The sequence below is a fragment of the Amblyomma mixtum genome, chromosome 1 (genome assembly GCF_055824585.1).
Source record: "Amblyomma mixtum isolate Tamu chromosome 1, ASM5582458v1, whole genome shotgun sequence".
In the NCBI taxonomy this organism is placed as follows: Eukaryota; Metazoa; Arthropoda; class Arachnida; order Ixodida; family Ixodidae; genus Amblyomma; species Amblyomma mixtum.
The window spans coordinates 68479745-68551630 of record NC_143012.1 but is presented as its reverse complement, the minus strand read 5'-3'; the positions used below and the strand labels follow the sequence as shown (position 1 = coordinate 68551630).

At 46.0% G+C, this 71886-nt stretch overlaps 3 protein-coding genes and 2 pseudogenes across 5 annotated transcripts; 3 read left to right on the top strand and 2 right to left on the bottom strand.

The window, feature by feature from the left end:
* The first annotated feature begins 595 nt into the window (after positions 1-595).
* On the top strand, positions 596-1471 carry LOC149366626 (alpha-crystallin A chain-like). Its single transcript, XM_089563984.1, has one exon. The coding sequence runs from the start codon at positions 741-743 to the stop codon at positions 1275-1277; it is 537 nt and encodes a 178-aa protein (XP_089420110.1). The 5' UTR covers positions 596-740; the 3' UTR covers positions 1278-1471.
* Positions 1472-8285: 6814 nt separating this feature from the next.
* Positions 8286-9130, top strand: LOC149366625 (alpha-crystallin A chain-like). The gene has a single exon (XM_089563894.1). It carries the CDS (start codon positions 8401-8403, stop codon positions 8932-8934), a length of 534 nt encoding a protein of 177 aa, XP_089420020.1. The 5' UTR covers positions 8286-8400; the 3' UTR covers positions 8935-9130.
* A 7581-nt stretch (positions 9131-16711) lies between these two features.
* LOC149366622 (uncharacterized) lies at positions 16712-59996 on the bottom strand. Its single transcript, XM_089551667.1, has 10 exons — positions 59683-59996; positions 57197-57300; positions 56718-56770; positions 54199-54331; positions 53480-53580; positions 50564-50618; positions 47543-47781; positions 41137-41472; positions 21106-21507; positions 16712-17831 (listed from the first exon to the last, which is right to left on the bottom strand). Exons 2-10 carry the CDS (start codon positions 57291-57293, stop codon positions 17766-17768), a joined length of 1482 nt encoding a protein of 493 aa, XP_089407793.1. The 5' UTR covers positions 57294-57300; positions 59683-59996; the 3' UTR covers positions 16712-17765.
* Positions 22743-27888, top strand: LOC149366624 (uncharacterized; annotated as a pseudogene). The gene is made up of 6 exons (XR_016283991.1): positions 22743-22970; positions 24026-24224; positions 24356-24767; positions 24893-25026; positions 25110-25174; positions 25773-27888. The product of XR_016283991.1 is annotated as an uncharacterized LOC149366624 (transcript).
* LOC149366623 (uncharacterized) lies at positions 28269-31546 on the bottom strand (annotated as a pseudogene). The gene is made up of 4 exons (XR_016283990.1): positions 30266-31546; positions 29994-30170; positions 29690-29803; positions 28269-29569 (listed from the first exon to the last, which is right to left on the bottom strand). The product of XR_016283990.1 is annotated as an uncharacterized LOC149366623 (transcript).
* Positions 59997-71886: the final 11890 nt, after the last annotated feature.

Here is a 71886-nt window from a genome sequence, read left to right as displayed (position 1 = left end):
GGGATTAAATATACACTTTTTATAACCCTGTGTCAGCACATCTTGCTTTTTCTACAGCGTATTCAGCAGTGAACTGCAGAACATTGGACACTAGAGTACCATTTAATTGGACAGTAGGTCGTGGCATTGCATCAGCGTCTCCCAAGCAAAACGGACGCGCACGTCACATAGCGCGAGGCAAAATTCATTTTGCTCTAATTTCACTACAGAGTTCGTAGCACAAAGAAAGGTGGAATTCCCTGAACGAGAGTTATGCGGTTGACGAATTTCACCTGTCATGTCGTATGAAAACATGCGTTTCTCAAACGGCGCAGGTAAAAGAATTGCAGTTTTACCATGAATTCGGCCATCAGGGGCACAGTCAGGAGCAGAGTGAAAGTCGGCAGCTTATTTTACGCGAAATACAGCGTAGCGGCACTGCACACACGCACAGAATTAAAACATCAAACGTGAACGCGCAACAACGCCAACCTAACACCACGAATGTTCGAGAACATTCTCCAAACTTCGCGCCAGCTGACTTCAACGGCACGCCCACTGCCGCGAGAGTATACGTACCACGTGATGCAAGCTGACCAATCGCATCACGCGACGTGCCTTGTTTGTAGGACTTTCTCGAACGCCGTTCCATAAACAAACCAAGGGTTTAAAAGGAGCGGCGGGACGCCAGGCCAGTCAGATTGATTCTGATTTCAGAAGCTCTGTGTATCAGAAGTGTGCGAAAGTTCAGCTCAAGCGTCATGGCTCTGTTCCCACTTCTCAACCGCGGTTCCTGGGCTCCCACGGACCTGGTGAGACGCTTCTTCGACGACGACTTCGGCGGGTCTTTCCTCGACACCGAGCTGTTCGACCAGCCGTACTACCACCAGAGGTTCTACATCCAGCCCCGTCACCAGCAGCCGTCTGGTGCCGTCTGTCCAGCCCAGCAGGGCAATGCTGTCGCCTGCAATCCGGACAAGTTCGCCATCCAGGTTGACACCCGGCACTTCACCCCGGAGGAGATCACCGTCAAGACGCAGGACAACTGCGTCCTCATCCACGGCAAGCACGAAGAGAAGTCTGACGACCGCGGCTGCTACGTGAAACGCGAGTTCACCCGTCGGTACGTGCTGCCCGAGGACGTGGATCCCGAGTCTGTCAAGTGCCACCTGAAGCCCAACGGACTGCTTGCCCTGGAGGCACCGCGCAAGAACGCCCCCAAGAAAGAGGAGGCCAAGCCCATCCCCATTGCTATCAAGCACGAAGGTGCCAGCGGCGACGTCGGCAAGAAGAAGTGAAGACGCCGTAGCCATTCCCGTGTGTGGCGTTTGAACTGTGTTCCTTCGGAGCTGCAGGACAGCTCCGTTAGTGTGTTTCAAGAACTGCAAAGCAGCACGTTCAGCTAGTCTTCTAGACAGGCACATTTCATACTTGAAAGCATTCATGTGCATATAACATCACATTTTTAAAATAAAGAGGTTTGTACTTTCCAGACAGTCTTTTGCTTTTTGGCGGTCATACCGTGTGCGTACACTGCGTACGGTGCGGCCTGACCGCCGAACGCATGGCTTATGAAGCAGGGCCCATGGCCTTTCTTGGATGCTTACCAATACTGGCGCTTGAAAATGTTGACAAGTAGAAAGTAGGCACTGACTGATGCCGACAGTGGTAGTGCAATGGAGCTGTACTACTGGCAGGGACAGTAAATGGACTGAAGAAGTAATTTGGAAGTTAATACATTGAGACCGCATAGTAGTATAATGGAGTACTACGCTGTTGGTAGCAGCTAAGCATAGCAGACAGCACTTACCATTTTTGGACTGCAGTGTCAAGCTGTCCGGCTTTAGTTTGTGGCTCTCGTGGCCTGTTCAGTATTCCCGCTGATAGTATGCTCAAAGATGTCATTCTGAATTCAAATAATTGCGTCAAGTACTCGCCAGTGCCACAACTGAGCCACAAACAGTAAGTGACAGTGTGGTGAACAGAAGCATCCTCAAGGTGAAGCTGATCTGTTTTGATGTCTGTTCAAGAGGCGTTACTCGAGCTAAATTACAGCTGTCACTGGCTGGATAGAAAAGGGAAGCTGCAAAATTATCTTGCTGTGTGTAACTATTTAACTCTGTACTTTTTTTCAAAGACTTCTCATGTGGCCTAAAGAAAAAGGGTTTTGATAAACTAGAGTAGGTCATGGAGGCTAATCTTTTCCAGAAACCTGAGCAGGCTCCCACTCTTAGCATTATCCATTAGCCACAAGGAAGGGTGTTCCTCCCTTGTAGCCCAAGTCCAACTTTCAATAATAGTCTCCTTCTTGAGTCCTGCGTTTCTGGGCATGCGAAACGTTTATGCTGGGCACTTCTTCCTGAGAACCCTGTCTGCACGTCATCAACTCGGAAAGGGCCGCTCGAACCCTTATCCTTCTAAGGTATATTTCCTCCAATACCGTTAAGTTATGAGGGAGGGAGTAAGTGCATGGGGGAATTAGAGCGAGTGTACATCTCCTTGTAGAGGACGACAGGATGGGAAGAGCAGAGCGAAGATCAAAAGGAAGGCTAGTCGTGTTTGGGGCTTGGTGTGTAACGATGTCAGCTTTCCTCTGGTCAACATTCTGAGTGCCTTCTTGGGTCGAGTGTACCTGGATTGTTTTCAGTATTTTCGTATTAACAGCATGCATCTACTGGGCGATGGTTAGTGTCTTTGTGACTCTTTTTGAGTCATTTAGTAGCTGGTAAGGAGACCGTGTAGACTTGGGCTTCTTCCTTTAGTTTAGGTGAGTTTGCACCTTGCCATAAGCATGGGGTCAAGAAAATTGCAGCGAGTTGTTTTTTGAATTTTCTGAGCACCACATGTGGTGTTCTTGGTGAGGGGCATAGCAATGACTTTTCATGCAGAAAGAGCCCTTACCTTGCAATCGTGTGGTTTTGACAGATCTGCTTGCTTTAAATTTTAGTTCACGTGTTGTTGCTTGCTTCTTGCGAAGGTGATACCATGGCTAAATTCGGAACTTGTGCAACCTTCAGTGGGGAGCGATAGCCTTCAATGACTTTCTGTAAACAGTGGCCTTCAGTAGAGAAGGCAGGCACCAATAACTGACATCACACTAAGGGAAAACAATGATAACTGCATTATAGTAAAACTTTCATGCAGATACACAGGGCTTTCTCCAATGATTCTTTGCCTGCCGAACTCTTTGTGTGGAGCATTTGATCACACTGCATGTACCGTGTGCTGGAATGTGTCTGAAGCCTGCCATTGTCAGGCTGTGAATACGAGGCCGGTCAGCATAGATCCAACTGTTAGACTGGGTTAAAAAGACAAGCACTGTTTTGCCTTTTTTTGCTGTGCCACATATTGAAGGCCAGAGCTACCTTGTGTCTAGTACTGAATGACAGCATAACAAAGCATGATGTCTTTCAGGCACTACAGATAAGATTTATGCCATTTTTTTTTGTACACGTGGAGGACCTGCATACCTGGATCCAGCCATGACAATGTGTCCATTAATTTGCTGTTGCACTTTCCAAGTACAGTCATAGAGTTTAGACCTCTGTGATCATTCTCTAGCGTAAGGGCACAATGCTCAGGCTTATTGAGTGATGCAGAAGTGTGGGCTAGTTGGTCGTCATAACATTTAGAGCTGAATAGTCATCGGTCATGAGACACAACAGCACTGTCTGTTTTGCACTCTGTTATCTCATAAGTGACAAAATAATGACCCATTGCAGGTTCTCAAGTGCATTGTCATGAAACTTCGGGCTGCAAAACTCTCAAATACTTAGAACCTAGCCACACCTGTGCAAATTTTCATGCCAGCGATGGCAAGGGGCATAAGACACTGTGGAAAAAGAATTGCCAGTGATGCAATGCAGCAAGGATTACCAAGGTGTTAGTGTGTTGGCGCTTGACTATCTGCCTTCGTCAGTGATCTGATAAAAATGGACGGAGGTCCATGTCCAACAGATCCACATAACTGGTTGTGGATGCACAAAACGAAATGAGAAAGGGAACATACATGGAGCACTGAATGCTTTTATGAAAAGTCATCCAGCTGTTAGTTTGCACAAGTTTGTGATAGCATGTACGTGCCTTGACTCTTGGTGATGTAGACCATAGCTCACATTTGTGCACCCAGAAAAAGACTAACTTCCAGAAGCACTGCTAGGGCCAATTAGAAACCATTTTGATTCCATTTGGCTCCTTTTGTGTTTTTGACAGTCCCAGCTGGTCTAGTTTAACTGGGAATCCCCAAAGACATCTCCAAAGGCAGCTCTGCTTTTTTGACGAAGAAAACAGCTTCTGTATTTGTCGCAGTTTGCTGCGATCATTACACTGCAGACATGACTAGATTGTAGGAAATGTGAATGAAAAAAAAAAGAATTGTGTTGGAGGAGGTATAAGCCGTGCTTAATGGCAAACTGTTCCAATCTCATACAGTTTGAACGAAAAAGAAGAATAACGAAGGTCCAGTTACATCAATGCTGCATCTGTATTAAATTTCATCTGTCTATTAAATTCTTTGAGCACATTATGATGTGAGCCACATTTGTAATAACACGGAGAAGGATGTAAGGGTGAAGAATATCAACAAGTGAGGGGTTAATGATGGCATGAAGTGAAGAAGGCTCCATAGAAATGACAACATCCAATTAAAATGGAACAATATTGTGAAGGAGCTGGAAAGCTACAGTAACTTCTTGTTCACTTGATTTCCTGTAAATTTCTTAGCCGACATATTGGTGATTAAATGAATAAAACCTGATGACATCTGCTGCAATTATCGGATCTGTTTATATTCTGAGTGCCCCCCTTTGTAGATAAATGCTCAAGGGACATTTTCAGGCACAGCATCGGGACGTTAAACCCCTCGAATGTCGCTGCTTGCCAGTAGATCATGAACTAGGCTCTTGTACTATCAGCTGCATATACTGAATGGCCACTAAATTTGCAACGCACCTTACTTGTTTGAAACTTGCAGCTTTTACGCTAGATACATCATATATGCTGCCTTTTTAATCAACAAGGCTAAGCAAGTAGCCCCCCCCTCCCCAATTTTCTGACAGTAGTCATGGATGAGTACAGTCATGGACAAGCTAACCTGAAACGAATGAACTATCGACATGCAAGAACTATAAGCGGCTCTGCAGCCATGAGAACACGAACCGACAACAAGATATAAAACAACCAAGACTATAGACATAGCAAAGCCAAACCTTTACACCATTAAAAAAAATTAATTACGCACAGAGCACGTGAACATGCACATACCAGGGACTTACAAGTGGCTCTATAAATCTGACCTTAGCGTGCATTCACACTCCCATGGATCGCGTTGAGCTCTCATGCCTGTACAATAAGCTATCTGTATCGGGACCGCCAGGCAGCGGTGACTGTCATAAATGCACAACACAGTGCACTGTTTGAGAACTCTGCAGACAAGTATGTGGACGACTGTACACAAAACATGATCCGTAATTATAGAGCACAACTTTCATTTGGGCCAGTTTAAATGGCCTGTGAAATATGTAAAACGGGGTCGACACATGGAACAAATCCAGTTTGAGTCTCAGCGCCTAGGTTGGTTGGCCTCAAGTAAAATGGCACATACCCTCTACATGGGAGTGGCCAAGACACAGGCGGTGAACTGATGGAAAGAGGAGCGTTTATAGAGGAAAGGGAGTAGTAATAGGGTGTAGGCTGACAGATTGGATGAAGCAACGACAGGGGTCCTGTTAGCTGGGAGGTCGAAGACGGGACGACGGCTTTATATGCGAATTCGAATGCAACGCATGGAATGGTTCAATTTTGCACTGACTGAAAGAGAGAAAAATAAAATAATAAAATAAATGTTCGAAAATCAGAAAAATAAAAATAAATAGATAGACAAAAAAATAAAATTACAATTAGCATGGGAGTCGCTGTGTTTCTAGAAGAAAATTTTGAACAGCACAGCGCGCAGTCCTCTTGTTTCGTCCAAGCGAAGAAGCACCAAAGGAAAGAACAACCGCAGTGGACACAGGCAGACCCAGCAGGTGAAATGAAATTTCTGAAAGGCGCCTCCTCAAAGAAGAGAATCGGTGGCAGAACAGCAGGTAGTGATCCACAGTCTCAGGTTCGACACAAAAAAGGGCACAGTGGAGAAACCACCAGACCAGATCTGTGAAGGTAGAAATTTAGCAGAGAAACCCGGCATCGCAAACGCGTGGAAGAGACCTCCACTCTGCACGGCCGCCAGTCTTTGCTGCTCCAAGGATGCAGAAGAGGCTCATATTTGGGAGATGAGGTAAGAAATTTAGATGGAGCGGGATCAGATGGTTAAAGAGGCCTAATGCCCAAGTCTCAGTGGATGATGATAATGAAGAGCAAATAGATAGAGAGTCTGTCATAACCATGGCTTGGGTAACGGTAGGACCTAATTTACGTAAGGCTAAAATTACTGCTAATAATTCGGCCAGATAATGGAGCGAAGTCAGGAAGACGGAGAGAAAAGGACCATCCCAATGTAGGTGGAAAAATGCCCACACCTGCCTTTTCACAATCCTACGAGGCATTGGTAGCAATGAGAATATGAGAAGGAAAGGACCTTAGGTGGTCCTGCAACAAACCGTGAAGGAGAGGAAAGGTCTGCAGCTTTGCATCCGATGGGAAAATGTCATCAAATGCAATTTTGACTGAAGGAGAGGTGTTATGCATGGGATGGATACCTGTGAAATGAAGGGATCAAAGAGAGACTGCACGAAACATCTACGGAGCATGCAAACGAGACCAGGTGGGATTTAAAAAGACTGCAGGTTGACTAAGAAATATTACACTGGAGGTGTGAAGAGGTGAGTCACACAAATTTAGAAAGGTTTGGACTGTTAAAAGGTGAAATCTAGCAAATAAAGATGGAATTCGCGCCTCAAGGTGCAGGACAACATTAGCTACATATTTTGGAAGTCCCAAACAGAGGCGCAACGCCTCACGCTCCAAGAGCACAAGAGGGCGAAGTTTATAGGCAGGAGCTCCCGAGAATAAAACGCAGCCGAACTCCAAAACTGGGCGGACATACATTTTATAGATCAGCAGGAGTGTGTGCCTCCTCATGCCTGACCTAGCGCTGCAAAGCCTATGCAGGATGCATGGCCCAAACTCCTTTTGAAGAAACTTGCTCAATGTGTGCCCGCCAGGAAAGAGTAGAGTCGTATATATTACTCCAAGATACTTCACTGTTTGAACTTGAGGAACTATATGATTTCTATAAGCAACGCAGATATTTACTGGATGAGAAACCGGAAAGACCAACAAGGTGCATTTGTTCACATTGAGGGACAGATGAATACTTCCTAACCAGTTGTCAAGGATATTGAGGTAATTCTGCAAGATTCGATAAAAAGAGTGAATATCACTTGCAGAAGCAAAAAATGCGATGTCATCGGCGTACACGTAAGTTGTCACATTATGGATGCATGGAATCGAGCTTAGAAAGATGTTAAAAAGATCAGGGGGAAGAACTGAGCCTTGCGGTACACATCTTGTCTGTCGAAATTTCCTAGAAGAAACACCATTACGGCAGCAAAGAAATTCTTTCTTTTCCAAGAAAGCATAGGTCCAGGCTACGAAATAGTTTGGGAAATTAAGGCCCTGTAATCTGTGTAACAGCGTCGAGTACTCGACGCTGTCGTATACGCTTTATCCAGAGTGACAAGCGCGGCAAACTGTTTAGTACTGCGAGCTAATTTAATACGACCCTCAAGGTCAGTATGAGCACACCAAATCGAACAGCCCGGCCTGAAACCAAATTGACAAGAATCCAAGAGATCATTTGCGCCGCGAAGGTTTCGTGCCACTAGCTGGCCACTGAACATTTTTTTTTTCTTTTACACGCTTCCCAAGTATGGGAGCTCTTTAGTTGTCTCATAGTAAGACCGCCACTGCACATTATGATCGCTTCTTATGCGATTAACGAGCGTCTCATAGCTGTCATGTCGTTAGAATGAAAACATTTTTTTCAAACGGCGCGGGAAAAAGAATTGCAGTTTTACCATGCATTCGGCCCTCAGGGGCACAGTCAGGAGTGGAGGGAACGTCGGCAGCTTATTTTACGCGAAATACAGCGCAGCGGCACTGCACACACGCACAGAATTAAAACATCAAACGTGAACGCGCAACCACGCCAACCACACAACGAATGTTCCAGAACATTCTCCAAACTTCGCGCCAGCTGACCTCAACGGCACGCCCACTGCCGCGAGAGCAGATGTACCACGTGATGCAAGCTGACCAATCGCATCACGCGACGTGCCTTGTTTCTCGCACTTTCTCGAACGCCGTTCCATAAACAAACCAAGGGTTTAAAAGGAGCGGCGGGACGCCAGGCGAGCCAGATTGATTCTGATTTCAGAAGCTCTGTGCAGCGGAAGCTTGCGAAAGTTTGACACGAGCATCATGGCTCTGTTCCCACTTCTCAACCGCGGTTCCTGGGCTCCTACGGACCTGGTGAGGCGTATCTTCGACGACGACTTCGGTGGCTCGTTCTTGGACGGAGAGCTGTTCGACCCCCCTTACTACCACCAGCGGTTCTACATCCAGCCCCGTCACCAGCAGTCGTCTGGTGCCGTCTGCCCCGCACAGCAGGGCACCTCGGTCGCCTGCACCCCGGACAAGTTCGCCATCCAGGTCGACACCCGGAACTTCACCCCGGAGGAGATCACCGTCAAGACGCAGGACAACTGCGTCCTCATCCACGGCAAGCACGAAGAGAAGTCTGACGACCGCGGCTGCTACGTGAAACGCGAGTTCACCCGCCGGTACGTGCTGCCCGAGGACGTGGATCCCGAGTCCGTCAAGTGCCACCTGAAGCCCAACGGACTGCTTGCTCTGGAGGCACCGCGCAAGAACGCCCCCAAGAAAGACGAGGCCAAACCCATCCCCATTGCTATCAAGCACGAAGGTGCCAGCGGCGACGTCAGGAAGAAGTGAAGACGCTGTTGCAGTCCCGGTGTGTGGACATTTGAACTGTTTTTGTTAGGAACTGCAGGCCAGCTCCATTGTTGTTTTTCGAGAACTGCAAAGCAGCATGTTCAGCTAGTCTTCTAGGCAGGCACATTTCATACTTGAAGCATTCGTCATGTTCATATAACATCATATTTGAAAATAAAGAGGTTTGTACTTTCTAGACAGTCTATTCTTTTCGGCGGTCATACCGTTTGCGTGCACTACTCGGACTGTGTTGCCCGACTGCCGTGCGCATTGCATGTGTAGAAGGGTGGTGCTAGAACGTTGACAAGTAGCAAGCAGCCACACCGGTGCTAACAGTGTGCTGTGCGATGTCACTGCACGTTAAAAAACCCCAGGTGGTCGAGATTTCCGGAGCCCTTCACTACGGCTTCTCTCATAGCCTGAGTTGCTTTGGGACGTCAAACCCTAATACACCAAACCAGTAAATAGTTTGGTTCATGGTTTATGGGGTTTTAACGTCCCAAAGCGACCCAGGCTATGAGGGATGCCGAAGTGAAGGGCTCCGGAAATTTCGGCCACCTGGGGTTCTTCTATGTGCAGCAGTAAATGAACTGCAGAAGTGTATTTCAAAGTTTCCCCTTGAGACCTGACATAGTAGTAATGGTCTACGCTGTTTGTAGCTGCTAAGCATAGTGGACAGTACTCGTTTGTTTCTGACTGCAGTGTCAAGGTGTCTTGCAAATTAAAAATTGTCTGGGTCTAGATATCTCGACGCGAAAAGCTGCGGTGGCCTTTTCATTCTTCCTCAGCTGACATGGTTGAATGTCGCTGTTCAGTTTCATTTTCACACCGTTTAGCGAAACGCACCCTCTCGTACTTCTGGCGTTTCAGACTCGGCTTTGCTGCGTTGTTCAGACGCGTTCTTCTTCTTGTTCGGGTTTCTCGGACGCTCGTTGAGCTTTCAGCCTTTCATTTCTTCGCTCCTTTTCAGCCAACTAGCGTGGTAGCACTTCTGTATCGGTACTATCACTCTCTTCTCTTTCCATGTTGAATGCGCATGCCTATTCTCTGGCAAGCAGTTATAGTATAGCCCGCCTATATTCTATATTGAGAGAAGCCATCCTAAAATGAAATAATTCCTTGAAGTTCTTGCCAGTGCCATTTCCTAACCACTTAATGATGTGTGTTCAAGGTGAAGCTGATCTGTTTTGCTGTTGCCTGCTGAAGCGGCATTGGGACAACTTATTAGCTGTTTCACATGTGTTGTTCCCTAATTACAAATGGGAAGCTGCTAAATTATGGCTGTGTGTAAATACTGCACTTTTCCTAGTCTTGCAGTGTGGGATAAGAAGGCTGTTCTCTTACAGAAACCTCGGCAGGCTCCAGCTCTTAGCATTGTCTATTAGCCACAAGGGTGTTCCTCCCTTGTAGCCGTAAGTCCAACTTTGAGTAATTTTCTTCTTCTTGAGACCTGCATTCCTCGGCACAACCACAAAAAATTCAGGGGGCACTTGATCTGAAGTGCGCAAGGGGAAAGCCTTTCCACACAACTTTGGCTGTACGGCCGTAGGCACACTTCAGGTGGCTATGGGGTGACTTCGATTGGCTAATCATGACTAACTAGTCATTAAGCAATGACTAGTTAACTACTCATGATTAATGACTAATCTGTGATGACTTGTTAATGACTAAATATTTGGTGACTAAGTCATGATTGGTAACGACTAAATAGTCATGGATGGCTAATGACTAACCAGTCATTACTAACTAGTCATGGCTGGTTAATGACTAGTTAGTCATGACTTGTGACTAGTAATGACCACTTACGACTTCCACTTCAGATGTAACGGACGGACAGAGAGTCGAGCGCTTAAAGGCTTTCGCCTTAAATGTAGTGAAGATTCACCTCGGCAGTCGATGTGGAGCATTTGGGGCATGGGACATTTCCATGTGCAACATTAGGACGTTACACCCCTGAAATATCAGTGCATGTCTGTAGATCATGAACTAGATTATCTTCTCTTGTTATTAGCTGCATATACTATACAGAATGGTCACCAGATTCACCACACACCGTATTTGTTTGAAACATAGCCTTTAAGCTAGATACACCACATATTCTGCCTATTTAATCAACAAAGCTAGGCCAGTAGCTGTCACCCTACCAAACATAGGTTTCTTCAATGATGAGTACAGCCATGGACAATCTAATCTGAAACAACTTGGACCACGATAAACACAACCAGTGGCTCCATAGCCTTGAGAAGATGAACCAACAAATGCTGTTGTAAGAGACTGTTTCGGACACTCATGCCTGAACTGAGGACACATGTAAGCATAGTTTCGTTATTGCACAGTACTGTCCGCCTATTTAAATGCGCAGATAAATCTATTGATACGAAGGATAGAAGAACCCAACACAATCTGTTTTAAGTGGAAACACTTTTAATAAGGGAAGCATGTACAAGCAGCAAACACAAATACAACAAGGGTATACATAAATCTAAACAGTCCATCAACACACGGATGTGCACATTTCATTTGCTCTAAACAACACTGCGAGAGCTGCAGCTATTACAAGAGCAGCACAGCCCAACATCTTTTGACTCTAAATACACATTCGTGTTGCAATGAAAAGGTTACCTTCAGGATATAACAGTAAATGTTTTAATCAATGTAGTCATAAGGGGCTGGATGTAGTAACAATGACTAGACCTGCTCTTGTCAGTACATTTGGCATCATCAGCTGTTAACACTAGGTCTTCTGATTGCTGCTTGTGGCACAAAATAATACAAATGAATGACACCCCTTCGGAATAGCGGGAGCTTGCAGGAAGTAAAATGTATATGGAAGGACATAAAGATATGGCTATATAAACAAGAACAACGCATCCAATCTGGCAGTGACTAGGAATATAATAACTTACAAGTGCAACAACAGTTATAATAAGTCTTAATAAGCTTGCAGCACACTAGGAATTCACTATGCAGGAATGGTGTTCAAGTCGACATGTCAAGCGATGAACTTTTTTTCAGTAAACATGATACCGTGATGCAAACGATGACTAGCAGTGCACTAACGGCCTTCAGGTATGCAAAGACAATAAACACATCCACTACAAAACAAGCAATTCGGCACAAAAAGAACTGAAGACTTAAATTCCTGTTTTACAGGCTTTTTAAAGTGCATCACAACATTGCAACAATGACTGATACAAGCAAAAAGGCACATCTTTTGTTTTCTGCAGACATTTTTACCCTAAAAAGTGAACTTTGAACCGCTTGCTCGATTTCATTGAAACTTGTGAATATCACTGCTGGGACCACCTCTGCCAAGTTTTAATATTCAGCGGGGGCTTATCTTGAACACTGTAGTGCCTAAAACAAAGTAAGATGATTTTTAATCATGTGTCTATTTTTGTCATCTCCTGTTTCTTCAGTAAACTGTCAGCTTAGAAAAACTATCATTCCAGTATTACTTGATAATATTGGTATTGTAGCAGGCTTTCTGGAGCGAAATTTTATGAGGAACACAACTGTGCGCTCAGTCTGTCATTTTTTTCCCTTTTTTCACACTAAAAAATGACTTTAAAAAAACTGATGCAAAACGAAAATCCAATGTCATTCATTATGTGGTATCATTCTTTCAAAATATAGGAGAACTAAGCAAAATAATTCCACAGCTGTGTGCTCTGGAGATTCCCAATACCACATAACACAAAAAATTGGAAAAATTGCCCTTATTTTTCAAACAAAAGTTTTCCTAAGCAAGCATAGTCATCCTTGCCATAAAGGTTGCATAACTTGCTTCATGCTTATTCTAGAACAATTAAATTTGGCAGAGGTGGTCCCACCAGTAATATAAACTAGCTCCACAAGTTTCAATGAAATCGCGGAAGCGGTTCAAAAGTTCACTGTTTAGGGTAGTGTCCCCCCTTAAGGAAACAAAACAACTTTTCAAAAAGTAAACAACACTCAAGCAAGACTGCCTTAAAATTTCTACTGTATGACACATAAATAACTATTCAAGCATACATTACCTAGGAGCTAGAAGCTTGATGGACTAACTATATGCATTCTCTGACCTAATGCCCAACAATAATTCACATGGAGAACTAGACACATAGTCGAACGCATAGTTCAATCTCCATGTATGCCTCAGTCTAACAAGCAATGAACAATGCATGATGACAACAGCTCTTTTAAGTTCAAAAAGCATCTGGTTCCAAGTTTCGTAGCTGTGAAATCATAATTCATTCATGAAACCAGGTTCGTGAACATGGCCATAGTTAACTTAATTGCCAATGTTGATGCTAAAAACTTTGTTTCACTCAGAGGTAAAAAAAAAAGATTAAGTGATAAAAATATATGTGTATATTTTTTTCGAGATGAGAAAAAAAGGGCACCTATTTATCGCAATGATGAGCTCCTACGTACACAACAGTGCTAGGGATTTTTCGTTCCTACTCTGAAGGACTGTCACACATGCTCGTAACGTATGAATGTAGACACATGAACACATGAGAACAAAGGCGCTGGTATCTGGTTTAAATGAGGCATGGATAAATTTAATCTAGAATACAGCGAAAGGCTTGTCAAAATAATGCCTTCATGCTGACCGAGTACAATGGTCTCCTTTGGTACGAAAAATGACTAATGTGTGTTCTAGGTGGACTACATGAGCATGTGGCTGTTATTCGAAAATCTCAAAACTTCTTGTATACAGCGAAAAAAAGTATAGGGAAACTGATGCTATACGGTCGATTAACTTTCAAAATCTGCTCGTGTATCAAGAAATGAAACTGGTGCCATAAGTGCATTGTCACAGCACAGTAATCAATCACTTTTTCATCCTTCTCATGTACCACACAACTTGGTAACCACACCAAGAGTAGAAAAGAAAACTTCACAAGGAAAGGACTAGTACAACAGATGTGATATATATATATATATATATATACGTAAAAAATATATGAAGACGTTTGTAGCTTAGAAGAATTTAACGATGTCCTGGCCGCGGGACCACCCTTTATATTTCCATTTCTTTTGTTGTTTTCATGCATTGTTGATATCGCCAACCTATATATATATGACGCTCTTAAGCATTCGCGCTTTTTTCCATCGAAGGCCAGTCCTGCGGCTGAAACGTCATTAAATTGTTCTAAGCTACAAACGTCTTCATATATTATTTGTGCATATTTCTAACCGAGCCCAAGCAAGTTTATATATATATATATATAAGAAGGGGGTAAAGATCGGATGGATCCGGTAGAACATAAACGTAATTCGGTTGACACACGGTAGAAAAACAACAACTTTATTTATAACGTTTCGACCAGGGTCTGGCCTTCGTCAGAGTGAGGGCCAGACCTGACGAAGGCCAGACCCTGGTCGAAACGTTAGAATAAAGTTGTTGTTTTTCTACCGTGTGTCAACCGAATTACATTTATATATATATATATATAAAGTAGGTAAAAGGAAGGACCCAGGGTTGAAGCACGCATGATTCATGTACTCAGGCCACCTCCAAAAGCACTCAGAGGAACCCAAAGGTTCTGTAGAACACAGTTTGAGAACCCCTGCTATACAACCACCTAAGCATACTTTTTCTACTGACGCGCCTTCATTGGGTTTCAAGCAATTCTACAATATCAAACATGAATTTTTTTTTCTCTCATGGTTTGCTATGAAAAATGTAACGGGCACTGCACTTTTGCAAGTGCTGCTTAGAAAAAGCGAAAACATAACATACATAGCATAGTATGGTAAATGTACATTAACCATGCTGCTGCATTAGTACAACACCAAGAACAGGGTTTCAAAGTGTCCTGCACAACTGCACTACACAGTATTTGAGGTTAAACGCAGGTGTACGACGACAACTTCAACCCCTGTTTACAACAGCTTTTGCGTACCGCAGCATCTTCTAATGCAAACGACAGAGCATTTTCTGCCAAGCTTCACATCCATTGATAGCTACTTGGTGGCATTTTATGGTTTAAGAACATTTCCTGGTTTGAAAACCTGACACAATTCCAGCCCAATGTAGCAGAGTCTAGTGGGCTGATACATATGTCAAAACAGATAATATAGGAATTTCTATTTCTTGACCAGAAGTGTTAAATCAGTCCCAATACTCTTGGATAATATAAAATGACATGATTAACTGAGCAATTCTCACCACCAAAAAGCTAATTGCAAAATCTAGCGACGGTAAATTGCATATTAAAAGCAACAATCAAAGTAATAAAAACAAGAAGAGCATGTCAATACAAAAAGAAAAAAGAAAAAAAGTGATACTGCACAGAATGCCCAGGTTCATAACCACACATAGTCTATATAGTCTATACAAACGCATCTCATAATTATGATGCCTTGATATGGTTTGTACTACTAAGACTGAACTTTCTCTCGGTGGTGTAGACTGCCAACAACAACAGTGTCAATTACAGAGTCAACCTTTGTAAAACCGACTTCAAACAGCACAACATTCTTTGCAAATGGCGTTAAATTATCCATAGCAATCGTAGCTATAGCCACGCAATCTGGACAGACATACACGGCGCTCAAAACTTGACATCTTGCAGTTTTACTGCCAGACATTCAAGCTTCAAATCCACAGTATTTCAAACCTTGAAGTTTCTTTGATTTCGCTGATTTCCTTTTCCGTGTTTATGGCAAGACATCAAAAGGACGCAATCGAGGTCTGCTCTGTGAAACTTCAAATCAAAACTCAGTGTTTAAGGGGGGGGGGGGGGGGGGGGGGGGGCGAGGGTCTTAAAACTACTTTCTTTATTTATGGCTAGAATCTCATGAAATTTTGCACACAGATTAGTTTTTCTCTTCTGATTCCAAATATGAAATCATAATTGAGCTGGTGGTCTTAAATCTTACAAAGTCTAGAATGTAATTAGGTAATTTCTTACACAGCTTTAATTAACTTTCTCATTGCATTTTGTTGCTTTTATTTACATGAATTGATAGCCAGAGATTTCCCATACCCGGTGACGTTCTTCATTTTTCTCTACAGGCATGTCATCGTGATATACTACGTGAGAGTAACAGGTCGCAGTATTTGACACAGCAACTCGTTAAGCAAATTGTAAATTGCTATTTATATGTGGTCTAAACAAAAAAAAGAATGTCATCGGGCATGGGAATTCTCTGGCTGTCAATTCATGTCATTAAAAGCAACAATTTGCAATCAGAAAGTTCATTAAAGATGCGTAAGAAATTACCAAATTACACTCTAGAATACAAGATAACTTTCGATCTAAGACCACCAGCTCAATTACGACTATATTTTTGGAATCAGAAGAGAGAAACGCTTCTGTGTGCACAATTTCATGAGATTTGAGCCATAAATAGAAAGGTCAGTTTTAAGACCTTCGTCCCCCCTTAAACGGCCGAGTTTAACAATTCGAACTATTACAAAGCAGCTCATACAAAAGGAAACGTGAAAAGGTCTTTTGAGAACTTGAGGTTACTCAAGAATTCGAATCTATGAAGCTTCCAGGTATAGCATGCAAAGTATTTTTGCCTTAGGCTTTAATAAGGTGAAATAATCGTAGATTAAAATGGCGACGATGTTCAGGCTTCTCCTCACTGCGTTGGAGAATGCAGGAAAACTCGTTGTGACGTCATTATCGCCGAAATTTCAGATGTCCGCTGCCTTCGCCTGCATGCCGCTATGAGTCATCCGATGTCACGGAACAATGCTTCGTCAGCGTCACCTTTGACGGCATTGGTTTTCTTCTATGAAGCAACTGTTTCTTCAGTGGAAACGCAATGTTGTCATACGTGACGTCATCATCGAGGCCACTGCCGGTTGCTGTGCAATGCAGAGAAGCCTCAACACCGAAGCCGCTTGAGTCGGTGATTACGCCACCATTTCAAATGGTAGCGCAAAATGATTTCGCAGGCTTTACCTGCTTGTTTCCCACATTAAGCCGTTTTAAACTTATCGAACTCTAACACCACTTCAGTTTTCCTTTAACAGGCGAACCAAGGAACCAAATAATCAAGTGGTCATTGTGGGCCACCTTTGTACTACTACACGTTATCACTTTTTCCATTTTTGTACTCCAAAATGCTTCACAGTGACTTGCTCTTGCTGTTACTCTTCGCATATTCAGTCTTGAAAGTAAAGCCACTGACTAGATATACTAGATACATCCAAGCAAAACATATCCAGACTAAAGTTTATTTATCTGGCGAAAATCTCTCCCAGCCCAAATGGTTTATGGAACAATTTCCAGTTGGAACCAACTGGATTCCTCCTGGTTCCAACTGGGACCAACTGGAACCAACTGGAAAAAATCGTTAAATGATGCTTGTTACATAAAAGGCATCATTCCTTGAACGACTCACCGAATTCTGCTGTTATTCCGGGAGAAAAACACTGGTGCACGTGACACGACACAGCAAACCTTGGTTTCTGACAGAGGATGTGATTAGGCTAACTTAAAATGCGTACTCAAAATGATTTCCTTAGTGTGACATGTTCCAGCTGACTCATCTTAATTTAGTGCACAGCTGTCTCCATGTCAATACTGAACAGTACTCTATCTTGGCAAGTGAACGAACAACGCAACAACACTTGTACATTCGAAACGCTAACAGGTAATGCCTAAAAGAACCAGTTCCTTGGCATTCAAGAGAATGTCCGTGGAATACATAATGCCCTAGTCCCCAAAAACGTAACGTCGAAGACTCTTCTCGGACAGCAAGGCATCGGTAGGATGCCAGGCCAACAAGAAAGGACCACAGAAGTGGACAACGTGTAAGATTTGTCGCTCAGAAGAGTTCACCGGGAAGTGTGGTGCAGAGAGAATGGAGCGTCTCCGCTTCTTTCAGGTCCCTGGGGTAGTTGGTGACGCTGAAGTGTTGACTGGTAGACTTTCATCGCTTGGTTTCACCTGTTTGAAGGAGAAAAATGACTGTTTCGGTGAAAAAACTCACTGATGTACATACCTCTGCTTTTAACGTGCATGCACATATAAGCTTAAGTTAAGAACAACACAGCGAGCTATGGAACGAAAATTATAGGTGTAAAGTTGAGAGATCGGAAGCGGGCAGAGTGGGTGAGGGAACGAATGTGGGTTAACGACGTCCTAGTCGAAATCAAGAGGAAGAAATGGGCTTGGGCAGGGCATGTGATGCGAAGGCAAGATAATGGATGATTTAGGAATAATTGCAGAAAACACAAAAGAGCTCCAAGGAACCCAATGGTACCACAAAGCCCAGTTTGAGAACTGCTGTTCTGCACTATGCTTTCAATAAATCCACCTATCACAGGCCAACCTATCACAAGTGGACTCAAGATAATCGCTATATTGTGAACTTTTGCCGCTTTTTAATTGAGGCTTGTTTACACTCCTTTTTATAACTTTCTTTCCCTTTTTCATTGTGCCTAATGGCAAACAGCTCGAATAAAAAAAAAATCCCCCTCTTTCCAATTCGGCTCTCCTCTTTGGCTTTCTTTGTCCAACATACTACCGCCCTTTTGCAGAGTAGCCAAAAACTGGGCTTGTGACTGTTTAACCTCCTCCCTTTCCTCCCAGTGCCTCTCTCCAACTATTCTCGCATATACACTTTTTTACTGTGAGCTACATTGGCCACAGTCTCGCCGTTTCGCATGCTCCCTCCGTCGACCATACTGCGCAAGCGCGAGGAGCGAGTGATGTCACTGCGCACAGCTGGCATGCCGCGTGCGTTTGCCGTTGCCTCGCGTGCTCGCCACTGTCGCAGAGCCAAGTGACGTCACTGATCACGCTACGTATATTCTGGCATAGCAGAGCTAAGCCACTGCCAACTTTTTTTTGCTGAGAAGTGCCCCCTTGGAATTCATCATTCCATTCCTCATAACCCGTCACCTGTCTTATGTCCGCTGTAAGCCAAGAAACTCTTCTAATGACCTCCAATTGACCCCGTCCTGTGCCAGCTGTTGTCACTACATCCATAAAGTTCTCTAATCCGATGTTCCCACCCATGGAGGAAGGAAAACTCAGGAGAGGCCCTCGCTATCCGAGCCGCACGCCAAAAAGTGTGCCGGAAGCCATGCGCTCTTGCAAGGACTACTGGGAGTCTTTGGTCGACGGTAGCGGGGGAGGGGGATGAAATATATCGATATACAAAAATGGCAATAACTAAGTATACCTACAACCTAGACACGAAAATACACTGTACCAGTGCTAGTGACGCGCTGATGTGCAGCCCGCCTGCATAATAGCAGAGCACTGCTCTCTAGGGGTTGCTGGGTCTAACCTGCTTCACATCGAAACCACATTGGGCAGTACACTGGCTGGCCACTGCCTCTCATATTACGTCTATCTAATCCTGTTACCACACTATAAAAACAATAATCACTCATTAAATTTAACATACAGCTGATTTCCACGACGCCTTCGGCAGCAAAGCACACCACGCAAGGACTACCGCTAGGCTGTAGGTGGTTAAGTTGGCTTCACCACATCACAGTTATGCAGCGCAGAAAATGAGCACAAAAGACCAAAAGCCACCCTTGAGCACACCCCACATTCGCCCTGCCACGTGGTTTCACAGCGCTAGCAGTGACAGGAAGTGCCCAAAGCCACACAGCTGACCAGTCCTTGCTTGCGCAAGCTGATCGACAAGTGCCATTAGGAGAAGCACCCCTTGCAGGGACGTAGCGCACAGTTCGATATGTTGAAAAACTGGCCAAACTGCAGTTCGGTATACAGCGCAACTTGATCATACTTTTACACAGGATTTTCAAGGGGATGATATGCGTGTTCTATATAGCCAATAATTCGAAATATGCGGGTTGAATGTCTTCACACTGCATGTCACGTCTATGTCCCTTTCGTCCTTTTGGTTCTGCTAGGATAGCATTGACTCCCAACAACAAAAAGGCTTGAAACTGAGTCGTGGACAGTGCACCAAGCTATGAGAAGAAAATGATAGGTACAACGTTAGAAGACAGAAAGAGAGTGTGTATGGGAACAACGCACGAGTTAATATCTTAATCAAGGTGAAATCAAAAGGAAGAAATGGGCATGGGCAAGGAATGTGTTGCGAAGGGGAGATAGTCGATGGGCTCTAAATGCAATAGAGTAGATTCCAAGAAGGCAGATTTAGCAGGGGGGGGGGGGGGGGGGGGGCGGATGGTCAGTTGGGTCGATGGAATTAAGAAATTTTCGTGGATAGGGTGGCTGCAGCTGGCACAGGACAAGGCTTGAAGATCAGTGGGATGGGCTCTTGTCTTCCACTGGATGTAACTGGGTCGCCGATGACTATGTGAGAGCATTAACCCTTTCACTGCCAGGTTTTTTTACTCACCGCTGCACGCTCCCTGCCGGGTTTTTTTTGCATGTTAGTTTCCTGCAATTTTTTTTTGCTAGTAACGCACTGGAATGCTCTGTAGGACATGTAGGCATTTTCATTCAGGATAATCTTATGGATGTTAGTTGTACTGAATCAAATCTTCCAGTAGAAATCTCGCCCATTCGATTTCCTCTTCTTACGGGGATTTTTCGGTGGTGGAGGGTCTTCATCGCCGTCATCATTCAACAAGGTACTTAGGTGGGCTTCTTCCTCATTCTCATTATCATTGGACTCCGAATTCATAAGCAGTTCTTGAATTTTTTCGTCCGTCAAAGCGTGGACGCATGTGGCACGCTGCCTCGCCACGACTGATGTGCTGAGACCAAAACGAAGTGACTCAGATGTAGAAACATGCGCTGCATCTGTTGAGTAAAATTTATCCTACAAGTTCTGTGAATTTATGGGGCCTTTCCATAGATGGCATGACATGCTTGCATCGTTTTTTTTTACACGAGTATTATAGGGAGCGGCAGGGAGCGAGTTAAAAAGCCAAAACGAGTTTACTTGGGAGAATCAAGGGGTGTGCATACGAGGTCACCAGAGTTATCTCAGGAAGGGTTAACTTGAGCCACTTCCCTCGCCCAGTGTGCCTTAACATTACCCTTATCATTATCCTTTCCACGGCTTGCAACACAGCATAATTAATGGTGGTAAAAAATCCAATCCAATCCAATGTAATCTATTGTAATCCAATCCAGTCCAATCCAATCTAATGCAATCAAGGTCAAATGAAGGTCAATGGTGGTCACCGCCACGGCACGGGAAAGGCGTGAAAGTGCAAGTAGAATTGCTTTCGCAATAAAAACATGGTTTCCTTCAAAAACTTACACCAGCCGCCGTCGTCGTCACCACGGCTGTCGTCGCCTTCACCACGGCTGTAGTCGACCTCGCTCCCGGACGGCGTCCATGGCGGGGCATACTGCTGTCGGCGTCCTCGAGCGGGTCGTTGACGCCGTGGTGGAACTGCAGATGGTATCGCCACTGGGTGACCACCAGGAATCCACGCTGGCAGAGGGGGCACACGTGCGGGTATTCGTGGGTGTGGATGCAGATCTGGTGTCGCTTCATGTTGCGCAGGTGGCTGAAGCGCAGCGGGCAGTGCGGGCACTGGTAGGGCTGCTCGCCCGTGTGGGTGCGCAGGTGCACCGTCAGCGCCGAGTTGTGCACGAAGGTCTTGGTGCACTGCGGGCATGCGTACGGCTTCTCCTGCACGTGCGTCCGCAGGTGGACCTTGCAGAGAGGAGGACATGATGGAGCAACAGGTCAAGATTGGTACAGTCGCGGGTAAAAAAAGATAAGCACACGTGACGGAACACCAGAGCGCCGGAATGACAACGCGTGGCGCTGCGGGTGGCGAAGAGGCTGATAACGAGAGTGCCGGGCCGTTACCATTCTACAGTATTAGGGGGGTTCAGCGGACTGCCACGGACAGCAGAGTTACTGGCTAAAAGCAGCGCTATCAGCTATTGTTCCCGCGAGTTCCTTTTGCCAATCATCGCGGACATAAAAAAACGGTAATAAAAAGAAGCCATCTTTGCTCATGATAACCAAGCCAAAACAAATGCAGCAAGCATAGTCATGTAGGGTCGGCACTTCAACGCTCGGGCGGTGCACACTTGATAAAGCTTACTTCCTGCCGTCCCCCCCTAGGCTGCAAACATGGAAATGGCCCGTTAGGCAGGTCTGCGTACTGCGGCGCCGCGTGGTGAGATATACGAATTGTGATCGCCAATGATCTGTGCTAATATTTTTCGCTCGCGACTGTACAGCAAGGTATTGGAAGTACAGAGTGCGTCTATGTGGGCAAATACCACAGATGCAGACCATAAGAAAGAAATTGAGAGAAGAAAAAATTCAGGGGCCACTTTGGCTCTCTAGAGTGCTGCAAGGCGAAAGCCTTCCCTGGCGCACTGTTTGGCGGATGCCTTGCGCCACCTGTCGGAGTGGACGACAACTATTTTTTATTAGTTGTCCTCTGCTCCAAAAGGCGGCGCCAGGCATCCGTGGGTGACCTTATTACTTCGAATCCGCACACTCAAACGTCATAACCATTTCGACCAACTGAAAAGCGTGACACCTCTGCTGACAACCTTCTGTTGACAATGATGAGGCACTAAAGGCTTTCGCCTTAATGAGATGTAGTTGAGGCGGGCATGGCAGACTCTCAGGTTAAGAAGACAAACTTGTCAGGAAAGCACCGCTGACTCTTGACTCTCGGTAATCGAAACTCAAAGGGGAATGAAATTCTGTTTCAATTAAGCAAGTCAGAAATAACAAGACTCCATCGCATATAACAATTATTTCGTACCAGTACACACCTATGGGGCTGAAACATTGGAAGTTAACATGATGGCACAGTGATCAGAACCTCCTCCTTCTATAGACCTCTTGCATTGCCCAGGGGACGCTGCGAAAATGGTGCTAAAGAGCGCCCTCTGCCCTCGGCTGGGTAGTACCGGGCTCTGGCGTCTGCTTCAGAAAGCACGTTGGCAGTATGGACCTGCGACTTTCGCTTGCGCTGCGCCATGGCCTACAGCGAATATCGGGCGTCGAAGATTTTTTCAGGGCTGGCACGCTGTGTAAAGGGAAAAAATTATGCAACGCCAAGTACGTGTACTCTGTCCAAGAAGTAAGAAGTTTCAGCGCGGTGTCATTCGCAAGTGAAGAGAGTCACGTACGAAGTTGAACTTCAGGTAAGGTCTGCACGCTTTGAGATTCAAGCGCATCAACGCGATTAAATGCTTGCAATATATGAAATCGCAGCAGCGCTAAACAGACATGTATACGGGACTGCTCGAGCGCAGGACGGTACACGCCGCGCCAGCAGCGGTCTTTCAGCATGCCACGAAACGGTGGGCCTCCTGCAGTCTTTGTTCACTGCATCTCGCTAAACAAGTAGTCATGCCTGCTTTGTAGTAGCCGCCATCTGTTCCTTCAGCAAATGCTAACATGATGCAATGCATATATGAGGTCGCAGCCGAATAACGCTGCAGTGCGAGCTTGTGCGCTGCGCGCTTGATGTCGTTTTCTTGATGTAGCTTTTCATCCTTAAAACGACATCGCTCGAACACGTTCGCTGTTATCAGTGATGCCGCGCTTCCACATACGTGCTGGTTTGAGGTCGACAATGTGCACATTTCACTCTCCACGCTGGGCTGCTCGTAGTGGGAAGCGAATTCGCACCTAATCAACCCGCCCATTTGTGGTCTTTTTCACGCACCTGGCCACCTCACCACGTTGCATCGGTCGAATTGTCAATTGTCTCAGTGGCCGGGTCTCCTAGTCCTGAATCGCCAACCATGCCTGCTGCTATGTCGATTTGCCTTAATAGTGATTATCTGAATGAGATGTTCACATGGCATATGAATTATACCGTGCATTTTTTTTTGTGCTCTTTGCTGTGTTGTCCATTCCCTTAATATGATCTTTGAATTATGCTGTTCGTTTCTCACATTTTGCTGCTTCCCTGTTGCGCATTCCCTACTGTTTGGTGATTTTCATGGTACACTTTTATTGCTTCCTTGGTCCAACTGCCTATGTAGGGATGTACTAGACAAGTTGTGTTGTAGAATGCATAAATTCTCATTCTACGCCTGCATATGCGGCTGCTCGCTACATATACATTTTTTGAGAGAGGTAAGCACCAAAAGAAGACTTTTTTGTCTTTTTTTGGTGCTTGCCTATCTCAAAGAATGTATAACCAGATAGCTCAGCACCAAGTTTTACTAACACTACATATACATTTCAGCTTTCATCTCAGCGTGACATAATCACTAGCAAATGCACATGCAAGGCTGGCTTGGGCAAATGCAAGCATGCTGCTGCTGTGGTGCTGTGGGTGAATGAGTTCCAGCCGGCAACATGTACAGAGGTTCCACAAACCTGGGGCCGCCCTTCACAGAAGCCGAATATAGATGCCAGAGAATCTGTTGAAGACCTGTTCGGTTGTAAGTTTTACCATTTGTCTTTGGACAGGTACTCTTTTTTATACGTGCAGCTTATGGCTACACATATGTAGTATTATACTGTCTGTTGACATCAACTCAGGTATATTATCTTCTATCTACCCATGTCGCAGGTCCGAAGAAGATATTCATTAGAGGTACATGCCCCAACCGGGTTCCCCCATCATACAGCTATGAACATTTTTCGGAAATAGCCTGTCCTCACAATGACATCCAAAAAATAGCTTTAATGAGTGCCTCACAAAAAGATGAGAATAGGAGTGTTTCAATAAGTAAAGAAGCAGCTTTGCAAAATTCTCACCTTTCAAGTCTACAAAAAATGATAGCATGGGAGGCAGACATGCCTGTGTACAATGTAATGGCAGCAGCCTCTAAGACACCAAGCGTGCTGACCATATCACGATGCAACCTCACCACACAAATGACTGGAAAAGAAACAGAGTTCTTTTCTTCTAAAGTGCTGTGTTCCAAAGAGAATGCCGAGGAGATTGCTGTGGGTACAGTCCTGCAGGCTGGCTGCAAAAGGTAAGTCAGCTGAGATATCAATACAATGTTTGTGATTTTACTACACTGTAGCATTTTAAAAGATCATTATAATGCGTAAAATAGGCAGAAAATGGAAAAGTGTTTCATTGTCACTGTTTGCGCAGGTGGCACTATGAACGCAGGATCCGGCTGTCAAGTTCAATCGCCCATTCAGTTGTCGCTAGAAGGCTACCACTAGACACTCTTGGCGAACAAATTATGCACAGGAAGCCTTTCTTTGGGAAGGCAGTTATGCACGGTAAACTGAATGCAGCATGTAAATTGTAATGAGCTGATTTTAGACTGGTGCGCAAAATGTTGTAAATTCCTTCATTTCCTTAGGACGAAAGACTGAAGCTGTAGCCAGGGAACAGTTCGAGCAGAAAACCGGAGTGACTGTTTTGCAGGTAAGCTGTGAGCTGCATGAAATTCTCTTATGTTAGAAAAATTGGTATGTGAGTTGCAATGACTACCACAAATTTCCAGATGAGTACATATACAACTGTTTTTTTTTTTTCAGTAGCACTACATCAGAAAACTTTTTTCTGTTTGAATGTCACGAAGTGTGGATGAAAGCGTAACTCATTAGTTCATAAAACCAAAAAAAGCAATCAAATAAAAGATGCCAATTTTAAATGCAGGTTAGCACTGCCAAAATGATATGCTTACCACCAGCATATCTGGCAGTCTTCATTATATGTTGCATTCCAGCACCTACAATGTAAAATAAGAGTAGCAGGTCCCTTTTTGGCAGAACGATCGAATGCAGTGATGCTTCTAAATACATTATGTAAAAAGCAGGCCCGCAGTCCGAAGTCAGAATGTTTTACCGTCTTTCTTCATTGAAAGATTGAATGGCATAATGCCTTTGACCGCGATGTAATAAATTGTGAACAGTTTTGTTAGGGAAGTGCAGATTGAAAGCCTTTTGTATCAGTTACGCATAAAAACAGCTTGGAATGTGGCATATTCTGCACTACAAACTCTCAACAATTACAACTTCAGGTTGGGCTCATTGTGCACCTGAAGCAGCCATGGCTGTGTGCCAGCCCCGACGGACTTTTCAAGTATGGAGACCAGACAACGCTGCTGGAGATAAAGTGCCCATACTCCAGGAAAGACGATGTACTTATCGACCACAATAATGAAGTAAGCTTCATCAAGTACATTGTGTACAGAGATGGGCACTTGGCAGTCAACAAGCGTCATCAGTATTACACACAAGTTCAAACTGCGATGTATGTAACGAACACAACACAGTGCTTTTTTGTTGTTTACACTTCCAAGCAAACTGTGACGATTGTTGTTGAGCGTGATGAGCACTTTTTGTCAGAAGCAATTCCCAGGCTCGAACATTTTTATTTTAATTTCTACATTAAGCACCTTGTTTAAGGTTCATTTGCTGCATTCACTTATCTCACAGGTGTTCGCAGTGGAGTGGAAGCCAGCATGTGTCAACGGCTTCCAGACTTGTTGCATTGGCTTTTGAGTATGTGAGGTGAGTACACCTATAGAAGCAGTCATTTCACACGTGTATGCTTCTTCAAACAGTGGAAAAAAACTCAGACACGCAGGAAAGGAAATACTCAGCGCTGTGCATGTCCTCTCCTGTGTGCGTCTGGATATTCTTGCTCTGTTTTGAGAACTGTGCATAACCAACTAGACTGCGCATGTACCCTTGTAAGCCTCAAACGTGTAGCCTCTAATACACTGCTAACCACTTTTGATGTTAGTTTGTATAGACCTTGTCTGGCTTCTCAAGAGTTGAAGCAAGATGTGCTGATGTGCGTAGGGGGCAAGTATTTATATCAGTGTAGAGGTACGTGAGAAATGTTTGTGCTGTGATATTTTTTGCATTGCAGATTGATGCCAAGGTTTTAAAATAAATTGTTTTTATTACATGTCCAGCTTCACAATGTTCACTGCTGCCAGCCTGTTGACTCATACTTAGCAGAGAGCCAGTGCATGCACAGGAGCTAGCTCATAAGACACATGCAATGCCTGCAGTTTTACAGTGCAGGCTTTTCTTAGTCTTTCCTCACTTTCACAATGACAACAATGTCTACAGCACAGACCACCCGACATGATTGAATAACATGCAATGACGTGCATAGTGTCAGCTCATGTTATGGTAACGCACATCACAGCCCTCTGGCCTGCATCCACTAATATCACATATGTCACTGCAACACGCCATGGCAATGTGCTATGCTGAGAGCTCTCAACACAGTAACGTCGCATACATGCTCTATACCAAAGAAAACGGCAAATACTGATGAATAAGGCATATTGTTGCCACCACAGATAACTACCACTAAACCTACACAGAGGTAACCATCATATGAATGCAGCTATACAAACTGACACCCAATGTGTTTGAACCCATCGACAGATATGAGACGCAATCTGTCAATAGCACTGTGGTCGCCCATGCTGCCAGAAAGTATTCTCACTCCCCTGCTGCTTAATTCCCTCTAACTAAACACTATTTCCCACAATTCCTTTCTCCGATTGCATCAGCCCGCAATGAAACAATCCTGCAAGTTTTTTTTCTTTTTGGAACTTAAGTTGGGCCTAGGCAAGAATGAAAACTAAGTTGATGTGGTACTGTGCACTAATGTACCACACCTTCCAGCATGCACAAAGCTTAATTATTTATCATAACACCCACAGTGTCATTGAGTGGCACTGCAGTGGAGAGGTTGAAAACAAAAAAAATACACAGAAAACCACTGCAGATTAGGGAAAAAAATAAAGTTCTGGCTGTAACAACACATGTACACATAAATATCATGGCAAGAAAAGACTATGCATCATTAGACAATATGGGCACTACCTGTTCAGGCATCTTTTTGCATTTGGAAGAACATGGAACAAAATCCCTGCTGTAGTGGCTAAATTTCAACAAAGGCAAAATGCAAACACACCAGCCTACTGTGCATAATAAAGAACTCCAGATGGCAAGAATTAATCTAGTGCCCTCTAAGACGGTGTCTTTCACAGGATATCAGCAGCTTTCGAACATTAAGTCATATATACATTAAAGCGCCTAAGGAAACACCACAGCTATTTAAAGGTGCATTGAAGAGGAATCTGAACTCGTCTTTTTGCCTCGGGAAACTGCGACTTATTGCCCTCTATGGCCGATTTCCCTAATTAAATCGAATTAACGTCTGGCTCCCGCCTTTATTTTTCGAATTCTCCCTGTACGGTGGGCGGAGTCGACCAACACGTGGAGCGCCTTTTCAGCCAGCTCCGTGGAGGCTTTGCTTTCACTTTACTTTGTTTTTTAGGTTTCCGTGAATAAACAGTTTCATTTGCAGATAATATAGCCGCAATATAAGCCCGCAGAAATAAAAATACGCGCAGACTGTTTGCTTCTAAGGATTACTACGTATCACTCCGCCAATGGCAGAGCGGCAAGCCGCCACGGGACTGGGTGAAAGGCACTCCACGCGTTGGTCGACTCCGCCCACCATGCGGGGAGAATTAAAAAAAAAAAGGCGGGAGCCGGACGTTAATTCGATTTAATGAGGGAAATCGGCCACACAGGGCAATAAATCGAGGTTTCTAAGAATGCTAGGAACGTGTAGATGGAGTTCCCGCGGCAGAAAGACGAGTTCAGATTCCTCTTCACTACACCTTTAAGTTCAAATTAAAAGGCCACATTCTTGTCATTGTACTTATGTCATTGCAATTATATGAGGTTGAAGGTTTGCTAAAACACAGCACATATGGAAAACTTCCTTCATAGATGAAATAAGTGAAATTGGAACTTCGGATTTCAGGATTCCGTAAAGCTTAATTCTTTGGATCACCCTTTCAACATGAATTCGCACAGATGCAATTCTGTAGGTTTGTTCCATTTCTTCAGGAGAAAATGGGACGCCACTTCCAGCTGAAAAGGGCGGCATTATCATTACTACTCCTTTGTTAGCAAGTTGTGTACGAATGCCAGGGAAACCTTTGTCCGACAATATCATGTCGTCTGGTTCAATGAGCTGCAGAAAACCAGACTCAAGAGTGATTTGTGTGTCAGAGCATCGTCCACCGAAAGGCTCAGAAGCAAAAACTACCATTCCATTAGGAATAATTGCAACTAAAAATTTAAGTGTGTAACAGCCCTTGTATGAAGAAAACAGCATGTGCTGCTGCCGAACTTCTGACGGCGTCTCAGTTTTAACTTCGGTGCAGTCAATGATCAGAGTGCACTGCGGGTAATTTTTCTTGAAGCATTCAGGCTGTGCAAGTTTTATGTCTTCAATAGGGGGCTTATAAATCCAATCTTTTGTTATTTTTGCCAGTGTGTTGAGAACTGAATAAAAAATACGGCAGGCAGTGCTCTCATGCACCCCAAACATGACACCAATGGCGGTAAAAGATACTCCGAGTTTCATTTTCATAAGAAACATCAGAAGTTTGTTCTCAACTGTGACATCAGTTGCTCTTTCCCGGACAGTTGGTAAAAGATTAAGCAATAATGAAAACACATTGCTGTCCACCCCACACAAACTTCGTAATGCATCGGGGGCACTTACAATGCTTTCAAAACCCGCGAAGTAGCAAACCCTCAAGTGCGGGCCAACTGCACGTGTCACCGTCTGCTGGTCATCAGTTTGGGATGACCTTTCACGTCGCTGGGTGCCTGCAGAAGAGGCAAGCCGTCTTTCGGAGGTGTGGGGTGGCAGGCTTCATCACCTTGAGTTGATGCCGTGGGAAAGCCTCCATGTACATCTGCTCTTGTGTGGTCATCAAGAACCTCGGTGCAGTCGGAACACTCTGGGTTGATGGCTGCATGGTAAGTAAAAGGGGCAAAAATGTAAAGACTTCAATAAGTACAGGTTTGTAATGTAAAGGAGGTGATAATGTTCAGAAATGCAAAATTATACATCAACAACGCAAGTAGTTCTGCTTAGAAAAATTTTATGCTTACATCTTCGTTTCTCTCGTCGAAGATTTCCTCGGACGCAGTTTTCATATCTGGGACGTTGCTCCCAGCAGCGCAGAAACTCTGCTTAAGGCCCCTTTTCCGCCACCTAAACGTTTGGAATGACGAGAAAAAAAAATCAATTGAAGTACTAAAATCTGACGCTTAACTGCAGCAGACGGCAGCAGACGAAACAGGAGTCATCTGGAAGCACTACAGAGCACAACAGCAGCAGCAGCCGACGCTCCCTACCACAGGATAACCAGCGGATCACCTGGCGCATAAAACGGCCTACTCACCTCTGAAACCGTTCCAAGTGACTTGAAGAGTCGGGCAGATGAGGCCGGCTGTAGACCGCGGGGAAGATTGTGGGGACATATGCGGGATGACTGGCCGAATCGTTTTTCTCGTTACCCACAAAGTGGCGACTGCATATTCTGGTGTTCGGCACTGCATCCCACGGTTTGCCGTCCGGTCTGCATGTGCAAAAAGAACGAATTTCAGCAACGCGGATAACCAAACAAACATCAAGGCAGGCGAAGCAGCCAGCACAACGCGAAGGTTCGCTTACTCAGTGCGTCGAACTGCAGCTATCCAGCGCGCCCGGCGCTCCGCTTCGTGAGACCTTGAAGGAAAACGATGGAATTTCACACTTGGATCCAGACCTTCTTGCTCGTGGCAGCCCACGACGCAGCAGTACCGACGGTGACGCTTTTTGGAGACTGAGCGAGGTCTCTCGGGCGGATCAGCGTCGTCGATTCCTTCTGCTGCCTGCATTTCGTCCAAAGGCACACGGAGCGTCGGTTTTCCAAAACTAAGCCACGGCCGGGCCGCGGCGTGGTCGGTCAGAAGTGACGAGCCTTGTTGCACTCACAACAGCGTAGAAAAACGTGCTAATCGACGCAAAACGCAGGCTAGAAATGAGTGCCGCCACAGCCAGGCCTCACTACTGACCCAACGTGGTACTACCCAGCCAACTTTTCCTTGCCGCCACCAGGCGCCGCCACGTTACCTCAAACTCCAGCACAAGAGGCCCATGGTGGCTACCGTGTGGGTTCTTCCCGTGGTAGCTGCCTTCTGGCCTCTCCCTCCCTCACCTAAAAAAAAAGAGGGGATCTTCCCCTCTCCACTTTACCCCCTGATACTATGGCAGGTGACAGGTCGTTGGCAGATGGCAGCTGACAGGTGTTGTACACAACACTACAAAACACTACGACACCGGACACCGCTTTATCTTCATGGTGGGGCTTCAAATTGCTAATGCGTTAAAAATTGATAGGGGCTTAACATAGTTCAATCAAGTAGACCTGTGAAAGCAGGTATTCATTCTTCATATGGAGGGGGCACTTAAACTCCGCCTTAGGGGTGTGGCATGATATCTATAGTGGGTTAATGCCCATGTATGCTGAATTGGCAATTCCCACTTAAGATTCACAGATGGCGGCGAGCCCTCATATACCACCACCAGCGCAGCGGTTAAGCGATGCGCCACTGCACTGGTAGGTGGCTGTTTCTATCCCAGACACCCGTCGGGATTTCGTGACCCATGTTGCTCTTCCCGAGCAACCTCTCGTGCAGATGGCATGACGCTTGTCCGAACTTACCTGAGCTTACCCAAGTTACTACACGAACTTACCCGATTAACTCGTGTAAGCTCGTATAGTAACTCAGGTTGCTAGGCAACGGTACAAGATCGTACATGCCGTTTTTGCCAATACACTTGTGGTGTTAGGTTGTGGTTAAGCGTTTGGTTTAGCCGGCATGACGCCGTCATGAGCTGTGAAACCCAACGCCTGTGCAAGGGTGGTGCCTTCTGGGTGAGAAGGCGACAGGCGGCGCCATCTGTTGGAGCGCAGCTGAAGCGGTTGCTAGGCAACGGCGACTCAAGGTCGTTTGGTAGCCGCACCGCCACGAGCATACGCCACGAGCCGAGCTTGGCTCCACTAGTGTTGCTTTCGCAACAAAACTCCCCAGTTAAAGGTGCACTGAAGAGGATTCTGAACTTGTTTTTTTGCCGCGGGAACTCGATCTACACGTTCTCAGCTTCCTTAGACACTTCGATTTATTGCCCTGTGTGGCCGATTTCACTAATTAAATCGAATTAACGTCCGGCTCCCGCCTTTACTTTTTTAATTCTCCCTCGTACGATGGGCGGAGTCGACCAATGCGTGAAGTTCCTTTCAGCCAGCTCCGTGGAGGCTTTGCTTTCGCTTTATTTTGTTTTTTAGGTTTCCATGAATAAATAGGTTCATTCGCAGATAATATAGCCGCAAAATAAGCCCGCAGAAATAAAAATACGCGCAAACTATTTGCTACTACGGACTACTACATATTACTCCGCCGATGGCAGAGCGGCAAGCCGCCACAGGACTGGCTGAAAGGCACTCCACGCGTTGGTCGACTCCGCCCACCGTACGAGAGAGAATTAAAAAAATAAAGGGCGGGAGCCGGACGTTAATTCGGTTTAATTTGTGGGATCGTCAACACCACAGTGACGGTGTGCTCATTAGGTGGCACTTCGCCCACATATCGCGGGTTCGGGCCGGAGCAAGCTGAGGGCACTGCCAGCGCTTGGTGCGCGCCTGCGCTCTCGCTCCGAAGGAAGGAAGGCGCAGTTATTTAAGGGCACGAGTGTTTATTACACAGAGAGCTGCATTACATAACACTGCACTAATCCCCAGACCTCGGTGCAACCCATAGCCCCGCCGCAGCACCCGAAAGCGGGCCCGCGGAGCCGTGCGCGCAAAGCAAAGACTACATACACACGGGACAGCACAGCTAAGGGCGATCGCATGCCGCGCGGCCAACCAAAGGGGTTAAATCACGCGCAGCGCAAAACGAGGAAGGATGGGGTAAACGCGGAGCACATCTTGACGACGCAGGTCGCACATCGATGGCTCATCGCGCGTCGTCACCGGCAATGGCCGGCGATGACGGAGAACCAGCCAAATCAGGCCCTCCCGAATCCGGAGCGCGTCGGCCCCGCACAGGCGGGCTACACGACTCCGGAAGTTCGGGCCTGGACTCAAGCATACATACTAGATGCGCACGTCAAAGCACCCGCGTTCTTGGGCCCCCGGCAAAGGCCGGGGCACCCGGGAGCCAAACTCTACGCACCTTTCTGCTGCCCGAGTCGGTGGCGATCTCTCCGTTCATTTCCCGCTCGGGACCTCTCGCCGAAACAACGCCCCCAACTGTCACTCGGTGTGACCCAATAGGGAAGCGAGGTCGAAGCGGGAAGAACGGAAGGGAGGGTGATTTACTGCGGTTCTCGGAAGAGCTTCCCTTGCAAAGGAGGACAAGCAGCGCGGCTGCCCCCATTCCGCTCGCGGACACCCCACGGGGGGTCTCTCTAACGAACGAAACGGCAGAAGCGGGCGCACACTCGGGTAGCCCAAGAAGCTCAATCCCCACATCCCCCTCTTCTTAAATGCCCCCGTCTCTCTGAAAACAGAGCGACGGTCACTCCACACAGCACAGTATTCCTTTCGCTAGCATCAATGAGCTACCAGCCTTTCGCCATACCTCCAGCCCTTAAACACACCCATACAACAACATTACTGAGAATTCTAATCACAAAACATCAGGCATTCGACACTACGCAATAAAGGCACAAAAGTATTCGCGCCTTACAAAATTACAAATGCGGTCACTCGAACATCACATAATCAATGCACTCTGTATACATAAATCATAGCTATACATCATTACATAAGTTAAAATCTGACATAGATATACGTGCGTCCATGCTGTCACAATGATCAGAACGCGCACGACAGGGCGCCGGAAAACTTTCCACACAACTAGCCGCCGGAGCCGATATCTCCGACGGAATCGGTCGGTCGTGATGAACGGCAACCGATATGCTCCGGAAGCAGCTCACCCCGGCGTCGTCGCGCCGCGATGGCGGTCCTCTCCAGGCACCCGATGCTCTGAAGACGGTGTCCCAGCAGTGCTACGGTGCGGACAGCCCCGCACAGGTTGCCTCTGAAGTTCCGCTGATTCGGCCTTGGCACATACCGCCGAGCCTGGGACTCGCGCACACGCACTCAAAGAACCAGGAAGCGGCGGCAGGTGTCCCAAAACTAAAGCATAAACATGGCAACTCCATGGCCCTTGTCCACGGCAAGGCTCCTGACGGTCAATAATACCACTCAACAAGAAAAAGTATTTACAAACTGTTACGTCCTTTATTGCTGGTGGCAGGGTACAGACTGGCGGGAAAGCCGCCAACACGTGACACATGGTAGCTCAGGGTTGCTTGGCCCTAAAGATTGTCCCGCTATAACACTCCTCCCCCCTACGTCACGAAGTCCTTCAGATACGCAGGGCGGCTGCGTTGGCGCTGTGGTCGCTGGACTTGAAGGGAAGCACTCGCTTCACGGTCCTCACCACAGGAAGCAGATTCGGTACTGGGCGCTGCAGCCTCCTCCAGTCTTTCTCCTTGGTCCCGTCTTCCAGGGTCCTCTAGGCTTGAAGGAATGCCAAGCCCGGAACACCCTGCCGGGGAAGCAACCAGCGGTTCCTCCTCTTCACACATCCCAGAAGCGAAACTGTCCAATGCGTAGCTGGCAGAACGACTTCTGAGTTGGTCAACATGACGTCTCCATCGACGACCGTCCTTGGTGACGACCAAGTACGACACTGGTCCTGTGACAGCATCCACAATGCCCGGCAACCACTTGGACCCATAGAGATAGTTGCGCACAAACACTCGATCCCCCACATCAAACAGTCGCACTGCCTGGCTACGGCGCTGCATCACCTGCTCTTGTTTCTGCTGCACACTGGACTGCAGGTCAGGATGCAGACGCTCTAACACAGTTGAAAGTTTCCTGCCCATTAGCAATTCGGCCGGGCTCTTGCCTGTTGTAGCATGAGGCAGGATATGCTGGGTCATTAAAAACCTAGCCAGACGTGTGTCGATATCGCCTCCAACCATTCGCTTGAGTACTCCCTTGGTTTCGCGCACCATGCGTTCTGCTTGACCATTCGAAGAAGGGTGATATGGGGCAACGGTCACATGTCGGATTTGATTCCGGCACATGAAGTCTCTGAACTCCTCCGAACAAAAGGCAGTGCCATTATCAGAAACAACAGTTTCTGGAATGCCATGGGTAGCAAAAAGGAAACGAAGCTTCGCACAAACTGTAGCTGTCGACATGGAATTCATCCGGCACACTTCCAACCACTTTGAGTGAGAGTCCACCACAATGAGGAAAACTTTGCCTTGGAAGGGCCCAGCAAAATCGATGTGTAGTCTTGTCCAAGGACGCTTGGTGAATTCCCAAGGGTGAATCTTTGCAGCTGCTGGCGCAGACCTGGATTCCTGACAACGTGCACAGTCTCTCACCTTCTGCTCAACATCTCTGTCGATTCCTGGCCACCACACGGCTCCTCTGGCAAGCCCCTTCATCTTGACAATTCCTGGATGAGCTGTGTGAAGAATGTCCATGACATACGGTCGAGCTGGCTCTGGAATGACCACACGACTGCCCCACAGCAAACAACCTTGGTACACCGACAGTTCATGCTTGCGGCTCACAAACGCTGCAAACTCTTCTGGCAGCTTACCCTCTGGCCACCCATGCTGCACCCAATTGCAGACTCTAGCCAACAGCTTATCCCTTGACGTGAATCTTGCCACCTTCCTCGAGTTCCATGCTACTTCCGGCGCCATTTCCAGCATCCCTACTTCCCAAAGACGCTGCTCCTCTTCCTCTGCCCTACTGGCTCTCAGTGGTAAACGACTGAATGCATCAGCATTGGAAAGCTTCTCCGCTGGTCGATACTCAATTTCATAGTCATAAGCCGATAACATGAGGGTCCAACGCAGCATCCGTGGTGATAGCACCTGGGGAATGGGCTTGGCATGGTGCAACAGTCCTAAGAGAGGTTTGTGGTCTGTCACAATTTTGAAATGTCTCCCATATAGAAACTGATGATACTTCTTTATGCCAAAGCCGATGGCGAGCGCTTCTCGGTCTGTCTGGGCATAATTCCGTTCTGCCGCACTCATAGTTCTCGACGCATATGCAACCGGTCTCTCGCTGCCATCTTCGCACACATGACTCAACACAGCACCCAGTCCGTACGGGGATGCGTCACAGGCCAGCACTAGGGGTTTGTTGACATCATAGTGCACCAGAACATGCGATGACTGCAGCAGATCTTTCGCCTGGCAAAATGCTTCTGCCTCAGCTTCCATCCAACGCCACTCGCGACCCTTGTCCAACAGCCGGTATAGTGGCTCCAAGGCATGAGCTGCTCCTTTAAGAAACTTGTTGTAAAAGTTCAGAGCTCCTAAAAAGGCTTGAAGTTCCTTTTTGCATGTCGGCTCTGGGGCCTTGTGAATAGCACGCACCTTGTCTTCTGTCGGCTGCACACCTGCAGAGTTCACACGGAATCCCAAGTAACACACTTCCTCAACACCAAATTGACATTTGTCAAACTTTAGTCGCAGACCGTCTTCATGAATTCTTTTGAGCACTTCTTGTAAACGAGCATTGTGCTGCACCTCATCCCTTCCACCGATCAAGATGTCATCCAAGAACACAAGAACACCATCAATTCCATGCAACAGTTCTTCCATGTACCTCTGAAAGATAGCCACTGCCACTGCCACGCCAAATTGAAGACGGGTTACGCGGAACAGTCCCCGATGTGTTGTAACCGTCAACAAGTCAGCTGTTTCTTCATCAACAGTCTTCTGTTGATACGCCTGTCCGAGGTCTAGCCTTGAAAACTTCGAGCAACCTGCCAGCCTGGCAAACAGCTGCTCCGGTGTCGGCAGGGGATACGTCTCCCACTGCACTACACGATTGACTGTGCTCTTGTAGTCCCCACAGATCCTTATCGATCCATCTTTTTTGACAACTGGAACGACAGGTGTTGCCCACTTCGAGTGCCGCACAGGCTGGAAAATGCCTTGGCTCACTAACTTGTCCAGTGCTTCGTCCACCTTCGGTCTCAATGCAAACGGTACTTGTCGTGGCTTCAGAAATCGCGGCGGAGCTGCCGGGTTCACCTCTATGCGTACAGGAGGCCCTTTACTTGTCCCAAGTCCAGGCTCAAAGACTGAAGAATACTTCTTGAGCAAGGCTGTTGTTCCCCTACTGCCAGTTCGACTCGGCTCGTACACACTGTGAACACCACTCAGACTTATTCCCAAAGACTTGAACCAGTCCCGACCGAGAAGTCCGATACTAGCACCCTTAACCACCACCAATCGCAGGCGATGTTCCTGCCCCTTGAATTCCACCTTCACGGTCAGTTCACCCAACACTCGTAGTTCCTTGTTATTGTAAGCTCGGAGATGAAGAGTACTTGGGCGCAACGCCCTTTTCGATATTCGCAGCTTCTGCATAGTCCGGTCGTTGATGACTGAACACACTGCACCAGAGTCCACCTCCATCTCTAGGGGACTTCCGTTGACGCGCACTTCCACTCTCACGGCTGGCTCTTCACCAGACAGCACGAACACGTCGTAAACGTCCGACGCAGCATTCTTGTGACGGCCTCCACTGGCCCGTTTTTTGTTCTGAGAGTTGGGTTCAGCCGAAGCGCGAGCTGCCGCCTTCCTCCTGCATGCTCTCACTATGTGCCCTCGTTGCTTGCAGAAGTGGCACTGCACATTCATGAATGGGCAACTGCTTGGCGAATGCGCACCCTTGCAGCGGAAACATACGCTTGTGCTTCCAGGCGAACCAGCCTGCTTATGGGTACCCTCCTTGGCTGTCACTGGCGCAGAGACCTTCGCAACACACGGGTCGAAACGCTGCCCGCTCACGCTGCCAACTTCACACGATGCGGCACTGCCGCGAATTTGCTCGGTCTGTCGCTGCGCAGATTCCATTGCAATGGCTTTCTCCCGAGCTGTAGCAAACGTAAGCTCCGGCTCCACCAGCAACCGACGCTGAAGGGTCTCGCTTCGCACCCCGCACACTAGCCGGTCGCGCAACATGTCATCGAGCGACGCACCGAAATCGCAGTGTTCCGAGAGACGTCGCAATTCTGCGATGTAGTCGGCAATTGACTCACCGGGCTGCTGTTGACGTGTGCCAAACTTGAAACGCTGTACTGTCACCGACGGTCGCGGCGAGAAGTGGTTTGAGAGACGCCTGACGATCTCATCGTAGGCCACGGCCGACGGCGCATCCGGAGAACAAAGGGAGCGAACGATGGCATACGTTGCTGGGCCGCAAACGCTGCAGAGCGTTGCTCGCTTCTTCTCGTTACCGTCGATGTCGTTTGCTTGAAAGAAAAATTCGAGGCGCTCCAAATACAAGGGCCAAGACGTCGCCTCTGTTGGAACAAATTCTCCAATCGTGCCCAGCGCAGTTGCCATTTTTACCTCGTCGCCAATTATATGTTACGTCCTTTATTGCTGGTGGCAGGGTACAGACTGGCGGGAAAGCCGCCAACACGTGACACATGGTAGCTCAGGGTTGCTTGGCCCTAAAGATTGTCCCGCTATAACACAAACAAACACAATTTCCCCCACCCCAGCGGGCGAGCGCCCGACGACGCTACAATGGTCCGGGGTAAGGAGGATTGCGAGCAACTGAGACACTGACCGCGAGCACACACACATTCCGAAACATCGCTAACAAGCATACCCCTCAACGGCTTCTCGGCATACTCTTTTTTTTTTACTTTCTCTTCCCACATCTGGACCCCGTTCGACGGATTCATGCTCGCGCACACAGCCTCTCCGACATCTCTAGAAACACTTGGCGAACGAGAGGCGCAAACGGCAGCAGCTATGCGGCGACCAGGCATAGTGGAAAGGAGGAGGGCAGCGGCCCACGCACGGGGGAAAAGAAAGCTTTTCACCCCCCACAGCAACAGGCCCTCCCGGCTCTTCCGGGAAAAAAAAGGAACCCCGCACCTCCCCCGCACACTACCCTTCGCGCCACAATGAGACAAAGAAGCCCCTCTTCCGAAGTGACCGGAAACGCGGTTGCTTAACTACAATACTACACTGTACATAAGCGAGACAACAAAACACTTCAAAACGCATATTATACAGACGGGAAGTATTTAGCATGAAAATACACTTTGAAACATTCACGGCACTGTACAGAAACGAAACATGCATTCTTCCACTCACATATACGGGCTGAAGGCTCAGCGAAGTAGCTCGCTCCGGGAACACCGCGGAACGGCCTCGCCACGGCGAAGGCTGGTAAAGTCCGAGCTCAGCTCTCAACGGCAGATGTCCGATATCAAGCACGGGACAAAACACAAAAGTGAATGTCGTCTGAGGAGGCACCGAAGAGACAACCGAAAGCGGTCGTATGCTTCGGTTGTGCGCGCTTGCCAAAACGTGAAATCAATGGACCTCAGCATCAGCTATCTCGCTCACAAAAGTAAGCGATCAAGTCGGCAGCGTAATTCGACTTCTCCGCGCGCTACAGAGGACACGAGAAAGAGGAGAGAAAAACTGCGCGCAGAAAGGAAAGATCCTTTCGCGCCATCTCGACCCTGTCTCTCGCCGCGGAACAAAGGTTCGCGGGTATCGCTAGGGTTGATTCGGTGGCTCGGCTCTCAACACCTCGAAAGCGAGAACGAGTGCCTTCCCGCGGTAAATCTGCGTTACTAACAATCAACAGCCATGGGTCGTGACGGAACTTCGTTAATTTAGAAAGAGATGCTGCGACGCTGTTGGGTGGACCCGATATTCCAGCACGAGCCGTCATGACCCATCAGGGCAAGCCCCGGGGACGCCAGTTCCGTCTGGCTTCGGCCCCTCGGCGCACGCTGCAATACAAGCTAGCGTTCCGGCGCCAGGTCTCTCTCAAGAGACAGAATTCCACGACCTCATGCGCGCGACGCAATACCAGCGACTTTCCGACGCATTGTCTCCCTGAGACTACCGTGAATTCTAAACGCGAAAGGGGTCACCGCGCTGGGCCCTGAAAAGCTCTTTGGGCTGGAGATAATCCTAGCTACTCCCGAGGAGTCCGGCCAGTTTTGCCACCCTTACATAGCGTCTTACCAAGCCAGGCCTCTGCTCTGCCACTCGGCGCGGCGCGGGGATGCTCGTATACGCGTAGTCCCCTTCGGCGCCAGCGCGATAGCAACCAGGCAAAAGGCGGCTGACTGAATTGCTTTAGTTCCGAATAAAGGTTCCTTTCTCACGCATCCATCGACCCAAAATTACGAATTCGCACGTTTGCTAACCGATCCCAACTACCCGCAACGGAGGATAGAAAGGCTTCTCATGCGCGTTACGACCTGGCTTAACTAGCCCTGAAGCTTGCAACAGAATGCAGTAACTACAAAGGTAGGAACTGCCCCATGTTGGTGCGCCAATTATGTGGGATCGTCATCACCCGAGTGTGACCGTGTGCTCATTAGGTGGCACTTCGCCCACATATCGCGGGTTCGGGCCGGAGCAAGCTGAGGGCACTGCCAGCGCTTGGTGCGCGCCTACGCTCTCGCTCCGAAGGAAGGAAGGCGCAGTTATTTAAGAGCACGAGTGTTTATTACACAGAGAGCTGCATTACATAACAATGCACTAATCCCCAGACCTCGGTGCAACCCATAGCCCCGCCGCAGCACCCGAAAGCGGGCCCGCGGAGCCGCGCGTGCAAAGCAAAGACTACATACACGCGGGACAGCACAGCTAAGGGCGATCGCATGCCACGCGGCCAACCAAAGGGGTTAAATCACGCGCAGCGCAAAACGAGGAAGGATGGGGTAAACGCGGAGCACATCTTGACGACGCAGGTCGCACATCGATGGCTCATCGCGCGTCGTCACCAGCAATGGCCGGCGATGACGGAGAACCAGCCAAATCAGGCCCTCCCGAATCCGGAGCGCGTCGGCCCCGCACAGGCGGGCTACACGACTCCGGAAGTTCGGGCCTGGACTCAAGCATACATACTAGATGCGCACGTCAAAGCACCCGCGTTCTTGGGCCCCCGGCAAAGGCCGGGGCACCCGGGAGCCAAACTCTACGCACCTTTCTGCTGCCCGAGTCGGTGGCGACCTCTCCGTTCATTTCCCGCTCGGGACCTCTCGCCGAAACAACGCCCCCAACTGTCACTCGGTGTGACCCAATAGGGAAGCTAGGTCGAAGCGGGAAGAACGGAAGGGAGGGTGATTTACTGCGGTTCTCGGAAGAGCTTCCCTTGCAAGGGAGGACAAGCAGCGCGGCTGCCCGCATTCCGCTCGCGGACACCCCACGGGGGGTCTCTCTAACGAACGAAACGGCAGAAGCGGGCGCACACTCGGGTAGCCCAAGAAGCTCAATCCCCACAAATTACGGAAATCGGTCATACAGGGCAATAAGTCGCAGTTTCTAAGAATGCTCGGAGCGTGTAGATCGAGTTTCCGCGGCAAAAAGACGAGTTCAGATTCCTCTTCAGTGCACCTTTAAGGGTTTAAAGTTGGCATTTTCGCCCTTCAGTGTGAACCACTGGATGACAGCCTCACCTGCAGATAGCTGGAACAGGTGAAGCGGAGGCCGCAGACATCGCACATGTAGGGCCGCTCGCCCGTGTGTATGCGCATGTGCGTGCGCAGGTTGCCCGCATACTTGTAGCTCTTGTTGCACTCGGGACAGGTGTTGTTGCCCATGCCATCGGGGCCTGCTGCACCGCCCGGCGTGTGCGTGGTCTGCACGTGCCGTCGCAGGAACTGGCTACGACCGAAGGTTTCTCCGCACTCCTCGCACGTGTACGGTGAGGCTGAGGTTGATCTCACCGAGTCACCCTGCTTGTTGCCGTTGCTCTTGTCGTCCTCTCCACCACTGGAATCGTTGTCCCCATTCTGAAACAGGCAATGCGGCAACACGTTGGCCTCCGCTTCATCTAAAGAACTTGAACCTGAGGCATGAACATGTAAAGGGCAAGATGCCAATGAGTAATTACTCCTTTATTAGAAATTTACTCCACCTTGGGGGATTCCCCTAAACATTTGACCAACACTGTTCCCACTTCGAGTTATTGATCAATTCGCTCTCGCCCTACCATAAGCTTGCCGTCCCGATTAGCTCAGTGGTAGAGCGACTGCTCCGGTGAAGCGGTTGTCCCGGGTTCGAACCCCGGGCCAGGACGAATTTTTCTTTAACTACGAAGTTTCTGAGAAAGCTGTATAGCTTTCCTTTGTAGCCGTATGGCTGCGCTCGGGTGGATGCCAATGAGTAATTACTCCCTTATTACAAGATTATCTCTTTCAGGCGCCATTTTTTGTTTTATTGAAATCAGTTATTTTTTTCACCTAAGTAGTATATTCAGGCCTCAAGAAAGGGAGTTTGTTAGTTTTGGAGCGTGAAGGACCAGCGTAAGTTTTTACGACGATGTGCAGAATTCCGTACAAAGTGTCAGATTTGTTAGAAATAGTATAATTGAATAATGGAATTGAGTGGGCGAGTTGGTTTTCCATCTTGACAGTGAAAGCGCTCAAAAGGACAAGGACGACAGAAAAGGAAAGACATTCAAAGCGCTTACTTTCAACTGATTTTTATTTCATGCGAAAAACAACTTTATACTCATGGTAATCACCTGCGCATGCTTACAAGAACATTACCAACGAGTGATAGCTGGCACATTCTTTCAGACAACCGGCATGCCCGATGTAAGATAGGACATCTCTTTATCCGACAACAAAACTGATGGAGCGCTTACGCGATCATCGCCCGCTCGTGCTATCTCAAGAGCCTCCACAATCTCTCTCGTTATTTGACATCTACTTTTAAAAAGTACCTCACACCTGTGAAAATCGGGACGGCAGCCTTCCTTGCTTTTCTTGCTTTTCCATTTGCACTTCAGACAATGGATACTCAAGTGCCCACCTCTTTTGTTTTCCACGTTGTAGCTATGCTCTCCTAACCTCTCATTTATGCATCTTCCCGTCTGTCCTATATAACATTTGCCACATTTCAAGGGCACCCTGTACACGACGCCTTCTACGCATCTTACAAATGGCTTTTGGTGCCTGATTGTGCAAGCAGCCTTTCCCTGGTTTCCAGAAGTGCTTTTCTTGCATAGGGCGCTCAACTTATTCGGGGCTGAAAACAAAACGTTTACATTTACCCTGTTGCCAATTTTTCTCAGGTTATGTGATAGCCTATGCTTATATGAAATAACAGCCAATTTTCTTTTTTCAGTTGTCTTATCCTGCTCTTGCTGGGTCGTAGTTTTCCTTTTTTTCCTCCTGAACAGTCCTTGGTTTGCTACAGTGTGTAAAAGGATGTATAGAGAAAGCTGGTGTCGTTGCCTTCCAGAATTCTGTGGGTGTGAGCGTTGGGGGTTTTTTGGAGCTGTTAAGCACCTATCTTAAATCTACATTTGTTAAGAGGGACGATGACCTGTTTTTACAAAAGCAAGGAATATGCATAGGATCCAGTGTTGCTCCTATTTTAAGTGACATCTTTTTATCTGAATGTGACCAAAGGCTTTTTGCCCGGTTTGAAGCACTAGGAGTGCTTAAGGTCTTTCGTTTTGTTGACGATTTTTTTATATTTTTAGACACCACTTGTATCCCCCTCGATGAGGCCGTGGGACGTATTTTAGATCATTTTTCAGATTGTTTATCTCCACTGGTCGTCACACATGAGCTGCCTGAAAACAATAGCATACGATTTCTTGACATCAGGTTAAAGTTTTTAGAAAATCACACTTGCTGGAGTTATCATCCTAGGGAAGGAAAAATGCCTTTGCCTTTCACTTCTGCGCATTCTAAGCTCATAAAACGAAACATAGCTCGTTTAGGGTTTCTAAACTGTATAAAAAAGTCATGCCCTCATGTGACTGAGGAGAGCCTGTTTCTGCAATCAAAAAGATTGCAAGACGCGGGTTATCCGCTTCATTTGCTGGTATCAGTGAACGAAGGACTGTTCAGGAGGAAAAAAAGGAAAACTACGACCCAGCAAGAGCAGGATAAGACAACTGAAAGAAGAAAATTGGCTGTTATTCCATATAAGCATAGGCTATCACATAACCTGAGAAAAATTGGCAACAGGGTAAATGTAAACGTTTTGTTTTCAGCCCCGAATAAGTTGAGCGCCCTATGCAAGAAAAGCACTTCTGGAAACCAGGGAAAGGCTGCTTGCACAATCAGGCACCAAAAGCCATTTGTAAGATGCGTAGAAGGCGTCGTGTACAGGGTGCCCTTGACATGTGGCAAATGTTATATAGGACAGACGGGAAGATGCATAAATGAGAGGTTAGGAGAGCATAGCTACAACGTGGAAAACAAAAGAGGTGGGCACTTGAGTATCCATTGTCTGAAGTGCAAATGGAAAAGCAAGAAAAGCAAGGAAGGCTGCCGTCCCGATTTTCACAGGTGTGAGGTACTTTTTAAAAGTAGATGTCAAATAACGAGAGAGATTGTGGAGGCTCTTGAGATAGCACGAGCGGGCGATGATCGCGTAAGCGCTCCATCAGTTTTGTTGTCGGATAAAGAGATGTCCTATCTTACATCGGGCATGCCGGTTGTCTGAAAGAATGTGCCAGCTATCACTCGTTGGTAATGTTCTTGTAAGCATGCGCAGGTGATTACCATGAGTATAAAGTTGTTTTTCGCATGAAATAAAAATCAGTTGAAAGTAAGCGCTTTGAATGTCTTTCCTTTTCTGTCGTCCTTGTCCTTTTGAGCGCTTTCACTGTCAAGATGGAAATAGTAACATCGAAATGTTCTCATGTGTCAGGTAAGCACCCCAGGAATCGTGGAGTCATTTTGCATTTTGTAGATGCTCACTACACCCGAAACTGAGCAAAAACAATCAATTTTCTCACTTGCAACAAAATCTGTCTGCAAAAAAATGGCGGAAAAAGTGCTACCTAGCTCACTGTTGAGCGAAATATTGCTTACTGCGCTCGCTACATGGCTCAAAAAAACCAACTTATTTGCGACAAGAAGGGTGCTCAATTCGACTGAAACAATGAAATCACTGCTAGGTGCACCAGTCTCTCAGAAAAAGCCGTGAGTTTGCTGCATACACGATTGTGTACAAAGCGCCCGAAAGGGTTATGATGTCTGTCCCAACCAGACAGACTTCTGTCGAATGTTTTCTTTTTAAGGGCTATGATGGCTTGATTTTTTTTTTTATTGGCACATCACAGCCTCTTCAACATACCCACAGAGATAAGTACCGGTGGCAACTCTCAAAACTGCAAGACAAGTCCTGGGGTGGAATTTTTATGCCACCTGCATGATGATGATGATGATGGATATGGTGCAAGGGCATCTGTGGTCAAAGAGCGCCATGACACAAGGCATTGTTCTTATACTCAAGGTGGGGTCCAGGACCCATTTTCCAAGCATTTCAGCCTAAATAAGCCGAGCATCAGACCAGGGGAAAGCTTGCCATCAGCATGGTGTTTTAAGTAATGTAACAATAGAAACCTAAAGCCCCAACTCCACGGGCCCTTCCTGGGCGTCCGCGCTCAGCGTCGGCGCTCTTGGCGTACGCTAGAACCGGTCTGCGCATGCGCACTGCAGGAGACGCCAGCGAACCTCGGCGAGGCGCCGATATCTGTCACTGCTAGATATCTGCGCCAGCGCTCGCGCGAGCGCCGGAAGCTGCTCACCGTCACGTCTCTCATGGGCGTACCTCAGGCAGACATACACCAATGGAAGGACGCGGTTCTCGGGACATCCCGTGCGGCTTTTCGCGCGCTTTTCAAAACTTGCTGTCTACATTTTTGCTTGGTGCCGAGGCTGTTCGCGCCATGTCCCAATATAAAATAATAAATGAAAGTCTGATCGCCGCAGTAGAAAGGCGGCCGTCGCTCTGGCAGGCGAGCCATAAAAGCCATAAAAATAAGCTAATAAAGGCAGCATTGTGGCTTGAAGTGGCAGCGGAAATTCTGCCAAGCCTGCGAAGCACAGGTAAGCCGATATCTTGCTTGTGACGAGTGCTGATTGAGTGAAATGTGCTCGAAAATGCTTGTGTTTCAATCGTGCAGAGGGTTCCGCTCTAGCCCAAAAGCGGTGGAAATCGCTACGAGACAAATTTTGCCGGATATATCAAGCGGCGACGGAGGCAAAGAAAAGTGGCGCCGGGGCCGAAGAAGTGGCCGACAGGTCTGGCAACCACACAGCAGCGTGAGCACAAGCGCGAGCAGCGTGCGGCAGCGCTAGCCAGCGCCTAGTACCATGGAGATGCGTACTGCTGCCAGCGCCTGTCGTTGCGCGGCGCCAAGAGCGCCGACGCTGAGCGCGTACGCCCAGGAAGTGTCGTTGGAGTTGGGGCTTAACGCTGTCAGATCACTTCTAAACAAATGGCGAGGCATTGCATAATTAAGTATGTCACATCACAATGAAAACATCACTAAATGTGGTAACTTCACAATTGCACAACTCTGCTGGCTTTAGATAATTTAATTTGGCCTCACTATACAGCGAGAGCTGTTAAAGGCATGTTTCTCGGTTCTGTGGGAGTGGCGTAACACCCAATATGTTTTCTGATTGGTGAGCATGCGGTTATAACTGCATTAAAATGACAAGGACACTTACTTCACTGAAAATAGAGCTTTTTAAAGCTAGAAAAGGCAAAAAAAAGGAAATACACGTGTTATCACCACCAGCCAACTTCACAAATAGATTGCTGTGCATCAGCACAGTTTTTTTGTAATGGATCACGGAGGCTGCACTAAACTGCCATTCACTTTCAAACAGCGATCACGGAGTCCTTTTCGGTACAGATGTTAAAAGTCTGAATCGGGTGACAGGAAAGTTTTTAAATGCAATTTTCTCAAAACCAAAGTCAAATGGAACTAAAAACTTGTCAGAATTACATGGTGATCAGATATTAAGGCACACCTTTTCACCACATCTGACGCTGATGGGACGAAAACATCAGTTTCAATAAACTGGGACTTTAAATTAAAAGAGTTCAATTAACGTGACCAAGTCCACTGTATTTGTGGTGGACTGTGTACCCATTCGATACTCCACCCAGCAGCCTGGAAAACTGGCTACTCTTTGCTGATGTTGGACAGGATAGTTTCGTGTACTTAGTGAAGTTGAATAAACTTTGATTTGATTTGACTGGACCAATAATGGTTCCTATATATACAGTAAATGACTTAGTTCGTAATTTTTGTAAATTGCACTAATTTGCAAAAAATGTAGGTCCCGAAAATAATTTCTGCAAAATACCAACTCATAATCGGCAAAAATAGTTTATCTAATATCAGCATGCTCTTTTCTTTAGAATTAACAGTGGAAAGTGCAGTGGTAACTCCCTGTGGACGCCGGGATTTTTCCCAAAGGGATTGCGCCATAAATGGCTCTCGACGCTTCTTACGGCTGGGTGCTGAAAAAGTAGCGCATTTACTTTATACCCATTGCTGAGTTCCGACTAAGTTTCTCTCTGCAATAGTTGCCTTTGCAATGCAAGAAAGCTTAACTGCAGACCACGAGAAAGGGAGGACTAAAGGGGTCTGCCATGTCTACATCATGAAATTAAGTTTTCGCTAACTGTGAGGGAACAAACGTGGGTTAATGACATCCTAGTTGAAATTAAGGGGAAGAAGTGGACTTGGGCAGGGCATGTAATGCGAAGGCAAGATAACCGCTGGTCCTTAAGGGTAACGGAGTGGATTCCACGAGAAGGCAAACGTAGCAGGGGACAGCAGAAAGTTAGGTGGGCGGATGAGATTAAGAAGTTTGCGGGGATACGGTGGCCGCAACTGGCAAAGGACAGGGTTAATTGGAGAGACATGGGAGAGGCCTTTGCCCTCCAGTGGGTGTAGTCAGGCTGATGATGATGATGATAACTGTCCTGAAAATGAGACTTCAGCCAAAATCACGAAATACTGAGGTCTCGAAATATAAGCAATTTACAGTATTCCTGCAAGAAATGTCGGAGCAGTTGTGGCACACGCCGTACCTTGTCGTGGAGGCGGAGGTGGATGCGGAAGTACTTCTTGCGGGAGAAGCGCTTGCCGCAGGTGGGGCAGCGGAAGGGCCGGTCGCCCGTGTGCACGGGCAGGTGCTCGCGCATGGTGGTTGCGTTGTTGGTCGTGTACGGGCACAGCGGGCACTGCAGGGGAATGCGGCGGCCACTGCTCTTGCCCCGTGCGCTCTTGGAAGCCACCCCATCAACACCACCATTGTTGTTTTTGTCCACTATAAAAGGAGTCGCGCGGTGATCATGGGCAACTCCTCGGTGTCAAGCAATAGGTGGTATACCACACGGCAAAACTTCTGCCACGGCTAGCCAAGGTTCAACAAGAAAAAAACTCAGGGGGCACCTTGGCTCTCTAAAGTGCTGCAAGGCGAAAGAAAGCCTTTCCTGGCGCACTGTTTGTTTTTATTTACTTTTTGTTTTTCATATTTTTTATTTTTGCTCCTTTTCTTATTTTTATAGTTTTTATTTTTCATATCTTACTTTTATTTTGTTTTAATTTTTTATTTTCTTATTTTTATTTTTTTTTTATTCCTGCTCCTTTTCTTATTTTTATAGTTTTTATTTTCCATATCTTACTTTTATTTTGTTTAAATTTTTTTATTTTCTTATTTTTATTTTTTTTATTTTTCCTTTTCTTGACTTTATTCCTTTTATTTTATTTATGAAACCCATGCATTCACTAGATGAGCCTCTATTCATGCTACAACCTTGAGCCTTCGTGGCGGAGTGGTAGCGTCTCCGCTAAAATGCCAAAGGCCCTGGTTCGATTTCCACCCTCGGCGCAGTTTCTTTTTATGCAGTGACGCCGGAAGGCGGACAAATCTGCCGACGCATCTGCCGCCGCGTCTGCTAACGACAGCATGAGGCATTAAAGGCTTTCGCCTTAATACCACGCAAGCATCTGTGCTTACTTGACCTTCCTCTAATTTCTACTTCTAAACCATGCTACACCTAACTGCTGCCTAATCAGATGGAAATCACAACCACTGGGGGGGACACTGGTCTCAGAGACCAAAAAATGACAAAAAAAAATCGATTTTCTGAAAATTACATCTATGGAATATACAGCTAATATTCTCGAACTCTACCAATTTTTTCCTTCAGGAAATCAGTATTTCGACAGTAGTATCAAATTCAGATCATCGTGTGGGCTGAATTTATGCAGGAGCCGACAGTTCAATGGCATGAAAATTTTGGACATCTGGTTGTCCTAGTATGTTGATATCTCAACGTCTAGGACAGATAAATATGCAGATAAAGATAAGATATATTGTCCTAAGGGATGCTGAAAGCACAGTGTGTGCAATAATCAAAGCACAATTGTTCAATCATGCTTAAAAAATTTATAATTTTGCAAAGTTTACTGATGCATTATTTTCACACCTTCAATGTTGATATTCAAAATGCTGTAAAATTACTAATGAAGGCAAAATGGAAAACTGGCTTTGATATTGCACACTTTACTCACCATATCACGTAGCCACAAATGAAAAATTATTTTGTATAGAGCAGTTTTTTTTGCACTGAGGTACTAATGAATGACTAATTAAAATGAATTATCTTAGGAACTAACTAATTTATGAAAAAGATAGTTTCAGAGTTGAAATCTGTATAATAAAAAGACCAAGGTGATAGAGTTTCAATAGGATTGGACTAAAATAAGGAAAATGGGTCTAAGACCAGTGTCCTCCCTTAGATGTCATCACAGGAGTATAAAAAATGACATTGATTTGGGGACTACAGGCATGATCAAGCATTGTGTGCACAGTTCTTGACTTTGCGTCTATTTCTTGCACTCCTCTGATGCCATCTCAGCACTAACCATCCTGATCAACCACCCTTTTGAAACTTTAAACACTCAGTAAAGTTAAGTACTACTTGGTTTAAATTTCCAGAGTAAGTGCAAATATGCGAAGAACATCGGCATGCATTTTTTTTCTCAATGACTTGAACACAATATGCATTCTCAGTGTAACTGCTTGCAAACTTCAAGTAGTAATGAAAATTTATTCATAGTGCCCACTGAGGATACATTCAGTGCAATGCTATTGTGCACTACTGTTTGTAAGCAATGTCAGCAATGGTTTCCATTGTTTCATTTGGCATCTATACTAAGAAATCATACTTTTGGCACATGTTGTACGCATAATGCATAATCAGGCGTGTGGAGTGCTTTATCTGACACGTGAATCAGGACATAATTTTCACTACTATCCTTTTTACAGTATAAATTTTCGAAAATAACTGTTCTTTTGACCAGTCATGACCATATGAAAAGGCAGCATCTATAAAGTTCTTAAAATCCTTATGGTATGTATGACACTTCTTATGGTATGGTATGGTATCCTTCTTATGGTATTGCCCCGCCGCAGTGGCTCAGTGGTTACGGTGCTCAGCTGCTGACCCGAAAGACGCGGGTTCGATCCCGGCCACGGCGGCTGAGTTTCGATGGAGGAGAAATTCTAGAGGCCCATGCACTGTGCGATGTCAGTGCACGTTAAAGAACCCCAGGTGGTTGAAATTTCCGGAGCCCTCCACTACGGCGTCCCTCATAGCCTGAGTTGTTTCGGGATGTTAAACCCCAATAAACCAACCAACCTTCTTATGGTATGGTATCCTTATGGTATTATGGTATGTCTGGCCTCGACTTAACCTTGACACATGACCTTGACCTGACCTATGACCTTATAGGCCACCTTGGTGTAGCACCATAGCAACACACCATGGCTCTACTATGGTTTGACCTCTAAATTGCCTGAAGGTGAAAACCGCAAGCGTCGCGAAGAAAGCCGGGGTCCCGTACTGAAGCTTCCACTTCAAAAAAGTAATGTAAGTGCAGAGAAACACAAATAAACTGACTTAATTAACATCATATAGTTTTGCTCCACTGGATGCAGAGGTCTGAAAAAGGACGTCATTGCCGAAAATATCAGCCAGCTTATGTCTAGACCAACATGCTGTAATCTTATAACTCTTGGGAGTAAGCAGAAAATGCCTCACCAAACGCTTCATCCGCCAAGCTTGCTTTGTTTTTGCCAGCCCATGGCTCTGCAGTCTGCGAAATTGAAATGTGAATACATTAGCGTCTCACACAATTTTTTTTCTTTTTAACTTCGTTCACTGAATTTTCAAGAACTGTGCACTCCAGCACAGTAGGCACACAATCGCCCCATTCACACTGCCTGCACTTTTTGGATGAACTTGCCCACGAGCAGTTTTGAATCCTACCATGACGCTGAGCGCAGTGTCAACAGTAGAGTTACTGCAAGTTGGGTACACTAACAGGTATCACTCAGCAGTCATGAAATTTCTCAAGGGTCTGTTCCTTTTTGCACAACAGGGCCTATCACAATCAGGCTACACAGGAAGACAGCAGTTGTACTGACTACATCTTTAATATTTTTTTATGCGTAGCAAATTGCAATCACTCAGTTCAGCCCTTGGGCGCGGCCGGGCAGCCACCAAACCACGCGACGTCACCAAACCACATAAAAAAAGAAAAAAAAGAAAAGGAAAAAAAAGGACGGCTGAGCATGGTGGCGGTTGCCACCGCCCCGTTTCAAAGGGGGCGCTCCTATCCATCCATCCATACGTCACGGAGGAAAAGCTGCTGAGAAAATCGAGTGTTGCCAAGCAATACCTCGCGCAAAAAGACCGCGCAATATGCAACGCATTCATGGCTTAACCAAGCTAAGCCTGGGAATCTTTTTTTTTTTAACATCTTTAATATATCTGCCAAAGAATTTCTTGTTTTGTATTATTTCTTCACCCTGCAACAGCCCAGTATTATAAAAGTAAAAAAAAATTTGACAGCACTGCTAGCACAACCTCTATGTATTCACAAAAATACCGCATTTACTTGCATAATGAATGCTCTCACATAATAAATGCATCCCCAATATCAGTCAATAAAAGTGGGAAAACTATTTTTTCACAGTGTCAACTTAATCCCACCTAATAAACGCACCTTCAAAATAGGCCCTATTTATTTTTTTTTAAGTGTGTTCATCGTGTGAGTAAACACGGTAATTGCATGTTGGCTGCAGTGAGGTGTGTTCGATGGGTTTGTGTACTACAGCTGCTGTGTAAAAATCTCCAGTATGGACTGCTACCTACTGATACTAAAAATACTGGTCTTCCCCGGAGCATACATTCACATTAACACCAGTGCAAACCCCCCCCTCTCTAATGGCACTCGAATGTCCTGCCTTTAAAAGCTGTATGAAGAGCTTTAACCATGCAGTCATTGCTTCACAAGCATTTCAGCAATGTCTGGAGAAGTTGAAAGTTTGTTCTGCCAAGAATGCATTTGCTCGAGAAAACCCCATAAAAACAAAACCTCACTCAGTTTATATAGATTGTCAATACAGATTGTCAATACAGATTGTCAATACAGGTTGCCAAACAACAGAATATTGCTGCTTATTGTAAATATTTCTAGGTATACAATGCATGTTTGCAGTATTCACTATTGACAAATAAGTTTCTTCAGAAATAATGCTTGAAGTTGATTGCCGCTCACCAAAGTAAGCTGCTCTGTGCTCATTTAAGTTAAGGAGAACTTTCAGTGAAGTGAACACTTGCTTAACTCTTTCCTTATTGCAGTGAGAATGGCAGCGTTAGGGCGGCAGGCTTAAAAGACTTGTTGAGCTGTAAATATAAACATTCTGGTTTATTTTAGGATGACAAAATATACATAAATTACCTCTCCTTTCAAGGGTTTCAAGAAAGAAATGAAGATAGTCGTGGTATAGTATATTATAGAAAGAACTGTTCTTGGCAAAATTTGAGTGACAAAACTTTGGAACTAACTTATAGAGCTAAAAATTTGGAGTAAGAAACTCCAGAATCTCTCTTCCTATCTCTTCACGTTACTACACCTGTCATTTTCCTTTCCACAGCACGCTGCACTGTCCTCAATTTAGGTTCAACCCTTTTCGTTAGCCTCCGAGTTTAAGCACTGCATGCAAGTACTGGCAGGACACAACTTCTGTATACTTTCCTCTCGAGGATTATCAGTGAGGTACAGTTAACAACTACACTGAAAGAGACAAGAGTGTTATGTATATTGAGTCTGTTGGTCAGCATTGGTGGAACCGCTAGCAATGTTTACAACAATGGATGAATGGATGGATGGATAGGAGCGCCCCCTTTGAAACGGGGTGGTGGCAATTGCCACCATGCTCAGCTTTTCTTTCTTTATTTTTTTTTGTTCAACTGTGTTGGCAATTCTCATTAAGATTCGCCATCATCTTTACCTACGGTTTCCTACAATTCCTACCTTATGCCACATCTCTGCTTTTCAGCCACCAATCCTCCAATCGCTTTTTGCTAACTTCCACTGCGGATTTATTTACATGACCATTGTTATCTTTAAAGCCTAGGGCCTCAGGAAGAGTGTCTGTGCCTGCATCGACATCTGGATGGATACCATCACATTTGATTATGAGGTGTTCAACTGTTTCCACAGATCTACCACACACTGCACATGTGTCATCTTCTTCGTTAAATTTCTTTTTGTAGCTGCGCGTTCTAAGTAAGGCACCCTGACCTAGCTTCAAAAAGTAGGGCACACTGCCTCTTGAGTTATCATAGAAAATTTCTTTCCTGATCTGCCTTTTCCAGTATCGATATAGTTCTACACTATGCTTCTTTTCCATTGAATTAATTCAATTTTTAACTTCTGCGTTTTTAACCTGTCGTTTAATGCTCTGTCGTTTAACGCCATCTGGTGAGGTTTACCTCAATGTATGCCTTTCTCTTGAACCTCTGTTTTGCAGTGCCCATAAGCTGACTCGACTGCATCGATACAATGCAACTGAAATAAAGTTCTGTCGGCGAAGTGTTGCCCACTACCAGACGCACGTGATGTAACATTAGGACAAAGGCATGACAGCGTCATGCTGCTGCACCTACCTCATTAACTTCAAGGCACACTTGGAGTGGCACACCTTTTGAACCTTCCGGCTCTGCCTCCGACGGACTGCAGCTACTGCTGACATCGCCGACACGGCCCTCTGCAGATTCAAACGTCGAAAGCAGGTCCACATGTTCAAGAAACTAATCGAAAATAGTGCGGCCATGTCATTAATAAATTAAAATTAAAACTGAATTATTTGAATTAACTAAGGAGAGAAATTAACTCGAAGAAGCATGAGAGCAGCCAAGGATGTTGACGTAAAGTTTCAGCACTTCAAAATGTATAACTGCTATTACAAGCATTATTACACAACTACTGCTACATGTTTTTAGATACCATACAGCAACCAGAAACATTCATGCGTTACTGTACAATACAATTCCAGAGACAAATTTTAACATGCAGGATGACAGTAGGCTCAATATTTTTTCAGTCCAATGCATAAGGGGAACCCCGCAGCAGAGTAAATTTACAATTATGGAGTAATTACTCAATAGCGACCACAGTGAGAATAGCTGTACAGCTAAAAGACAAGCTATACAGCTTTCTCAGAAGCTTCGCAGTCGTAGAAAAATTTGCCCTTGCCCCAACACATCGTTTCCACATCACATATTTTTTGCCGATTAATTCAAGATACGGCTAAGGTATCTCAGGAAGAATCACTGGCATTACTGGCATCACCATTTTATGCACATTATGTTATAGAAAAGGGCACCTTGTGAAGGTGACACACTCCTCTTCAACGTTCGCTGAACAAAAGGGGTGCTGTCATTAGCCTCTTCGCCTTCATGGTCCGAGGCGAAACACCTCTTTGGAGAAGCCTCTGGTGACGAGACTGGTTCTTCTTTCTGCGGACGAACAGAGGTCTTGTGCACTTTATCCTCCACTAATAATAATAATAATAATAATAATAATAATAATAATAATAATAATAATGAGGAAAGGAAAGGCGCAGGAACTGTTTCACTTTCGGTGGACACCTCAACCATGCCATGAGGGAAGGGATGGAGGGGGCAAAGGAAGAAAGAAATAACCACATATGGTTCTTTAATATCATCACGCAGCACATATGCAACTTCTGCATTTTGTCTCCATCGAAATGAGGCTGACATGACAAGGATTTGATATTGTGTTCAGCTGAATGCCATAACCACTCAGCCACCATGGCGAACGCTCTTCCGCCAGTAAAACTAGTAAAAGATATATAAATTCATCATGTTGCTTCAGTGTGATTAACTATTCGAATGGGTTGTTAGCTTGTAGCCTCATGCGACTATATTAGAGCTAGAAAAGCGTGTTCAGTAATAAATGAGCTAACAAACCAGACTTAAAGGGCCCCTGAAATGATTTCGATGGTCATATTCTAAAGCAACAAATGCGTGGAGGTGGTCTTTGTGAGTACTGAAGTCAAATTTACAAGCACTAGTGTGGCCCTGTAACTTGAAAATAAGTTTTAAAAATTGCTGCTCACAGCCGATTAGGATGACATCACAATGAGCGTTCTTAGCCATCCATACTGAAATTAAGTGCCCAATCTGGGTGAGCTTTCTCATTGGATGTGGCCAAGTGACCTGGATGAGATGGGGTGTGGAATGGTGTAGTCCTGGCCTGTTTTCTTCTTGTTTTAGGGGAAGAGGAGGAGCATCATTTTTAATCATCCATATCTTTGGTGTTAATGAAGCTAGTTTAAAAATGTTTGTAGTATGGTGATGAGTGATGCGAATACTAATTACTCTTGTGCTTTTCTTAAACTCAGTAAACACCATTTCATGGTCCCTTTAATCATCTAGACTGTCTTCAGTTTGGTTGATATACGCAGAATTTTGTTGGTCCCATATCTATCCATTGATATACAAGGCATTTTGTTGGTCACATATGTATGGATACATCTATGCAACAAATGAAGTGTCCACCACAAAATGCATTTATGGTGTTATGGGGTCTAATGTCTCAAAGCGACTCAGGCTATGAGGGACGCCGTAGTGAAGGGCTTCAGGTAATTTTGACCACCTGGGATTCTTTAATGTACATTGGCACCGCGCAGTGCATGGACCTCCAGCATTTTGACTCACAAAATGCATTTAGGATGCGAGAACACTGCTGTGCTTACGACTTCCTACTGCACATGCATGGCTACACATTCTGTGAGCTATACAGTGTAGCTTCACTGCAATGTTTAGAATGCGCCGAATGTTGGAGCTCAAGTATGCATTTCCAATAATTTGTGTGCATCATATGGGCACATATATCAAAGGACAGCATATGAGCAGACATGAGCAATTGCACATAGGCTAGGGCAACCAGCACTGGTTCTAAAACATATACAAATACATGCTGTCCGAAAGAATCAGAATGAAGTACCGACATGGGGATTAATTAGCTTCTGTATGCTGCATGTCGCAGCATGCCTTCCTCAGGAATAATTATGCACACTTTATAATTAAATTCAAGTGCTTTACACAAAGAATAAACACTAATGAAATAAAAATGTGCTTTCTTTCATAGTGGTTTTACCCTAGGTAATACTGCTTCATTAGCTGACAGCCCAGTGGCAGTTTAATTCCACAGCCACGCAGCCCAATCAAGAAAAAACTACTATAAGCACATTTTTTAGATCACTGCTAAATCTTCTAAGGGTGTCTGAACTTTTTGCTTCTATATTTTTCAGCATATTATGACAACAACTGTTTGCTGTAATTTCACCAGTGCACTGGTCACACCTAATGCTATACTTATTTGCTTATGAGTACTGTAAACCACACATCCACACATCAGAGTCACAGTGAAGTAATGATTTGTGAACAGACAACAGCAACAAAAACACTGGAACCCATTAATCTTCTTGTTGCTTGCAATAAAGTTCTAGTAAGCAATAAGGTATATTTGATACCCTGTGTGGTAGAAATGCAGTCTGCATGACCATCCTGCAGATTACTGGTTTGGTTTGGTTTACGTGGGTGTAAAATCCCAAAGCGATTCAGGCTGTGAGGGTCACCGTAGTGAAGGGCTCCGGATATTTCGACCATCTTGGGTTCTTTAATGTGCACTGACATCAGGATCGAACCTGCGTCCTGCAGATTACTACCAGAAGAAAAGAAAAAGGAACGGTAGACTTATACCTATCTAGGCGTACTTTGTAAGGCTCTGCTGTGGCACTGCAGTTCATACAAACAGATTGTTCCAAGCAATGTGTGACAAAGTATTCAAAGCAACAAAGGCGAGTACTCTACTCACTTTTATAGCGACGTGGGAAAAGCAGGTACTTTCATATATATCTGGAGTAACATCTACGAAAAGAAAGAAAAGATTAAACAATTAAATGTAATGCTAAAGATCTTCAAGGAAGCTATATCGGTGAGCTATCACTGCTCAGCAGGTTCTATGTTTGAGAACAGCAGCTACTGCAGATAAGCATCAATCCGAAAAATCTCAAAGGTGCTGTGGATTACTTAATAAAGTTAGGAATTTTGTTACTTTGAGAAAGCATGCAGATGTATGTGACAATATTCAAGAGGGAATTGCAGTCCTTCATCACGTAGATAACAAAAGGTTCTTGGGAATTAAGCAAGTTCAGATTACACTCCGAGGCTTGCATGATGAAGATAAATGCTCACATTTAGGTTATGTATACATTGCAGTATGAAGGTACATATATATGGGGAAGGAAAGATGAATATATAAGCTAGAAATATCATACAAATGAAGATGCGTACACTCTTCCTCTTCAATGTCTGAAGTTGGTGGCGAAACCGGTTCCTGCTTGATTTTCAAGTTTGGCTGCGAGGCATGTTGACTGCTGGCCAAGTCCATCACCAACCTGAAAAGCAACCCCTTACTTGAAAAAAATTAACATTCGAATATACGCGCTTGTGAGTAAAGGGCATGCTCACTGTGCTACACTCAAACTAGGCAGGCTTAGCAGACTCAAACAGACTCCACACTGCAATTAATTCCACTAATCTTACAGTTCACCACGATACTGTGCATTGCATATAATTTCTCCAGAAATTTTTTGAGGTCCTTATATTTTGAAAATTCAGCAGACTTTCTGCAGTGTTGATTTTAGCAGCTAGATGTTTTTTTTTTTTTGGGGGGGGGGGGGGGGGGGGGGAGGGAGGGGGTATATTATTTTCCACGGATGATGGTGTTCTTGTGTGGCGAAAAGTCACAGAGTTTATCTTGCGTTTTTTTTCAGCCTCAGAATTCGAATTAAGCATTTACTGATTTAACAAACGGTTGTACGTAGACAGATAAGTGATCTCCATTAAAGAAACTATCGGAAGTTTAATGATGAAAGCACCAGACGAAGAAAGCAAGTGGAAGTTGACTTCTTAAAGATGAGTTGTTGAGCTATGTTAAGTGAGGGGACGGAGCGTCACGTGGTCTCCATGTTGACATATGATAGCAATGAAACAGCCGCTTAACTTTCGTGGTAGACAAAACATGGCACTTTTTCGTGAAGCTACATATGATGCATGGTTTCGGGTCAGTGTACTTGTATGCAATGAAGAAACCTGCTTAACAATTAGCAAACTGCCTTAAAAAGGGAGGCGATGACAGGAAACACTGCTACGCTAGTAGACGACGTATGCCAAGGCATATTTTAAATGCAAAAAGACCAATACTTGCCAAAAAGAAAGACAGATCGGTTAGTTATCTGCGAACTGTCGCGCTTTCATTTCAACTGTAAGCCACTGTCGTCAGCACATGATGCAGCTGCTGAAAGAAATTTATGCCAATGATACTTTCTTTCTTTTTCTTTTTTTCACGGACGGGTAGGGTTCTTCCTGATGTACCTTTTATCCAACTTTGCAGAACTGAGTTTTTACAAAGTATACACAGCAGAAAAGAGCAAACTCAGAAACATTTACGTGCACGCACAGTTTCGGTTTCGCAAGCGTCCGAAATGCATATGCAAGCGCACATTTTATTTGATCACTTTATTAGATCTTGCAGCGTGCAGTGCTGTTAAAAATGACACAAAAGTTATCACTTTCTATCAATGCGTCGACGGACCAAGAAACTAAGCTCAAAGACCGAGGGATGCGTACGGTGAGCTTTGGAATGGATCGATATATGCAGAACACTCTTGAATCCACTCGCGCTGTCCATGACACTAATGGAGACACGCGGAATCTAAACAAGAAAAATTACACGAGATGCATGAAGTTCAGTTCATCTTAACTGTTTCTGGATTTATCCCTATACCCGAGCCATATAAAACGTATATGATACGAATCGGTCAGGGCTTCGACACTGTCGCGATTTCTCGCAGCTGCCGCGCGGTCATGCCAAATACGTACGCCTCAATCGATTATCGTTCAGCCAGCTTCCTATATCAGCATATAACAACCTCCCGATAATGCCGCTTTCAGTTTCGACTTAGCATCGACAGATTTCGTCACCGAACATGTCAACGACTTTTCAATTTGCAAGTTCAGTGCGAACGCGAATCTCTTTCCAAAACGGTTTCAAATGCGGTCGCACAACTAAGGTCAAAAAACGAGAGCGTGTAAACCTAAGACCTGAACACTTTTTATTTGTTCGAATTTCAAATCGACGGTCGTTATGTGGGCATCCATCCAAAACCAATCGCGAGCAGACGACGCGCAGGCGCAAGATACGAGAGCAGACGACATCTCTCGTCACGCATCAATCTTCCCTCTGGTGTCTGGAATCGGAAACAAGCAAGACCAATAATTCCTATGAGAGGCGCATACGCGCAGTTTAGCACGAAAGTCTGCGCTGATAAAAGACAAAGCGCCAAGATCGCGCGCGAGAAAGAGCTTTGTTTCGCCTATCTTTAAATGTCGTACGAAGCAGCCGAGAACGCGGCTGAAATAGTGCGAAGAAAACAAACAAATATCGCACAGCAAATGGCCGAATCAGCTGGACGTTTCCGACCTCGCCCGCTAGGCCTAGAGAAAATAAACGAAAGTACCCAGCTCGGCGCGGGACCAATTTTAGGCGCCCTTAGCGTTGTTTCGGCCGAGCTGGGCCGTCTCCGGCGTCAGAATTCGCGATAACGCCCAAAGGAGGCTGTACATGTTACATACGATGACGCTTCGGTCAGCGGCGCTCTGTAACGTTTCGGGTAGTCGCCGTGCCTCGCGCGAAAGTGATCGGCGAAAGTGAACACATCACGCGCGAGAACAGAAACGTTCACGAGGAACATGAAGCACGAAAGTACGATACTCACGGCGCCACAGATCGCCGAAGCTGTGGTGACGATCGGGTGATGAAAAGCGGAAAAGAATTCGAAAACAAAACCCGGGCTCGGGTCGATGCGTATGTAGTGGGCGCCCGTTATTCCAGCCTCGTCGCACAGACATTTCGGCTTGCAGACGACGTTCCCGAGGGTGCACTGGGAGGCCTCACGTTGCAGTCGCGGCGTCGGGAAAGCGATTGACGGTTCCTAGGCTTGCTTGCGACTAGACTGGCGCCCATCTTTGAGAGGTTTAAAGGTCGCGGCGGGGCGTACCACCGGCCTCCGAGCCCGGGCCGGAACGTCGCCAAGAGCATTTCTCTCTTTTTTGCTTTCGCCGAGCGCGGCGGCTTCGCCTGTAGAGCCATCTGGTTACGGTGAGAGAAACTGCCGACACCTGAGGCGAGCGCGGGTTTTGAAACAGAAGTTTCGTCACGTAGTTAACGCGACCTCTTGCCAAGCTCTTCCCGGCGAATAAAATGTTTTACAATCAATAACCGAATCTCAGTGGGAGGCCGCGCTGCTCAGCTCGGACCCGGAGGTTCAACTCCGAGTCACAAAACGGGCCGAAGAGGTCGCCGAACGACATCGTCGGTCGGCCACCTGGCGTCCGGCCTGGAGCCCACCGTGGGGAGGGGCACGTCACCCCAACCTCCTTCTAATATATAGCAAGGACTGTCGCCGAACACGATTCAGGCGATGTTTTATTTCTACAGCTCAGACAACTCCAATCTGCCGATGTCAAGATGTAACACATTTTGGCTTGACCATGGCTTCTCGGATGTTCGTTTATTGCAGTTAGCGAAGCTTGCATCATATATGTATGCAATTTTTGTACATCCTCATGTGGCGTGAAGTTTGAAAACTTCCAAACTGTGACCAACTGACAGCACCTAATTTGATATATGAGTTATATAAGCGAAAACAAGCATTATGTCACGACACCAAGACAAAAAACGACGAAAAACGAAAAAAAAAAAACGAGCGGCGTATAGGATATCCCGCCGGTAACGAACAAGGAAATAAATAACGCCTTAAAAAAAAATGCAAAGGGAAAAGCAGCTGCAGAGCACCACGAACTTCAAATCTAATGTGCCTACTGCCTCGAGCATACTGGAATCATGAAGGAATGCTACATTCACCTTAATCCTTGAAGGAGTACAGGCAACAAATTTCGGTTGCATGCTTCCTTTTTTAGCGGTGCTAAGATCACCACATGGCATTCGCCTATGACCACTAAATAATTTACAATTGAATCTCTTCTTACACCCGTTCCGGTTTCTAACACCGAACGATGGATAGGACGTCAAAAGTCAGCAAAAGTCATGTGAGGCATGAAAAAACAACTAATATAACCGCTGCCTCTTCACCTGATGTGATTTCAGCTCTTGAGGCTGGCTGGCTTTAGCACTGTATTGAATTGAAACGACGAAGCAGTGATTTACTGCAATGTTCTTATGCTTCACAGGACGGAAAAATCATCATTACAAAGAAGAAAAAACGCAACCAAACATTTGATGTGTGTACTCTTTTAGAGGAAGGGTACGTCAAAGAACAGGAAAAATCATAAGCCGATCAGCTTGCTGCCAGTTGCTAACAAAATATTTACTAAGCTAATTAAGAATTGGATTATAGCAACATTATACTTGTTCGGTGAGCCAAAGGACCAGGATGACTTTAGGAAAGGGTACTCGACAACAGGGCACAATAACAAAACAATATTAATCAAGCTACACAGAGAAACAATTCCAAGGACGGTTACGATACTCTCTAATGCGAAACTTTAGCGCAGCTGTCTATAGGTATTTTGATTTCGCGATATAGTGAGGCAAAGAATGTTGAGGCAAAGAATCCAGTCGAAATCAGGAGGCAGAAATGGGCTTGGGCATGCTATTAAATGCGAAGGCAAGATAACCGCTGGTCCTTAAGGGTAACGGAGTGGATTCCAAGAGAAGGCAAGCGTAGTAGGGGGCGGGAGAAAGTTTATACCCCTGTCGCACTAGCAAATTTAATGTCATTCTGATCGAATGACATTAGCACCTAATGTCGTTAATCGACTGCTACACGGGAACATGTAATGTCATTAGGTTCGAATGACATTCGATGCGACCCCATTTCCGCGCGAAAAGTGACTGAAGAGCGCAGTTACGACAACCGCCGCCAGTAGGCGTGCTGGGCGCAGTTCGATATATCGAACGAGCGTCGGAATAGGAGTTCGATATACAGCAAGACCTTTGAAGCGATAGCTTCACTCCGCTACGTAAAGCCTGGTATCGCCGTGTGTGTAACATCAAGGGCATGACCGGCAGGTGGCGCCAGGAGAGCAACCCAGGAGGCAGGTTGGCCACCTAGGTCACGTGACCTTGCAGGAAACTGCCCACCGTGGTAGGTAACCATAAACTTAATGATTAGTCGCTCGGGAAGAGCAGCATGGGCCACACAAAGCACACCGCTATAAGCACCTTCCATCGAAGGGCAGTGGTGCATCGCTTAACCGCTGGCACCACTGCGCCAGGAGGGGTAGGAAGGCTCCCAGGTGACTATGAATGTATAAAATAGAGAATGACCTTCAGCGTACATGGGAATCACCCCAGTACGCTATCGCTTCACGCCCTTAAAGGGCCCGTGCCCACCCCAGCGCAGCAGACACTCTCTACCTCACTTTGAGCGAGCCTCCTCTCCTTCCATTCCCTCCTCGAAATTATTCTCTCCCGCTCCTCGTCGAGTAGGCTCGGCAAGGCAAAATCACCCCTTCCTTCTCCGGTGTAAGCCGGAGGCGTGGTGTCTGTGGAGTGCGTCACAGGGCGACGTCATGGCCCCGCCTTCAATAGAATTCTTTTCTTGGTTTTTGCATTTTCTCCGCACACTGAACGATCGAGAGGCGCGATCGGCTCGACCACCTAGACTTGTTAGCGAGCGCATCCTTTCATACATCTGTTTGTCATTCCCAGTTAACGAGCCACCTTTTCATTTTCTTTTAGGCCTCCCCACCGTTTCACGAGCGGAGGGGCGGAAGTCGGTTGTGTTCGAAACACACGGCGAAGCGCGGACCCGGCAACCGCCCGTTTGCTTTTCTCCATGCGTGTTTGTGTTCTGTGTGTTTGTGTCTTTTCTCCCCTCCAAAGCATATGTCATTCATTGGAGTCAAGGCGTACGCAAGATGCACGAAAGATAAGCGGTGTGTGTGCGGAGCGGTCAAGTGGGCGAGTGAGGGAAAGGCTCTGCTGCACTACTAATTAAAACCTTGTTTTGGGGGGCTCGCATAGAAGAAAAGAAACTGAGAAGGGAGCGCGCACGCAGAGCGTCTCGTGACGTGATCACGGCGGGGGGGGTGGGGGGAGGGGGGGGCCAACCAACTCCCTCAGTTTTACTATTTTTTTACTTTTTATGGCTAGGGTTCAAGGCTGTCGCCGCACGCTCCCTCCCCAGTTTTTTTTTCTGTTCCTTCATGCGGGTTTGTAGGCATGAGCCAGAACAGAAGGCGCTGCGGAAAGCCTTGTGCAGACGACGCGACGCCAAGGATACGCCCAACCCTCTCCCGTCAGTCAGAACGATGCACCAATGGAGTGCCTTTAGCGAAAGTAGCCCCCCTTGACGTCAGCGGGGTGCAGAGTAGTGGGCCGGGCCCGTTTTTGAAGGAAGGAAAGAAAGAACGGGCTTTGATTTGAATTTTCGCAGCTTTTCGGGGCGCGCATGGCTCTAGTATTTTGCAGAGGTTATCTTCGATGCCTCATCTATGCAGTGGGCTTGTTTTTCAAAAATGTCCGGACCCTGGGCAGTGGCCCTTTAAGGCGGAGATCAAGTTTCTCCTCCTTGCTATGCTTTTAAGCAGGATTTTCAAGCGGATCTGTGTTTGATATAGCCAATTATGCGAAATGTACGGGTTCGATATATCCGTGTCTACATAAAATTACGTCACCACCCAATGACCGTGTTTGTTTGTTTTTTCCGCAGCCAATCAGTGATTGCTCTAAGACGTTCTACTTCTACGTCACCACCTTGCACAGCCAGTGAAAATGCGTTTATTTGCAGCTTGTCTTGTGACGTCAGAGCATCACGTGACTTCTATGTGCTACATGCACTATTACCGACTGCGCCTGGGTTTGATTGAATAATCGCAGAAACGGAGTGGGTTAAATGTTGGATTTCGATGCGCGCTTCAAACATGTAGCTCTGCTATCGGCGTCACTTTGCATCTTGGGCTAAATTCGTGCAGTCCACTAAGAAACTAACACATTAAGCCAAGCATAAGTATGCATGGGAAGCTAGCATAGACTTAGCATAGTGAGCTATATGAACGCGCAGGAAATTAAAACAAATTAACATGAATGAGGCACTAGACTCGCCTGCTCCCCAAAGGAAATTTTTTTTCAAATACTGTATTCTAAAGCCCCTCCTCACAGTCACAAAGAACTACGAGGAAAGGCAAAACACGCGAGACATAGAGGCGTTAATAACGCCTCATGGAAACTGTAGAATACCCTCATGTTGTATGCCCCCCCTCTATACATATTATTTTTTATTTAGGGTGCGTCGACCCCTCCAGAGAGTTTAGGAAGCGTATTCAATAAAGCTGGCGCACACGTGACCAGCTACCACTCGAAACTTCCGGTGATATCAAAACACGTCGTCGTGACTTTCTTTGTATAGCGTCACCGCAGCTTTTCACAAAAGCCAGAGGGCGCCATTTTCGGGGACATGTCCGTCGGTAAGGCAAGGCAGATTCAGAAAAAAATGTAAAAAAGGCGCTTGAACGCCCATTTTTACGAAAGTTACTTGGAGTCAATAAAAGATGGAAGCACGAAAGAAAGAGGGTTGCGTTCCCGGACAAATATGCCCGCTCAACAAAAGAACTGGGGCAACTTCATGAAGAGAGCGGTCTCGCGTTGAAGTCTTCTTCTGTGTCAGTATACGTGCATAGCTGTGTGAGGAACTCGAAGCCAGTTGTGCATAGGAAGATCGCAGTAGTTGACAAGACAATGAGTAAGTGCGCCGATAAAGCTCGAGATAAATCTTATTGGAATTTCTGTGCCATTTTGAGCAGAAGGAAATCGGTGAAAAAACGTAATCAGAGTTGGTGATGGCGAATGACGTCGCCAACCCCGACGTAATTAGCCATCGTTAGCCATAAGGCGTTAGTGATGACGAGAAATGCCGTTTATTACACAAACTTACAAAGGCTTTTTTCTCTTCCGTGATTTTTTTTTTAGGGTAATCGTTTCCTGAGCGGACCCAGCGACACAGTTTTCTCTTTTGATGGTAAACCCTTTATACTGTTAATGTATCATGGCCTAGGCTTCGATGCTGTTGTTTCGAAACAAACATACAAAAACAAACAAACAAACATACAAAACCAACAAACAAGTATACTAAACCAATCCTTACATACAGTCAAGCACACTAAAACGAAACTGATGGAGGCGTGAACAGCGTCGAACTGGCATAATACCGTATTTACTTGTATAATAGGTATACTCCCACGTTATTCATTACAATTTTAAAGGATATTGATTCTTGATTAAGATCATGATTAGCGCAGCCTTGCTTGTTCACTATTCTGTTAATTTTCGCCCTCTTTTTTTGTTGTACGTTATAAAATATATCTGCCGAAACGCGTGCAATAAAGCGTGCAATTATTATCAGTGCCCTGTTCCTGTCTCCGCGTTTCCGTCACGCGAGCCGTTTTTGCTCTGTTTAAAACAATAATCGACTCGCCCCACAGTCAATCTCTTTGGGCTAAATATTTCCTCTTGTGACAAGGAAATCTCCCACGCACATCTGCACCATTTTTTTATTTACCAAAAAATATCCGTTCACTATTATGCGAGTGAACACGGTATGTCACGTGGTACAACTGACGCGCTCACTTCGTCATTCCCAAGGAAGACAAGGAGTGCCAAAGCACGGAACAGGAAATGACGTCACACTCAAACGATGCTCGCCGAAACAAATATGTTAAATACACTAGCCCTAGTAGTAGCGTTATTAAATGTCAAAGCTTGATTTTGTTTTTCCGTACTTGTTCCTAGCTAACGTCCTGAAGGTTAGTGTAGTCTATTTACGGCAATCTCGCGAAAATGCTGTAGGTTTCAATTAAGGGAGCCATAATTACTCCTAGGCTCGAGCAAATTGCTGAGGTTTAAGGACTAAACCCCAGTAGGTGTAGTAGAGTACCACACATGCGGAATAGATTATGTGAAGCAGGTTTCAACTAATGAAGTAATTAATTCTTAGCTTGCACCTGATCCAATCGCGCATTTAAATGCAGTCTGCCTTGCGCAATTTCCCTGAATACATTACGCTAATCCCTAGTTCCAGTTAAGTAGGACACTGCATGAGCGAAGAAGAACCTCGGAGCGGGCAAAACGATCCAAGTAAAAAAAACCTTTCCGCTGTATTATGTACGGGTACGGAAGCTACGAAGTGCAGACGACTATACTCACGTCGGTCTTGCCATATGTTGCTTAACGGCGTCGCCGAAATTCTGTAGAATAAAAAGAATAAACTAAGGCAAACGAAAAGAGGCATGAGCGAGATAGACGCGGCTCATTGTTGGAGGTTTCCTCGAAGAAGTTGCGCAACTCCTCTTGTGGCTAAGTGCGGGACGAGGGCGGACAATTTAAGAAAGCGTTTCACGGGAAACGGTCGCAATTTCACCAGGCGGCTCGGTTGCGTCTGCTAAAACAAAATGCAGACGATATACGAAACGCAATGAAGCAACAGACGGTTTCGGCAAAGAAGGTACAGAGTAGCGAAAGAGAGAGAGAAAGAGAGGGGAGGAGGGAAGGAGGGAAAGAGGGAGGGAGAATTGGTCACGAGGAAAGCAAAACCGCAGTAACTCTCTCACTCTCAACGGACTCCACAGCCGCGTCGTGAAGGAAGGGAAAGAGGTAAAGAAGGAAGAGGCAAGGAGGTGCCGTAGTTGAGTGCGTATTACCCAGATGCATGCAGGAAGTAAAGAATTCAGGAGAGGCGGTTAAGTCACTTTTTTTGAAGCCGGACGTGAAAGCTCCCCCAAAGACTCCCAGCAGTCCTTGCGAAAGCACGTGACTTCCGGCATACTTTTTGGCGTGCAGCTCGGATAGCTAGCCTAAAATTTTGTGCTAAATTCATGAAAGAAGTGAAAGTGCAGCTCAGCTCTAGCCAAGCGAAATAAAAACTCATCGGCATTGCTGTAATGAATGAAGGGCTTTATACAGCAACTCGCATAGACGGTGGCGCCATCTTTCTCTCTAGGCAATATTGAGAAACTCTGTGGCGGAGGGCTCCGCGTTAATCTCGATCTACCGGGGTACGTTAACGTGCACAGACATCGCACAGTACGCGGGCCTCAAGAAACGCGGCCACCGCGGCTGATGCCATGTCTCCCTGCTCAGCAGCCGAACACAGTAACCAGGGACTTCGGAACTTTTCACAGCGAGAGCTCTACTCCTCGGGCTACAAATTCCGATTTCGACGTGGATAAGACAATGACCTTCGATGCCTCACAAGGTCAAACCGAACTTAACTCCGTGGCGGTATGGCCCAATTAAGCTATGGTGCTATGACCACGTGATCCTATAACTATGACCATTGGGTACCTGACCTTCACATTTGATTTGAGACAATGGGCACCACAACGACAATCACCTTCAATGCCTTACAAGGTCAAACCGAACTTAACTCCGTGGCGGTATGGCCCAATTAAGCTATGGTGCTATGACCACGTGATCCTATAACTATGACCATTGGGTACCTGACCTTCACATTTGATTTGAGACAATGGGCACCACAACGACAATCACCTTCAATGCCTTACAAGGTCAAACCGAACTTAACTCCGTGGCGGTATGGCCCAATTAAGCTATGGTGCTATGACCACGTGATCCTATAATTATGACCATTGGGTACCTGACCTTGACATTTGATTTGAGACAATGGGCACCACAACGACAATCACCTTCAATGCCTTACAAGGTCAAACCGAACTTAACTCCGTGGCGGTATGGCCCAATTAAGCTATGGTGCTATGACCACGTGATCCTATAATTATGACCATTGGGTACCTGACCTTGACATTTGATTTGAGACAATGGGCACCACAACGACAATCACCTTCAATGCCTTACAAGGTCAAACCGAACTTAACTCCGTGGCGGTATGGCCCAATTAAGCTATGGTGCTATGACCACGTGATCCTATAATTATGACCATTGGGTACCTGACCTTGACATTTGATTTGAGACAATGGGCACCACAACGACAATCACCTTCAATGCCTTACAAGGTCAAACCGAACTTAACTCCGTGGCGGTATGGCCCAATTAAGCTATGGTGCTATGACCACGTGATCCTATAATTATGACCATTGGGTACCTGACCTTGACATTTGATTTGAGACAATGGGCACCACAACGACAATCACCTTCAATGCCTTACAAGGTCAAACCGAACTTAACTCCGTGGCGGTATGGCCCAATTAAGCTATGGTGCTATGACCACGTGATCCTATAATTATGACCATTGGGTACCTGACCTTGACATTTGATTTGAGACAATGGGCACCACAACGACAATCACCTTCAATGCCTTACAAGGTCAAACCGAACTTAACTCCGTGGCGGTATGGCCCAATTAAGCTATGGTGCTATGACCACGTGATCCTATAATTATGACCATTGGGTACCTGACCTTGACATTTGATTTGAGACAATGGGCACCACAACGACAATCACCTTCAATGCCTTACAAGGTCAAACCGAACTTAACTCCGTGGCGGTATGGCCCAATTAAGCTATGGTGCTATGACCACGTGATCCTATAATTATGACCATTGGGTACCTGACCTTGACATTTGATTTGAGACAATGGGCACCACAACGACAATCACCTTCAATGCCTTACAAGGTCAAACCGAACTTAACGGCGTGGTGGTATGGCCCAAGCTATGGTGGTATGACCATGTGATCATAAGAATATGACCATCGGGGACCTGGCCTTGGTCTCTGACCTTGACATTTGATTTGAGACAATGGGCAGCACATCGGCAATGACCTTCAGTGCCTTTCAAGGTCAAACCGAACTTAACTGCGTGGTGGTATGATCCAAGCTACGGAACTATGACCACGTGATCATATGAATGACTATTTGGTGCCTGAGCTTGACCTTAACATCTGATTTGAGACAGTGGAGACCATGCTTAACAAAGCTTTCCATCGTATAATTAGGTTCAAGCCACACTGAACTCATTTTTTTCGAGTGTGGTGTGCGGGAGGGGGGGGGGGGGGGTGCACGACTTCGAGCTTTTTAGTTATTTGTTTATTTGCCCGATGTTTTATTTAAATATTTATTCAATTTTGTTTACTGTCTGTTTAACTTTCCATATTTCGCCGTTAAAAAGTATATTTGTTAATGTATATAGAACTTAAATTGGAATGGGCAACATTATAAAGATGTACACACGAAGAATGGTCGGCTGCCTTAGAAACTTCGAGCATACCCTGTTTGATTTCTACTAATCATGCTCATGAACAGGGGTCAGTCAATAAACGATTTCTGTTGGAACATGATTGGTTTAGATTGCTCAGATTAAATACTTTGCAAATGGCTACAAGGCCAACTAGCTCAGACCCACTGTGTTTTAGATTAATAACGTCCTAGAGTTGAAGCGTTTGTCAGAAATTTGGTCTAGGTGCAAGCTCTTGGAGGTCAAAGGGTCGCTGTATCCTCTGGAGAAATGCTGGAGTTGGGGAGGGGGGGTGTAAATCTGCCAGTAAACTGCCGCAGTTGTCATCGTTGTCAGCCGAAGTTCAGCCATACCTTTAAATTTAAAAAAAAAATCACACCTTATAAAAGCAGTTTTAAGCGAAAGTCGCCTTGGTAGCGTTAGGACGCGCTATATTGTCAATTTACGTTACCTTCAATTTGTTCTCACTGTCCGTTTAGCACAATACGCTTACAATACAATGCCGCACGGAATACAGTACCCAACTCCCGGTCCTCACATATGACGGCGTACGAGTATTCCGTATTCACTTGCATTTCTTGGTCGTGACCTTCATGTGCCCAGCTGCGACATTTGATCTTTAAACCGGTAAGAAAAAAAAACTATCTTTTTGTCGTCTGCAAATCTAGAATAAATCGACGACGCTCTTGTGGCTCGCTGGCTGGCTGGCTGGAAGAACCAGCAGACAGCGCAGACGACCATTCAGCCGCACTACCCCGCCTGCGCAGTTTCGTAAACCAAGTGCAACAGAATGAAAGTACGGGCAGTACGAGCCAGCGTTTGCGTAGATCTCTTTCGCCAAGCTCCGAGAAGAGACAGCGGCGGAGTTTTTCTTTGCTGTTGTCCGAGAAAAAGAAACAAGACAGAGAACGTTTCTAAACCGTGACGTCCACAATACGCAGTCCCTTCCTTTTTTTTTTTCAGTGGCAGCCCTTTTAACTCTGTGCACATTCTTCTGAAAACCCTGTATATGACCCAATCTTCGGTAGACCCCGTTGTTTGGCCTACTTGACGCAAAGAATGGAGCAATTTGAAAGACAAGAGAAGTTCATAAAGTGCTCAAGACGGTCAGTGTTTCCGCAGCTCATTCGTCAATCTTGTGCGGACTGGCAAAATATATAAACAAGAAAGCTATGCTTAATGATGTGTCCCATATCCGTGATTAGTTCGTTGCGTTTGCTTTCGTTTCACGCTTTTTCGTTTTTTTCAATGCAGCAGTACTCTTATTTCATTACGACAGAAGGAGCTGCACTCTCCGTGTAAGGATGCTAAACAGAAATAAAAATAATAAGAAAGCTGGGCACGGAAAGAGAATAAACGCAACAGCGGCAGCAAAATGGTACATCGCCAACCGAATCGCATCGCACTCGGGAGCAGACGAAAGAAGCTGAACCGCCAGCAGACGACACGCGAGCAACGGAGCAGACGATAATGCAACGTTAACGCGGGGCGGCCGTTGGCAACAGTACGGTCTGCAAGCGGTGCGAAGCCGTTAACCTACTTCTGAATGCGAGACGTTTGGGGAAACATTACGGCGCACCCAATAGCAAAAAGCGTGATGCATAGGCGCTGGACTCGTTATGTAATGCGCTTCTCAAGCTCCAAGCGAGCCAAGCAGGCTTTGAAAGAATGAAAACTCGTCCCTCGACCGTTGTATTTTCCATACAGCAAGCTCCTCCTCTACGTCATACTCCTTATTTTTGTTTCGTTCTGAATAAAAGAATAATAAAACAAGAAACGGAACGGGGGGGGGGGGGTTGCTATGACGCCTTGGACAGACGGCGTTGAATTGAAACTACGAAATAGACGCGCCGAGATGCCAAAACAGAGATGGTGTGTATAGAGTGCTAGCGCATCGTCTGCTTATTCCCGAAGTGCTTTTTTTTTATTCCTTTCAATCTTTTCTTGAAGACGAAATGGGATATCACGAGCGCAATGCGACGTAAACGTAAAGAAAACTGGAAGGGCGACTAAAGGTCTGTGTCTTGTCTACCCCTACGTTGCCGCATGCGCAAGGCTCTACTTTAGGGCGATGCGGTAGAACGCGAAGATGAAGTGATGGTAACCCCATGCGACGTCGTTAGCATAGCAACTCTACGGTTTAGAGGCACTAAGAGCTCCTGCACGTTTCACTCTTGCGATATCAGTAGCGATAATTCTGACAAACGTTGAAGTAATCGCTGTCATTGAAGCAAGGCTTGCAAGCTTGATAAGCGTCACCTATTGCAAAAAGTTCTCAGGTCAACTCCCGTCAGTAGCCTGAGTGCGATCGAGCTCAACGGTCGCAACGTGCATGTTCTTAAGGGGAAGAATAGAGATACCATACAGGAAAAGTATGATGCAGGGACAATACGTTAAATCGTTCACGGTAGTCTTTCTTTCTTTCTTTCCTTCTTTCCTTCCTTCTTTCCTCCTTTCCTTCCCTCTTTCCTTCCTTCCTTCTTTCCTTCCTTCCTTTTTTATTTCCTTCATTCCTTCCTTTCTTCCTTCCTTCTTTCCTTCCTTCCTTCTTTCCTTCTCTTCTTCCTTCCTTCTTTCCTTCCTTCTTTCCCTTTCCTTCTTTCTCTTTCTTCCTCTTTCTTTCTTCCTCTTTCTCTCTTACTCTCTTTCTCTCTCTATCTCTATCTCTTTCTCTATATCTCCATCTCTCTCTCTTTCTCTCTCTATCTCTATCTCTTTCTCTATATCTCCATCTCTCTCTCTTTCTCTCTTAC

Coding starts and splice junctions, on each gene's coding strand:
- LOC149366626 (XM_089563984.1), top strand. CDS start 741: ATGGCTCTGTTCCCACTTCTCAACCGCGGTTCCTGGGCTCCCACGGAC.
- LOC149366625 (XM_089563894.1), top strand. CDS start 8,401: ATGGCTCTGTTCCCACTTCTCAACCGCGGTTCCTGGGCTCCTACGGAC.
- LOC149366622 (XM_089551667.1), bottom strand. CDS start 57,293: ATGGACTTGGCCAGCAGTCAACATGCCTCGCAGCCAAACTTGAAAATC. Junction 53,581..54,198: donor GAGTGTGTCACCTTCACAAG/GTGCCCTTTTCT, acceptor TTGAATCTGCAG/AGGGCCGTGTCGGCGATGTC. Junction 17,832..21,105: donor TGACGACGACGGCGGCTGGT/GTAAGTTTTTGA, acceptor TCCTTCAAACAG/GTGAAACCAAGCGATGAAAG.